Here is a 71,304-nt window from a genome sequence, read left to right on the forward strand (position 1 = left end):
GCTTAGAACAGTGCTCCGCACGTAGTAAGCGCTTAATAAATGCCAACATTATCATTAACGCCAACCCACCGAGGGTTATGGGACTGGACGTCCCTCCCTGGTGGAACTGACGGAGGGTTGTTCGATCCTCTGATAGGGAGGCTTCCGCTCCCCCTGCGGCCTGACTGCGTCTTTTGTAAAACTTGGTCGTCAGTCAACCCTATTTTTTGAGTGCTTGCTGTGTACAGAGCACTGTACTAAGCGCTTGGGAGAGGACAATACAGCAATAAACAGAAGCATCCCCTGACCAAAACGAGCTTACAGTCTAGAGGGGGAGACAGACGTGAATGGAAATAAGTTGCAGATCTGGACACAAGTGGTGCGGGGCTGGGAGGGGGGATGAAGAAAGGGAGCGAGTCGGGGTGATGCAGAAGGGAGAGGGAGAAGAGGAAAGGAGGGCGCGGTCAGGGAAGGCCTCTCGGAGGAGGTGGGCCTGCAATAAGGCTTTGAAGAGGTGGGGAGAATCAGTGTCTGGGGGATATGAGGAGGGAGGGCGTTGGGGCCAGAGGCGGGACATGGGCGAGACGTCAGCGGAGAGATAACGTGCGTGAAGCAGCATGGCTCAGTGGAAAGAGCCCGGGCTTGGGAGTCAGAGGTCATGGGTTCTAATCCTGGCTCTGCCACTCGTCAGCTGTGTGACTGTGGGCAAGTCACTTCACTTCTCGGGGCCTCAGTTCCCTCATCTGTAAAATGGGGATTAACCGTGAGCCTCACGCGGGACAACCTGATGACCCTGTATCTCCCCCAGCGCTTAGAACTGTGCTTGGCACATAGTAAGCGCTTAACAAATACCAACGTTATTATTCTCCTACCCCAGCTCTTAGAACAGTGCCTGGCACAGAGTAAATCCATTTCAAATACCTTCATTGCTATCTACCGCAGCGCTTAGAACGGCGCCTGGCATATAGTAAGCGCTTAACGAGTTCCATAATTATTATTATTTTTAGTAGCGCTAGTAGGAAAGGTAGTAGGGAAAGGCATGGTAGAGTTTTCAGTTCCCTAATTTCCCAGCAAAACTTTGGGTGGTAGGACAGGTTAGGCCAAGTGAAACGTCCTCTCCCAGCACTGAGGGGCTGATGGCGAGAAATCAAGAAACACATAACCTCATCTGCTTCATGCTTATTATTTCCTCTCCCGGTTTCCTCCTCGCCCGCCCGAGCCCCCCGACCTCCTCCTGCACGGCTTCCTCCCCCTCCCCAGCCGGGAAACCCCTCCTCTCTCCCATCCAGTTAAGGGAATTTTTTTCCATCCATCTGCCCCTCTCGGCTGCCATTTTATGTTTGGGGCGTTTGCGGGCCCCGGGGCGACAGAGGCCGCCCGCGTCGTACTCCCACGCGGAAGTCGGGCCCTGGTTGGGGAAGAGATCCGGAGACGGAAGAACCGAGGCTCGGGATGGAAATCTGAAAACCGGGAGAGGAGACGGCGCCGGTGGGCCCGAGGCCTTCTGTCCACGAAGCCCGGGGAGCGTCGTCCGCCCTGGGCGGTCCGGCTTCCGGCATCCTCGGCGACTCCGTCGGTTGGGACGTGGGGTGTCCTTTCCCAGAGGCGGGAATTGACCGGGGCCCGGGACGTGCTCCGAGTGGCCCATGTATGGGGAAAACACAGAAGATGATTGTCATTCCAGACAAGGCAGACATGAGGATACCAAGATTGGAAACTAATTTTAGTCTCCCCCTCAATCGCTCATCCCGCTCCTACCGTCACATGCTTCCGTATCTCCCCTATCTCTCTCCTAACGGATGCTTCCCCGGGTCAAACCGGCTACCCGGTGCTTTTCGGGGTGATTTTTTCCTACTAATTTTCCACCTCCGGGCGGCTTGGGAGACGTTCGGAGATGGGCACGGCAGAGGCGCGGCGAGGGGGCCGCGGAAGTCACCTCCGGCCCGCTTCTCGTGTCGGGACGCGTCGTGTCATGGGGTTTGGGGTCAGGGCTTGGTCGGGGGAGAACGTGTCACGGGTTGGAGCCCGAGAATCCTGCGCGAGGATTTTATCATCAGCAGCCCCGGTCGACGGGAGGAAACGGAGAGCGTCCGCCGTGCTCACCAGAATAGGCAACGGAGATTTCCGTCTCTTTCGTTCGTTCATTCATTCGATCGTATTTATTGAGCATTAGTTGTGTGCAGAGCACTGTGCTAAGCGCTTGAGAGAGTACGACACAACAGTAGGCAGACACGTTCCCTGCCCACAACGAACTTACGGTCTAGAGGGTTCACCGGTCCCAGGCCTCTCCTGCCCCTTTCGTATTTGCCTTTGGTAATAATAATAACTGTGGTATTTGTTACGCACGTACTATGTGTCAGGCACTGTACTAAACGCTGGGGTAGATACAAAGCAGTCAGGCCAGATACAGTCCCTGTCCCACATGGGGCTCACAGTCTTCATCCCCATTTTACAGATGCGAGAGCTGAAGCACAGGGAAGTTCAATGACTTGCCCAAGCCATATCCATTCGTGCTTTCTCTTCTTCTCATAATAACTGTGGTACTCATTAAGTGCTTACCATGTACTAGGCACTGTACTAAGCGCTGGGGTAGATATAAGATAATCAGGATGGACAAAGTCCCTGTCCCACCTGGAGCTCATGGTCTTCATCCCCGTTTTCCAGATGAGGAAACTGAGGCCCAGAGAAATGAAGTGGCTTGCCCAAAGTCACACAGTGGATAAGTGGCAGATCCGGGATTAGAATCCGTGACCTTCTGAATCCCAGGCTCGGGTTTAAGCACTTAACAAAGACCATTATTAGTAGTAGTAGTAGTAATAGTGAGCGCTCAACCTCTCAGAGTGGCACCTGGAGAGTTTCCAGTCCTCTACCGGTCTCGACTACGGGTGGGAGAGCGAAGCGGAGGCCTGGCCGGTCCATTCCCAGCTGGGCCAGTGGCTGGCGGGGGCAGCCCGGCGGCTACGAGCCAAAACTCCCCCGGGCCGGGCAGCGGCGGCCCGGGAGAGAGTCGAGGGCGGAGACTCGAGTTGACCGCACGGAAGGCGGCGACGGTCAACCGCTGCCCGATTTTTCCCCGGAAAACTCCGCGGATCCACGGCCGGAACGATGGCAGATGGAGAGCGGGGCCTTCCGGGAGAGATGTGTCTGTGGCGGCGCGATGGGTCGGACGCGACTCGACAGAATAAAACAACGACAGTAAGCACTCGATCAATATGACTGACTGACTGCCACAGTTGAGTGCTCGGTTTGATCGATCATCTAGTTACCTACCCATCTTTCCATTCTGTTCTTCCTTCCCTCTTTATATTATTTTGTGTTTTTCTTTTCCCCGTAAAATGTAGGTTTCTGCAATGTAATCTAACCTGTCTGTCCCTCCACTTCAACTCAAACTCCCTCTCCAAGTTCACTGATTACCTTCTCCTTGCCAAACCCAACGGCCTCTACTCCATCCTCATCCTCCTCGACCCCAGTCGACCGTCCCCTTCTCCTGGAAACCTCATCCGACCTCGGCTTCACCGACGCTCTTCTCTCCCGGTTCTCTTCCTCCTGTCTCTCCGGCCGCTCGTTCTCGGTCTCCTCGGGGGGGCTCCTCCTCCGCCTCCCAACCCCTGACTGTGGGGGTCCCTCAAAGGTTCAGTTCTGGCTCCCCTTCTCTTCTCCATCTCCGCCCACTCCCTTGGAGAATTCATTCGCTCCCACGGCTTCAACTCCCACCTCCGCGCGGATGATTCCCAAATCTCCATCTCCAGCCCTTATCTCTCTCCCTCTCTGCAGTCTCGCACCTGCAGACGTCTCTACCTCTATGTCCCGCCGACACCTCAAACTTAACATGTCCAAAACGGAGCTCCTCGTCTTCCCGCCCTTATCATCTCCTCCCTGCTGACTTCCCCATCCCCGTAGACGGCCCCACCATCCTTCCTGCCTCACAGGCTCTCCAACCAGCCTCCTCCGGCTGCCGGCCACTTCTTTACTCGGGTTCTCGGGGCCCTGGTCCCAGCTTGCTCTGCATAAAAGGCCGCTCACGTGGATATTAGCCGCCACCGATCGTAGCCCAAAATTCTCCACCAAACAGCCACGAGATTCCTCTGGTCACCTGCCGGCCCATCTAATCCCACCTGGATCTCCCTCCCTCCTCATATCTGACTGACGATGACTCCGCCCTCATTTACCTCATCTGTAAAATGGGGATTAACCGTGAGCCTCACGCGGGACAACCTGATGACCCTGTATCTACCCCAGCGCTTGGAACAGCGCTCTGCACATAGTAAGGGCTGAACAAATACCAACATTATTAAAGCCCTACTGAAGGCCCATCTCCTCCAAGAGGCCTTCCTTGACTAAGCCTTCATTTCCCCTTCTAATAATAATCAATAATGATTATGATATTTGGGTTAAACGCTTACTAAGTAGCTGGCACTGTTCTAAGCCCTGGGATAGACACGAGGTAAAAGGGTTGGACACGGTCCCTGTCCCACATAGGGCTGCGGTCTTCATTCCCATTTGACAGATGAGGGAGCTGAGGCCCAGAGAAGTGAAGGGACTTGCCTAAGGTCACACAGCAGACGAGTGGCGGAGCCGGGATTAGAACCCATGACCTTCTGACTCCCAGGTCCGGGCTCTAGCCACTACGCTAGGCTGTTTCTGCTCTTCTCCCACTCCCTTCTGTGTCACCCTGATTTGGTCCCTTCATTCATCGCCCCCCTTCCAGCCCCACGCCACTCATGTCCACATCCGTCGTTTATTTATATCGATGTCCGTCTCCCCCTCCAGCTCCCTGTGGGCAGGGAACATGTCTACCCAGTCTGTTACACTTTATTCTTCCAGGCGTTTAGTACAGTGCTCTGCTCATAGGAAGCACTCGATACTCTCGATTGATTGGATTGGGTCTATCGACTCTTCACGACTCTTCCAAGCAATTAGACTGTGTTCTGCTCCCACTAGCCAACCTTCAAATAATGTTCTTTCATTAACGGAGCAGCATGGCATAGTGGATAGCGCCCGAGCCTGGGAATCAGAAAGTCATGGGTTCTAATCCCGGCTCGGCCATCCGTCTGCTGCGTGATCCTGGGCAAGTCACTTAATTTCTCCGTGCCTCAGTTGCCTCATCTGTTAAATGGGGATGGAGACCGTGAGTCCCACGTAGGACAGGGGACTGTGTCCGGCCCGATTTGCTTGGGTCTCCCCCAATGCTTAGTACAGGCCCTGGCACATAGTAAGCCCTTAACAAATACCATCATTATTATTATTAAGAACTGATTGCTACGTACTGTGCTAAGCTCTTGCTTGGTTGCAAGACAATCAGACCGGACAGGTCTCTGTCCTACATGGGGCTCGCAATCTAAGAAATTTTACCCCCATTTTACACAGGAAGAGACTGAGGCTCAGAGAGAAGAAGCAACTTGCCCGAGGTCAACAATCAATCAATCAATCAATCGCATTTACTGAGCGCTTACTGTGTGCAGAGAACTGCACCAAGTGCTCGGAAGAGTATAATATAACAGAGTTAGTAGACACATTCTCTGCCCACGACGAGTTTACAGTCTAAGGGGGGAGACGGACATTTATATTAATAAATGATGGATATGGCAGAAACCCTGTGGGGCTGAGGGAGGGGGAATAAAGGGAGCAAATCCTGGTGCAAGAGCGACGCAGAAGGGAGTGGGAGAAGAAAGGAGGGCTTAGTCAGGGAAGGCCTCTTGGAGGTGATGGGCCTTCAGTAAAGGTTTGAGGGCCGGGAGAGCGATCAACTGTGGGATGTGAGGAGGGAGGGCGTTACAGGCCAGAGGCAGGACGTGGGCGAGAGGTCGGTGGGGAGATAGACGAGATTGAGGTACATAAGGAACTAGAACGACCTTGTTTCAGCACCCACAGCTCCCCACGAGCATTCTCCGGCGGGCACCACGCCCATCGGGCGCTTAATAAATACCGCTACAACGACGACGACCCGTGTCCTCCCCGTCTTTCAGCACCCACGGCTCCTCACACACATTCCTCGGCGGGCAGCTGAGGCACTCGGGTCTGGGTGACGGGGGCTCGCTCTTGTCACAGACACGAGACCCCCCCTCTCCCCACCCCCTCTCCCCACCACGAGTCGGATGGGAACAGGTTATCGGAGGTCAAATTCCCAAATTCCTCCAGGAACCACTTCCTCTCCTAAACGGGGATTGGAAGCCTGGTCTCGGGCGAGGATAGGTCGGGTGCGATCCGTGCTGAGGCCCCGGGGGGTCTGGATAAGGCCCCGACCGGTCACCCGGGCTCTCGCTTCCGGCCGGGGGGGATGTCCGCTCCGGCCGCGCAGGAAAGAGGGAAACTCCTAAAATGGATCTCGCCGACCCGGTCCGGGAGGGACGGGCTGACGGTGGAGAAATCGATGACCCCAAAAACCAATTAGAGGAGAGAACCGCTCGTCGACTCCAACCCGGCCCGCACGCTTCGCTCCTTTAATGCCAACCTTCTCGCTGAGCCTCCATCTCGTCTGTCTCGCCGCCAACCCCTCGCCCACATCCTGGCCTGGAATGTCCTCCCTCCTCATATCCGACAGACCATCCCTTTCCCACCTTCAGAGCCTTATCGAAGACCCATCTCCTCCAAGAAGCCTTCCCTGACTGCGCCCCCCCTTTTTTCTTCTCCTACTCCCTTCTGCATCGCCCTGACTTGCTCCCTTCCTTCATTCCCCCCTCCCTGCCCCAAACCATTTCTGTCCCTATCTCTAATTTAATTATTTTTATTAATGACTGTCTCCCTCTAGACTGTAAGCTCATGGTGGGCGGGGAATGTGTCTGTTATACTGTTCTATTGTACTCTCCTGAACGCTCAGTACAGAACTCTGCATGCGATAAATGCTCAGTAAATACGATCGATTGATCGATTGATTGATTGACTGAACTACTGGCAGAGACAAAGAAAAGTCTGCAGACCCTCCTTGAGCTAATCATTTCTCCCTCACCGAAGCTTCCACCGGGGCTACCAACGAGAACCAGAAGGCCAAGTTTCTTGTGGACAGGGAACACGTCTAACAACTCTGCTGCATTGGACTCTCCCAAGTGCTTATTTCAGTGCTCTGCCCACAGCGAGCGCTCAATAAATACCGCTGTTTGAATTTGAATTTTACTTCTCCCTTATGCTCTGAGGGAGGTGGAGAGAGGTGGTGATGTGCTAAAAGGAAAGGGGAATATCAGGCTAAATGATCCTTCTGCTCTTTGGCAGACATCTGCTAAGCCCAACCATTTCCACTAGAGTAAAGAATTCCTCCCAACCCCTAAATAAACAAATTCTGTGGAAACGAGAGGCAGTTTGGCCTAGTGGAAAGAGCACGGGCCTGGAAGTCAGAGGAGTGAGGTTCTAATCCTGGCTCCGTCACTTGTCATGAACAAGTGACATGTCATTGACATGTCATTCATGACAAATGAATTGTCATTCCTTCATTCATTCCATTGTATTTATTAAGTGCTTACTGTGTGCAGAGCTCTGTCCTAATCGCTTGGGAAAATACAACAGCCTGCAACGAGCTCACAGTCTAGGGGCAGGAGGAGACGGACATCAATATAAATAGACATCAATACAAATAAATAAAATTACATATAATAATGATGGCATTTGCCAAGTGCTTACTACATGTTGAGCACTGTTCTAAGTGCTGATCTATATAATAATGTTGGTATTTGTTAAGCGCTTACTATGTGCAGAGCACTGTTCTAAGCGCTGGGGTAAACACAGGGGAAGCAGGTTGTCCCACGTGGGGCTCACAGTCTTCATCCCCATTTTACAGATGAGGGAACTGAGGCACAGAGAAGTTAAGCGACTTGCCCAAAGTCACACAGCTGGCAAGTGGCAGAGCTGAGATTCGAACTCATGAGCTCTGACTCCCAAGCCCATGCTCTTTCCACTGCGCCACGCTGCTTCTCTAATATCTATATATTATATATATATATATACGTAAGTGGTGTGGGCCTGGAAGGGGAAGAAGAGCAAAGGGAACAAGTCAGGGTAATTCAGAAGGAAGTGGGAGATGAGGAAAAGTGGAGTTTAAGTCTGGGAAGCCCTCTTGGAAGAGATGGGCCTTCAGTAAAGATTTGAAGGGGGGGAGAGTCATTGTCTGTGGGATTTGAGGCGGAACGGCGTTCCAGGCCAGAGGCGGGACGTGGACCAGGGGTCGGCGGTGAGACAGGAGAGATGGAGGCCCAGGGAGAAGGTCAGAGGCCCCAGAGGAGCCGAATGTGTGGTTGGAGAAGGAGAGAAGGGAGGTGGGGTAGGAGGGGGCGAGGGGATGGACGATTTTAAAGCCAACGGTGACAAGTTTTTGTTTGATACGGAGGTAGGGAGGCAACTATAGGAGATTTTTGAAGAGGGGGTGACATGTCCTGCACGGTTCTGTAGAGAGATGAAAGGCAGCAGAGTGAAATGGGGTGAGACTGGAGGTTGGGAGATCAGAAAGGAGGCTGATGCAGTAACTTAGGCGGCGCAGGAAGAGTGGTTGGATTAACATGGTAGCGGTTTGGATGGAGAGGAAAGGGAGGATTTCAGCGATGGTGTGAAGGTGGGACTGACAGGATTTGGTAACGGACTGAATGTGTGGGTTGAATGAGAGAGAGGAATCAAGGATAAGGCCAAGACGGTGGTGCCGTCTACAGGACCGGGAGAGTCCGGGAGAGGACAGGGTTTGTGTGGGAAGAGGAGGAGTTCTGTTTGGACATGGTAAATTTGAGGTGACTGGAGGGCATCCAAGTAGAGATGTCTTGAAGGCAGGAGGAGTTGTGAGCCTGGAGAGAGGGAAAGAGATCAGGGGAGGAGTTGGAGATTTGGGAGTCATCTGCATAGAGATGGTAGTCGAAGCCGGGGAGCGAATGAGTTCTCTGAGGGATTGAGTGGAGATGGAGAAGAGAAAGGGCCAGAGAACTGAGCCTTGACAGTGAGGGGGTGGGAGGCGGAGAGGAGCCCGCCAAGGAGACGGAGAATTAGCGGCCGGAGACAGAGGAGGAGAACCGGGAGAGGACGGGGTCGGCGAAGCCGAGGTTGGAGAACGTTTCCGGGAGGAGGGGGCCGTCCGCGGCGTCGAAGGCGGCCGAGAGACGGAGGAGGACGAGGGTGGAGTAGAGGCCGTCGGATTCGGCGAGAAGGAGCTCGTCGGCGACCTCCGAGAGGGCCGTTTCTGTGGGGCGGAGGGGCCGGGAGCCGGATCGGAAGGGGGCCGGGAGAGGATCGGAGGAGAGGGATTTGAGACGGCCGGTGGAGACGACTCGCTGGAGGAGTGTGGAGAGGAAGGGGAGGAGGGAGATGGGGCGGTAACCGGAGGGAGCCGTGGGGTCAAGGAAGGGTTTTTTTTTAGGATGGGGGCGACATGGCCGTGTTTGAAGGCAGCGGAGAAGAAGCCACTGGAGAGCAAACAGTTGAAGATGGATTTTAGGGAGGGAAAGAGGAAAGGGGTGAGAGTTTTTATAAGGTGGGAAAGAATGGGGTCTGATGTGTAGGTGGAAGGGGTGGCATTTGAGAGGAGCCAGGAGGTCTCCTCTGGAGATACTGCTGGGAAGGTGGGGAAAGTCGAAGAGGGGCCCACGCGGGGGAGAGACAGAAGAGGGGGAAAGGTGATTTGGGGGACCTCACACCTGATGGTGTTCATTTTCTTAATAAAGAAGACGGCCAGATCACTGGGGGCCAGGGAAGGGAGAGGCGGGAAGACAAGAGGCCTGAGGAGGGAATTAAAGGTCTGGAATAACTGGTGAGGGTGATGAGCATGGACATTAATAACAATAATAATAATGCTGGTATCTGTTAAGCACTTAGTATGCCTAGAGCACTGTTTTAAGTGCTGGGGTAGATACAGGGTCATCCGGTTGTGCCTCGTGAGGCTCCCAGTCTTCATCCCCCTTTTCCAGATGAGGGAACTGAGGCCCAGAGAAGTGAAGTGACTTGCCCACAGTCACACAGCTGCCAAGTGGCGGAGCCTGGATTCGAACCCATGACCTCTGACTCCCAAGCCCAGGTTCTTTCCACTCATCTCTAAAATGGAGATTAAGACTGCAGGATCCCTGTGGGACAGGAACTGTGTCCATCCTGAATAACTCGTATCTACCCAGCACTCAGTACAGAGCCTGGCACATAGTAAGCGCTCAACAGATTACCATGAAAAAACAAAGGGGAAAATGGATATGTGGATAAGCAAGCAAGCCAGTGTGGCCTTGCTTTCGTTCATTCAATTCTTTCAATCATTTCTTGAGCGCTTACTGTGGGCAGATCACTGTACTAAGCGCTTGGGAAAGTACAATGCAGCAATAAAGAGAGACAATCTCTGCTCACAACGAGCTTAATGATAATAATGGTGGTATTTGTTAAGCGCTTACTATGTGCAGAGCACTGTTCTAAGCGCTGGGGTAAATACAGGGTCATCAGGTTGGCCCATGTGAGCCTCACGGTTAATCCCCGTTTTCCAGATGAGGTCACTGTGGCCCAGAGAAGTGAAGTGACTCGCCCACAGGCACACAGCAGCCAAGTGGCAGAGCAGGGAGTCGAACCCATGACCTCTGACTCTCAAGCCCGGGTTCTTTCCACTGAGCTAGGCTGCTTACCATCTGTGGGGGATACAGTATGAGAAAACAGGCATCAATAGAAATGCTTCCATGAAAGTCTTCCCTCTCCAGTGAACTGCGACGCAACACGGCCTCGCAGAAAGAACCCGGGCCCGAGAGTCAGAGGACCTGGGTTCTAATCCCGGCGCCGCCACTCGTCTGCTGTGTGACCTTGAGCAAGTCACTTAACTCCTCTGTGCCGAAGTTCCCTCATCCGTAAAAGCGGGGCTAAGGCTACGAATCCCTTGTGGAAGAGGGACTGTTTTTAACCTGATGATCTTGTATCTACCCCAGCGCTTAGTACAGTGCCTGACACAGAGTAAGCGCTGCAAATGCTATAAAAAAGGGGGAAAACGGATACGTGGATTAGTAAATTAGTCGATTAGACCTTAAGCCCGTCAAAGGGCAGGGACTGTCTCTATCTGTTGCCGATTTGTACATTCCAAGCGCTTAGTACAGTGCGCTGCACATAGTAAGCGCTCAATAAATACTATTGAATGAATGAATAAATTCAGTGTGATCCCCCGCTGCAAGATGTGTCTTGCTCAAGGAATTTCATTTCGCTGTGGAGTCGGGGGCTCTCTGTGACTGAGCCCTGTGTGGGACAACCTGATGACCTTGTATCTCCTCCAGCGCTTAGAACAGCATTTGGCACATAGTAAGCGCTTAACAAAAACCAACGTCATTATTATTACTCCACTAACTGTATCGTGCTCTCCCAAGCGTTCGGTACAGCGCTCAGCACACCGGAGATTTACAGCTCTTTGAGGGCAGGGATCGTGTCTACTAACTCTATTGTATACTCCGAAGCGCTCAGTACAGTGCTCTGCACCCAGTAGACCGTAAAAGCTCTTTGAAGGCAGGGATCAGCTCTGCTAAATGTATTGGACCCTCCTAATGGCTTAGTAGAGTACTTTGTTCACAGTAGGCATTCAATAAATAGTAATAATAATAATATTAATAAAAGTGATGGTATCTGTTTAGTGCTTACTCTGTGCCAGGTCTGTACTAAGCGCTGGGGTGGATATAAGCAAGCCAGCGTGGCTCAGTGGCAAGAGCCCGGGCTTGGGAGTCAGAGGTCGTGGGTTCTAATCAGAGCTCCACCACTTTCATTCATTCATTCATTCAATAGTATTTATTGAGCGCTTACTATGTGTAGAGCACTGTACTAAGCGCTTGGAACGGACAAACGGGTAGCAGATAGAGACGGTCCCTGCCCTTTGACGGGCTCACGGTCTAATCGGGGGAGACGGACGGACGAGAACGATGGCGATAAATAGAGTCCAGGGGAAGAACATCTCATTAAAACAACAGCAAAGCTGTGTGACCATGGGTGAGTCACTTCACTTCTCTGGGCCTCGGTTCCCTCATCTGTAAAATGGGGATGAAGACTGTGAGCCTCACATGGGACAATCTGATTACCTTGTACCTACCCCAGCGCTTAGAACAGTGCTTGGCACATAGTAAGCACTTAAATACCAACATTATTATTATTAAATCGGGTGGGACCCAGTCCCTGTCTCACACGGGGCTCACAGTTTCCATCCCCATCCGGAGACCGGTGCTCTCCCCATCTACAAAGGCCTACTAAAAGCCCATCTCCTGCAGGAAGCCTTCTCTGACTAATCTCTCCTCGCTCAGCCCTGTTTTCTCTACCTCCTGCCTCACCATTGGGTTGTTTTGTTTTTTTTAAATGGCATTTATTAAGCGCTTACTATGTGCCAGACACTGTTCTAAGCGCCGGGGTGGATCCGAGCAAATCGGATTGGACACCGTCCCTTCCCCACATGGGGCTCACAGCCTCAATCCCCATTTTACAGATGGGCGAACTGAGGCACAGAGAAGTGAAGTGACTTGCCCCAGGTCACACAGCAGACAAGTGGAGGATCTGGGATTAGAACCCATGACCTTCCGAATCCCGGGCCCGGGTTCTAGTTTGAGAAGCAGCGTTGGCTTAGTGGAAAGAGCCCGGGCTTGGGAGTCAGAGGTCGTGGGTCCTAATTCCGGGCTCCGCCGCTTGTCAGCTGGGTGACTTTGGGCGAGTCACTTCTCTTCTCTGGGCCTCAGTGACCTCATCTGTGAAATGGGGATTAAGACTGTGAGCCCCATGTGGGATAACCTGATGACCTCCTATCTCCCCCGGCGCTTAGAACAGTGCCTGGCACGCAGTAAGCACTTAACAAATACCATCATTATTATTATTCTCATCCCGGCTCTGCCACTTGCCAGCTGTGTGACCTTGGGCAAGCCACTTCACTTCTCTGGGCCTCAGTTCCCTCATCTGTAAAATGGGGATGAAGACTGGGAGCCCACGGGAGGCAACCTGGTCACCTTGTACCTCCCCCAACGCTTAGGACAGTGCTTGGCACATAGTACGCACTTAACAAATACCATCATTTTTATTATTCTCATTATTTTCCACGGCACCACATACCATTTATTGATTGAATGGGCCGCTCTAAGAAAGTTTCATTCATTCATTCAATCGTATTTATTGAGCGCTTACTATGTGCAGAGCACTGTACTAAGCGCTCGGAATGGACAATTCGGCAACAGATAGAGACCATCCCTGCCCAGTGACGGGCTCACGGTCTCATCGGGGGCGACAGGTAGTTCATGTTAAAATGTAAGTAACAGCAGTGTGTCCACAGTGCTTCATCTTTATCTACCTCAATCAATCAATAATGATAATAATTATGGTACTTTTTAAGCCCTTAATATGTGCCAAGCACTGTTCTAAGCGCTGGGGTAGATCCGAGTTAATCAGGTCAGACACGAGCTCTGTTCCACGTGGGGCTCACGGTCTTCCTCCCCATTTTACAAATGAGAGATCTCAGGAACAGAGAACTGAAGTGACTTGCCCACGGTCGCACAGCCGGGATTAGAACCCAGCTCCTTCTGACTCCCGGGCCTGGGCTCTAACCGCTAGGCCTCTGTGCCAGAGAAGCAGCGCGGCTCAGTGGAAAGAGCACAGGCTAGGGATCGTGGGTTCAAATCCCGGCTCAGCCACTTGTCAACTGTGTGACTTTGGGCAAGTCGCTTCACTTCTCTGGGCCTCAGTGACCTCATCTGGAAAATGGGGATGAACACTGTGAGCCCCACACGGGACAACCTGATCGCCTTGTATCCTCCAGCGCTTAGAACAGTGCTCTGCACATAGTAAGCGCTTAACAAATGCCAACATTATTATTATTACTGTCCTGAGCACCCCCTCCGTATTCAATCGAGCACTGACAGCTGCCGTGGTATTGTTGGGAACCTAGGCTCTCTAGGGAAAGCTATTTAGAGAGCAGCGTGGCTCAGTGGCAAGAGCCCGGGCTTGGGAGTCAGAGGTTGTGGTTTCTAATCCCGGCTCCGCCACCTGTCCGTTGGGTCACTTCACTCCTCTGGGCCTCGGTTTGCTCATCTGCAAAAAGGGGATTCAACCTACCTCCTTCTTAATAATGTTAGCATTTGTTAAGCGCTTACTATGTGCAGAGCACTGTTCTAAGCGCTGAGGTAGACACAAGGGAAACAGGTCGTCCCACGTGGGACTCACAGTCTTAATCCCCATTTTACAGATGAGGGAACTAAGGCCCGGAGAAGTGAAGTGACTCGCCCACAGTCACCCAGCTGACAAGTGGCAGAGTCGGGATTCGAACCCATGACCTCTGACTCCAAAGCTCGTGCTCTTTCCACTGAGCCACGAGGCTGTCAGCCCCGGGTGGGACTGATTGGCTTGAATCTACCCCAGCGCTTAGTATGGTATTTAATAATGTTAGTATTTGCTAAGCACTTACTATGTGCAGAACACTAAGCGCTGGGGTGGATACAGGGTCATCAGGTTGTCCCACGTGAGGCTCACATTTAATCCCCATTTTACAGATGAGGTAACTGAGGCCCAGAGAAGTGAAGTGACTTGCCCACAGTCATACGGCTGGCATTCGAACCCATGACCTCTGACTCCCAAGCCAGGCCCTTTCCACTGAGCCATGCTGCTTCTCGTAGTAAGCGCTCAACAAATACCACAATCGGTATTATCATTTATACCTCTCCTCAGTCCTTGCATCTGTCTGGATAAATTCAATTTTCCATCCCATTTTTTAATTTTTATATTTCATCCTGGATCGTTCATTTAAATCCACCAGATCCTTCCTCGTCTCGTCGTTCCCACTACGTCTAAATAGTTTTATGTCTGTCTCCCCATTGGATCAGAAGCTCCTCGTGGGTAGGGAACACGTCTGTGTTTCACGTACCCTCTCCCTAAGCGCTTAGCACAGTGTTTTGAGCTCCACACGCACTCGGGAAATGCCATCGCTGCGGAGGGATCGGGTGTAGAAGCAGCGTGGCTTGGCGGATAGAGCACGGGCCAGAAGGACCTGGGTTCTAATCCCGGCTCCACCACTCGTCTGCTGCGTGACCCTGGGCGAGTCACTTCACTTCTCTGGGCCTCGCCTGTCAAATGGGAGATTGAGATTGTGAGCTCTACGTGGGACAGGGACTGTGTCCAACCCGATTCGCTTGTTTCCACCCCAGCGCTTAGGACAGTGTCTGGCACATAAGAAATGCTTTACAAATATTGCGGTTATTATTATTATTATTAGGGGGAGAGCTGGTTTGATCAACACATCAATATTGCCAAAAAGTTTCTGAAAAGTGAAGGGATGAAGACAGGGAAACTCATCAGCGGGGTTTCGTGGCAAGAGCCCGGGCTAGGGAGTCAGAGGACATGGATTCTAATCCTGCCTCTGCCACCTGTCTGCTGTGTGACCTTGGGCAAGTCACTTCGCTTCTCGGGGCCTCAGTTCTCTCATCTGGAAAATGGGAATGAAGACTGTGAGCCCCACGTGGGACAACCTGATTACCTTATAACGACCCCATCGCGTAGGAAAGTGCTTGGCACATAGTAAGCGCTTAGCAAATGCCATAACAACAATAACAATCAACAATAATAAAAATAATAATAATTCACAGGAAGCCGCCTAATGATTGTTACACGTAGGGCGAGGTCATAATTGATGATTGGTTATCGACTCAGTAATGTGTCCCCTTCTAGCCCGTGAGCTCGTTATGTGTGGGGAACATGTCTGTTTGTTGTGCTGTTGTCCTCTCCCAAGCGCTTAATACAGTGCTTTGCACACAGCCGGTGCTCAGTAAATACTATTGACCGAATAAATGAATTAGTTATGACTATACTTACGGTATTCACGAAGCGCTTACTATGTTCCAGGCACTGTTCTAAGCGCTGAGGTGGATAGAAGCAAACGGGGTTGGACAAGTCCCTGTCCCACCTGGGGTTCACGGTCTTCATCCCCATTTTACAGATGAGGGAACTTGGGCACGGTGAAATGAAGTGACTTGCTCAAGGTCACCCAGCAGACAAGTGACAGAACGAGGATTAGAACCCATGACCTTCTGAATTTTGCACGATATCTACTAAGCACTTACTGTGTGCCATTTACTGAGTGCTTACCATGTACAGAGCACTGTACTAAGCATTTGGGAGAGGACAACAGCACAACAAACAGACATGTTCCCCACACATAACGAGCTCACCAAAATTAGCAGATACATTCCCTGTCTTTTTGTTTTCTTCTAAAAAAAGGCATTTCTTCAGTACTTACTATGTGCCCGGCGCTGTACTAAGCGCTGGGGTGGATACGAGCAAATGGGGTTGGGCACAGTCCCTGTCCCAGATGGGGCTCCCGGTCTCCATCCCCATTTTCCAGATGAGGGAGATGAGGTAAAGAGAAGTGTAGTGTTTGCCCGACGTCCCACAGCAAACAACTGATGGAGTCGAGATTAGAACCCAGATCCTTCTGACTTCCAGGTCCATAATCTATCTATCCACAAGGCCACGCGCCTCCCGTGTGTAGACCAAAATACTGGGCACCTACTCTGTGCAGGACACTTTCCTGGGTACCGCCTCAATATTCATTCATTCACTCATTCGTCCAGTCGTATTCATTGAGCGCTTACTGTGTGCAGAGCACTGTACTGAGCGCTTGGGAAGTACAGTTCGGCAACAGAGAGAGACGATCCCTACCCAACGACGGGCTCACGGTCTAGACGGGGAGACAGACAAGGAAACAAAGCAAAATGAGTAGCCAGGCATCGATAGCGTCAATATAAATAGAATTATAGCTCTATATACATCGTTAATAAAATAAATAGAATAATAAATATGTACATCATCATCATAATAATGTTGGTATTTGTTAAGCGCTTACTATGTGCAGAGCACCGTTCTAAGCGCCGGAGTAGATACAGGGTCATCAGGTTGTCCCATGTGAGGCTCCCAGTCTTCATCCCCATTTTCCAGATGAGGGAACTGAGGCCCAGAGAAGTGAAGTGACTTGCCTAAGGTCACCCAGCTGACAAGTGGCCGAGCCGGGATTCGAACCCATGACCTCTGACTCCGAAGCCCGGGCCCTTTCCACTGAGCCACGAACCGAGGTCTCTATATTGGCCTCCTACTATTTGCAGGGCACTGTACTGGTTTCCGGTGCAGTGTGCATTCATTCGTTCAGTCCTATTTATTGAGCGCTTACAGTGTGCTGGAAACCTGCTGTGTGCAGAGTACTGTACTGGGGACGGCCTAATAATAATAATAACGTTGGTATCCGTTAAGCGCTTACTACGTGCAGAGCACCGTTCTAAGCGCCGGGGGAGACACGGGGGAATCGGGTTGTCCCACGTGGGGCTCCCAGTCTTCATCCCCAATTTACAGAGGCGCAGAGAAGTGAAGTGACTTGCCCACAGTCCCACAGCTGACAAGTGGCAGAGCCGGGATTCGAACTCATGACCCCCGACTCCAAAAAGGTAACTGAGGCCCACAGAAGTGAAGCGACTGGCCCGGGGTCACACGGCAGACAAGTGGCGGAGGCGGGATTAGAATCCCAGACCCGGGGCGCCAGCCGGCGGAGCAGCGTGGTAGGCGCTTAGGAGCGCCGAAAGCAGCCGGGGACGCCGGCCCTGCCCTCAAGGACCACGCGATCTAACCTCATTTAAGAATTTGACCAGGAATTTGCCCCGGAAACGAACATAACTCTCATTCTTTTCCAGCGATGTCACTGGCAGAGAGGAGCCAAGATCCTGGAATCACACGTCCTTCCCAGGAAATCCCATCTTTCCGGACAAAGGCCTCTCAACCAGAGCCGGAGTCTGCGGAATGGAAGTCGGGGAGAGAGAGGAACGGACCCGGTTTGGTTTTCTTTTCTTTTAAGGTATTTGTTCAGCGCTTCCTCTGTCCTAAGCGCTGGGGGAGGTGCCAAGTCATCAGGTTCATTCATTCATTCATTCGATAGTATTTATCGAGCGCTTACTATGCGCAGAGCCCTGGACTAAGCGCTTGGGATGAACAAGTCAGCAACAGATAGAGACCGTCCCTGCCGTTCGACGGGCTCACGGTCTAATCGGGTTGGTTACTGTCCCCGTCGGTTTTCTTCCCCACTTTACAGATGAGGCACCTGAGGCCCGGGGACGTCGAGTGACTTGTCCAGGGTCACGCGGCGGACGGGGGGCCGAGCTGGGATCAGAACCCCAGGCCCGAGCCCTGTCCACTCGGCCACGCTGGTGGGCGACGCCTCTGAATAAAAATAATAATTACGGTATTTGTTAAGCGCTTACTCTGTGCCAAGCACCGTTCTAAGCGCTGGGGGAGATACAGGGTCATCAGGTCGTCCCACGTGGGGCTCACAGACCCAATCCCCATTTTCCACGTGAGGTCACCGAGGCCCAGAGAAGCGAGGCGGCTTGCTCAAGGTCACACAGCTGTCGAGCGGCGGAGCCGGGATTAGAACTCAGGTCCTCCGACTCCCAAGCCCGGGCTCTTTCCACTGAGCCACGCTGCTTCGGCCCGCTTTAATCCAAGCCCCCTCCCTCCCGTCTCCACGTCTGGGCTCCGGGAGAGGTTAAATTTCACGGCAACCTGAGTAGACGGCAAGATTTTCCCGGTCCGTAACGCTACGAGCCGCTCCCGTTTTTTCCGGGCCCGTCTGCTCGAGGCCCGGAAAACGGTCCAGCAAGCTCCGACGCGGAAGGCCCGTCCCGCTCGGTCGATGGATCGACAGGTGGGATTTACGGAGCGCTTACCGTCCGCACGGCGCTGTGCTGAGAGCCTGGGAGAGTCCGATACCTCAACAGAAACAATAATAATAATTATGGTATCTATTAAGCGCTCACTAGGGGCCGAGCACCGTTCTAAGCGCCGGGGTGGATACGAGGTCATCAGGTTGCCCCGCGTGGGGCTCACGGTTTTAATCCCCATATTAGAGATGAGGGAGCTGAGGCACGGAGACGTTAAGCGACTTGCCCAAGGTCACCCAGCGGACGAGTGGCAGAGGCGGGATTAGAACCCGTGACCTCTGACTCCCAAGCCCGGGCTCTTGCCGCTGAGCCACGCTGCTTCCCTGTCCACGAGGGGCTTCCAGTCTGTGCGGGGACCAGGAGGGCAGCCGAGCTGCTGGGCCGGGGATAGGGAGGTCGAACCCCCATGAGCCGGATTCCGGGTCCCACGGGTGACCAGTAATAATAATAATAATAATAATAACCGTGGTATTTGTTAAGCGCTGACTATGTGCCAGGCACTGGGCCAAGCACTGGGGGGGAGCGGATACAAGCAAATGACGTTGAGAAGCAGCGTGGCTCAAGAGAAGCAGCGTGGCTCAGCGGAAAGAGCGGGGGCTCGGGAGTCAGAGGTCATGGGTTCTAATCCCGGCTCCGCCGCTAGTCAGCTGTGTGATCTTGGGCAAGTCACTTAACTTCTCTGGGCCTCAGTGACCTCATCTGTCAAATGGGGATTAAAAAAAACTGTGAGCCCCACGTGGGACGACCTGTTCACCTGGTATCCCCCAGCGCTTAGAACAGTGCTTTGCACATAGTAAGCGCTTAACAAATACCACGGTTATTATTATTATTATTAATAATGATGATGATGATGTTAATCCCGACTCTGCCCCTTGTCAGCCGTGTGACTGTAGGCAAGTCACTTCACTTCTCTGGGCCTCAGTTTCCTCCTCTGTAAAATGGGGATGAAGACCGTGCGCCTCACGTGGGACGACCCGATCACCCCGTATCTCCCCCAGCGCTTGGAACGGTGCTCCGCACGTAGTAAGCGCTTAACAAATACCAACACTATTGTTATTATGATGGTATTTGGCAAGTGCTTACTATGTGCCAAGCTCTGTTCTAAACGTCGGATAATGACGATGATATTTGTTAAGCACTTAGTATGTGCTTAACTGGGGTGGATACAAGGTTTTGAGGTGGTCCCCCGTGGGGCTCACAGTCTTCGTCCCCATTTTCCAGAGGAGGGAACTGAGGCCCAGAGAAGCGAAGCGACTTGCCCGAGGTCACCCAGCTGACGGGTGGCGGAGCCGGGATCCGGACCCGCGACCTCCGACTCCCGAGCCCGGGCTCTTGCCACCGAGCCACGCTGCGGTCCCCGTCCCACATGGGACCCCCCCGGGGTTTCATCCCCCTTTTCCGGATGAGGGAACCGAGGCCCGGAGGAGCGACTCGTCCCAGGTCACTCGGCAGACGGGCGGCGGAGCCGGGAGGAGGACCCGGGTCCTCCTGGCTGCGGGGGCCGGGGGCTCGCAGAGAAGCGGCGTGGCTCAGCGGAAAGACCCCGGCCTCGGGAGTCCGAGGTCACGGGTTCTAATGCGGCCTCCTGTCAGCTGTGTGACTGTAAAGCGAGTCACTTCACTTCTCTGGGCCTCGGTTCTCTCATCTGTAAAATGGGGATGAAGACCGGGAGCCCCAAGTGGGACCACCTGATGACCCCGCACCTCCGCCGGCGCTTAGAACAGCGCTCGGCACGCAGCGGGCGCTCAACGGCCACCGACATCATTATTATCACCGACTAGGCCGCTCCGCGGTAGCCTCCCCGGCCCGCCGGGCCCTATCGCTCGGCCGCTGTCAGAATGTGCAAATGTTTACGAAATGCTCATTAAACGGGGGGCGGGATGGCGAGATAGCCCCGAATCCGCCGGACAGCTTACGCTTCAGAGATAACGGGCTCCTCGAGGGGACCTCGGGGCCCGACCAATTACCGAAACCTGCATTTTTGGCCGTGGGGGAGAGAGGGTGTGAGCGTGTGAGATAGAGAGGGTGTTTGTGATTGTGGGGGGGGGGGGGCGCGTGTCTCTCCTTGCGCGCGCGAGAGGGACCGCGACCATCGAGGGAGCCTCTCCGCCCCGGCCGGCCGCCGCAGAGGGGATAAAGCCGACGGCCCCGACGGTCGCCGAATTCCGCTTGGGAGGCGCCGTCGGGCGACGGATAGACGGAGCCGACGGCTCCCCCCGGCCGACCGTCCAGTCCTCGACCCCCGGAGCGTCGGGTCGGAGGGGGCCGGAGAAGCCATGGGTCCCGGGGCCGTGGGGCTCTGCCTGGCCGTCGGCCTGCTGCTCCGCGCCGGGTCGGCCAGCCCCATCGCCAGCCTGGAGAGCTCCCCGCCGGACGAAGACTCGCCGCTCTTCGACGACGTCTTCTCGGAGCAGGACGGGCTGGATTTCGACTCCCTGCTCCTGGGCGTGAAGAAGGAGCTCCTCAAGGCCCTGAATCTGACGGACCTCCCTCACCCCCGGGCGGCCAAGGTGGAGCCGCCCGAGTACATGCTAGAGCTCTACCGCAAGTTCGCCGCCGACAGGACGTCCAGACCCTCGGCGAACATCGTGCGGAGCTTCAAGGACGAAGGTCAGTCGGGGCCGTCGGAGCTGGGAGTTCGTCCGTTCGGTCCGTCGTACTTACTGAGCGCTCACTGCGTGCGGAGCACTGGACTAAGCGCTTGGAACGGACAGGTCGGCCACGGGTAGGGACCGTCCCCGCCCGGTGACGGGCTCGCGGTCGACACGGGGGATGAGCGTCGGGATGACGGCGGCCGGATTTCACTCGGCCGATCGTGCTCGTCGAGCGCGGACTCCGCGTGGAGCGCTGTACTGAGCGCTTGGGAAGCACGATTGGGCGACAGAGAGAGCAGCGGCGAGGCTTAGCAATAATGATGACGGTGTGTGTTAAGCGCTTACTACGTGCCGAGCACTGTTCTAAGCACTGGGGGAGATACAGGGTCATCAGGTTGTCTTCGTCCCCGTTTTACAGATGAGGTCGCTGAGGCCCAGAGAAGGTCAGGGACTGGCCCAAAGTCACCCAGGTGACAAGTGCCAGATCCGGGATTCGAATCCGTGACCTCTGACTCCCAAGCCCGGGCTTTTCCCACTGAGCCACGCTGCTTCTCGTAATAATAACTACATTCGTTAAGCGCTTACTCTGTGCGGAGCACTGTTCTAAGGGCTGCGGAGGATCCAAGGTGATCAGGTCGTCCCACGTGGGGCTCACAGTCTTCATCCCCATTTTCCAGATGAAGTAACTGAGGCTCCGAGAAGTGAAGCGACTCGCCCAAAGTCCCACAGCCGACGAACGGCTGAGCCGGGATTTGAACCCATGGCTTCTGACCCCGGGCTTGGGAGTCAGAGGTCCTGGGTTCGAATCCCAGCTCTGCCACTTGTCAGCTGGGGGACTGTGGGCGAGTCGCTTCACTTCTCTGTTCTCTGTGCCTCAGTTCCCTCATCTGTAAAATGGGGATTGAGACTGTGAGCCCCACGTGGGACAACCTGATTCCCCTGTGTCTACCCCAGCGCTTAGAACAGTGCTCTGCACATAGTAAGCGCTTAACAGATACCAACATTATTATTCTCTGGGCCTCAGTTCCCTCATCTGGAAAATGGGGATGAAGACTGGGAGCCTCACGTGGGACGACCTGATGACCCTGTATCTCCCCCAGCGCTTACAACGGTGCTCCGCACATAGGAAGCGCTTAACAAATACCGACATTATCCCGGCTGCCCCGCTTGTCGGCTGTGGGACTTTGGGCGAGTCGCTTCACTTCCCTGGGCCTCGGCGACCTCGTCTGGAAAACGGGGCTGAAGACTGTGAGAACCCCCGGGACAACCCGATGACCCCAGCGCTTAGAACAGTGCTCGGCACATAGTAAGCGCTTAACAAATACCAACATCATTATTAGTATTATTAAAGAGACCATCCCTACCCAACAACGGGCTCACGGTCTAGAAGGGGGGAGACGGGCAACAAAGCCAAAGGAGTAGACGGGCATCGATAGCCTCAAAATAAAGAAATAGAATTATAGAGCTACGCGCATCATAAAATAAATAAGAGAAATAGAATTATAGATCTACGCGCATCATTCATAAAATAAATAGAATAGGGAAAATGTGCAAATATGCACAAGTGCTGAGGGGCGGTATTTGGTAAACGCTTACTGTGTGCCGGGCACTGTGTTAAGCGCTGGGATGGGTACACGCAAATGCGGTCGGACACGGTCCCCATCCCCCTCTGACAGATGAGGGAACCGGGGCGCAGAGAAGTGAAGTGACTGGCCCAAGGTCACACAGCAGAAGGGTGGCAGAGCCGGGATTAGAACCCAGATCCTTCTGACCCCCCACCCCGGGTCCGGGATCTGTCCACGGCAACGTGCTGCTGGTGGAAAGAGCCCGGGCCTGTACTGAGCACTTGGGAGAGCACGATCCGACGAAATTGGCCGACGCGTTCCCTGCCCGTAACGAATTTCCAGTCTAGAAGAGGAGACAGGACAGTAATATAAATTGGGAAGCAGCGCGGCTCAGTGGACCGTCAGAGATCGTGGGTTCGAATCCTGGATCTGCCACTTGTCGGCTGGGTGACTGTGGGCAAGTCACTTCACTTCCCTGGGCCTCAGTCCCCTCATCTGGAAAATGGGGATGGAGACTGGGAGCCTCCCGTGGGACAACCCGATGACCCTGTATCTCCCCCCAGCGCTTAGAACGGTGCTCTGCACATAGTAAAAGCTTAACAAATACCAACATTATTATTATTATAAATAAGTAAGATAATTTAAAGATTTGTACATCGTGGCCTACTGGGGAGAGCCCCGACCTGGAACCCAGAGGACCTGAGTTCTAATCCCCGCTCCGCCGCTCGTCTGCTGTGTGACCTGGGGCAAATCACCTCACTTCTTCGTGCCTCGGTTCTCTCATCTGTAAAACGGGGATGGAGACGGGGAGCCTCGCGTGGGGCAGGGACTGTGTCCAATCTGATTAGCCTGTCCCTACCCCGGTGTTTAGTACAGTGCCTGGCACATAGTAAGTACTTAACAAATACCATCGTTATCATTATTATTGTTATTAGAGAATGTCCAGAGGCCGCCAGTGATTGAAACCAAGCGAAAGGTCCCCCCCTCCACCCCCTGAACGGGGCAGGATTAAACCATTTCGCATTTCAGTACGCCAAAGAAATTAAGATCGTTTGACTTTTTTTATTTCGATGGCATTTGTGAAGCGCTTACTCTGTGCCAAGCACTGGTTTAAGCACCGGCATAGATATGAGGTCGTCAGGTTGGACACAGCCCCTGCCCCGCAAGGGTAGATCTGCATTTTGCCGCCTCTTGAGATCTTTAGAGAAGCTGAGCGGCAAGAGCCCGGGCTTGGGAGTCAGAGGTCATGGGTTCTAATCCCGGCCCCCCCACTTGTCAGCTGGGTGACTTTGGGCAGGTCACTTGGCTTCTCTGGGCCTCCGTTCCCTCATCTGTAAAACGGGGCGGAAGACTGGGAGCCCCATGTGGGACGACCTGATGATCTGGTACCTAACCCAGCGCTTAGAACGGTGCTTGGCACGTAGTAAGCGCTTAACAAATCCCCTCATCATCATCTTCTCGAAATAAAAGCCCCTTTGTCCCCAGTTCCCCCTCCCTTCTTCATAGTCTTTGGATCTGAGACCTCTGAGCCCTTCCTCAGCCCCACGGCGCTTACGTCCTTAACCGTCGTTTCTTTTTTCATATTAACGTCTGTCTCCCCTCTAGGCTGGAAAATGCCTATCATTAACTCTGTTTGTTGAACTCTCCCAATAATAATAACTGTGGTACTTGTTAAGCGCTTACTATGTGCCAAGCACTGTTCTAAGCACCCGGGGTAGATACGAATTAATCAGGTTGGACCCAATCCCTGTCCCATGTGGGACTGACAGTCTTCATCTCCATTTTACAGATAGCGGTAACTGAGGCCCAGAGAATAATAATAATGATAAAGATGGTATTTGTTAAGCGCTTACTATGTGCAGAGCCCTGTTCTAAGCACTGGGGGGGATACAAGGTCATCAGGTTGTCCCACACGGGGCTCACTGTCTTCATCCCCATTTTCCAAATGAGGTAACTGAGGCACAGAGAGGGTAAGTGACCTGCCGAAAGTCACACAGCCGACGAGTGGCAGAGCCGGGATTAGAACCCACGACCTTCTGACTCTCATTCATTATTCACTCATTCAATCGTATTTATTGAAAGTTTAATTTGTGCAAAGCACTGTACTAAGTGTTTCGAAAGTACAATTCAGGCCCGGGCTCTCTCCACTCAACCACGCTGCTTCTCCAGGCGCTTAGTATAGTGGTTCGGGGCACGGTCGGCGCTCAGTAAATACCACTGATTGGTAAGAGTTCTTCTCCAGACAGCACAGTTCTGTTCCTAAAGAGGAAAATTAGCTTAATCAAAGCAGGGCCTCAAAACTTAGAAGTTTGGCTCCTGGGCCACTGAACTCACAGATTAGGAGCCAAGTCTGGTTTGGGTTCTGTGAGAAAGGAGAAATTGAACAGAACTGAGCAAGGAGATAATAATAATAATCATAATAATGATGACGGTACTTGTTAAGTGCTTACTATTAGCCAAGCGCTGTTCTAAACGCTGAGCGTGGCTCATAGAGAAGCAGCCTGGCTCGGGGAAAAGAGTCCGGGCTTGGGAGTCCGAGGTCGTGGGTTCTAATCCCGCCTCTGTCACTTGTCAGCTGTGTGACTTTGGGCACGTCACTTCACTTCTCTGGGCCTCAGTGCCTCATCCGGAAATTGGAGATTAATAATAATAATAATAATGTTGGTATTTGTTAAGGGCTAACTATGTGCAGAGCACTGTTCTAAGCGCTGGCGTAGACACAGGGGAATCAGGTTGTCCCAGGTGAGGCTCACGGTCTTCATCCCACAGATTAAGGCTGTGAGTCCCATGTAGGAAAACTTGATGACCTTGTATCTCCCCCAGAGCTTAGAACAGTGCTTGGCATATAGTAAGCGCCTAACAGATGCCATCATCATCATCATCATCATCATCAAGTTAATCAGGTTGGACCCAGTCCCTGTCCCACATGGGGCTCATAGATTTAATCCCCATTTTACAGATGAGGGAACTGAGGCCCTGAGATGGCTTGCGTGGGGGGACAGCAGTTATGCTGAAATTCATCAAAAATAATATAGTAATAATAATGCTATTTGTTAGGCACACACTCTCTGCCAGGCACTGAACTAAGCGCTGGGGCGGATGCAAGCAAATCGGGGTGGACACAGTCCCTGTCCCACGTCGGGCTCACAGTGTCCAACCCCATTTTACAGATGAGGTAACTGAGGCCCACAGAAGTGAAGTGATCTGCCCAAGGTCACACAACAGAGACATGGTGGAGGCGGGATTAGAACCCGTGACCTCCAGACTCCCAGGCCTGGGCTCTACCCACTACGCCTTGCCACAGCACACTCAAGCAAGACGCGGTTTGGATGATCTTGTCGATTTGCTCACATCTGTAACCTTTTTTTTTTGATATGGTATTAGTTAAGTACTTACTATGTGCCAGGCTCTGTAGTAAGCGCTGGGGTAGATAGAATCTAATCAGGTCAGGTCAGACACAGTTCATGCCCCATGTGGAGCTCACAGTCTTCATCCCCATTTTACAGATGAGGGAACTGAGGCACAGAAAAATTGTCAGTCATTCATTCATTCGGTCAGTCAATCTTATTTTTTAAGCCCTTTCGGAGTGTAGAGCAGTGTACTGAGCGCTTGGGAGAGGACAGTATAAGAATATAACAGACACATTCCCTGCCCACAGTGAGCCTACAGTCTAGATCGGGGGGCAGACATGAATAGAAATAAATAAATTGAAGATATGGCCATAAATATCGAGGGGTTGGGGCGAGGGATTATTAAAGGGAGCGAGTCAGGGAGACGCAGAAGGGAGGGGGAGAAGAGGAAAGGGGAGCTTAGTCAGGGAAGGCCTCTTGGAGGAGGTGGGCCTTCGGGAAAGCTTTGAAGCGGGGGAGAGGGATCGTGTGTGGGATTAGAGGAGGGAGGGCGTCCAGGCCGGAGGCGGGACGCGGGCCGGGGTTGGGCGGCGGGCCGGGCGAGCCGGAGGCCCGGGGAGGAGGCGAGCGGCGGCGGAGGAGCGCGGTGTGCGGCCCAGGATGGAGGAGGAGGAGAGGAGGGAGGGGAGGCCGGAGGGGGCCGGGGGATGGACGGCTTAAAGCCGACGGGGACCGGTTTCTGTTCGATGCAGAGGTGGATGGGCCACCACTGGAGTTTTTTGAGGAGGGGGGTGACAGGTCCTCTAAGTTATTATAGAAAAAGGCTGCGGGCAGCAGAGCCAAGTATAGACCGGAGTGGGGAGAGACGGGAGGCCGGGAGGTCGGCGAGGAGGCCGACGCCGTCATCCAGGCCGGAGAGGATGAGGGATTGGATTTTCGTGATAGCAGCTTGGATGGAGAGGAAAGGGGGGATTCTAATGATGTGGTGATGGCGGAACTGACAGGCTTTTAGTGCTGGATTGAACACGCGGGCTGAATGAGAGAGAGGAGTCAAGGTCGACGCCAAGGTTCCGGGCTCGTGAGACGGGAAGGACGGTGGTACCGTCTACAGGGATGGGAAAGTCAGGGGAGGACGGAGTTTGGGACAGCAAGGAGTGCGGCGAGGTTGGGAGGGGGGATGAAGAAAAGGAGCGAGTCGGGGTGACGCAGAAGCGGGGGGAGAAGAGGAAAGGAGGGTGCAGGCAGGGAAGGCCTCCTGGAGGAGGTGGGCAAGGCGAGCCGGAGGCCCGGGGAGGAGGCGAGCGGTGGCGGAGGAGCGCGGTGTGCGGCCTGGGGTGGAGGAAGAGGAGAGGAGGGAGGGGAGGCAGGAGGGGGCCGGGGGATGGAGGGTTTTAGTGACTTGCCCAAGGTCACACAGCAGACAAACAGAGGAGCCGGGGCAAGGCAAAGTAGAAGAAATAGCGAGGCTCAGTGGAAAGCGCCCGGGCTAGGGAGTCAGAGGTCATCGGTTCTAATCCCGACTCCCCCACCGATCAGCTGTGTGACTTCGGGCAAGTCACTTCACTTCTCTGGGCCTCGGTGACCTCATGTGGAAAATGGGATGAAGACCGTGAGCCCCACGGGGGACGACCTGATGACCCTGACTCTTCCCCGCTGCTTAGAACGGTGCTCGGCACATAGTAAGCGCTTAACCAATGCCAACGTCATTATGATCATTATTTCCGCTAATTCTTTTGTATTATACTTTCTCAAGGGCTTAGCACAGTATTCCGCACATAGTAAGCTCTCAATGGACACCACTGATTGACTAATTGATCAATGCGAGCCTGGAAGCTCCTCATAATTACCAGGCAGTCAGTCATTGGCAGTGAAATTTATAATAATAGCAGTGATATTGTCAAGCACTTACGATGGGCCAAGCACTGTGCTGAGCACTGGGGTAGGTACAAGGTAAGCAGGTAAGACATAGTTCCTTCCCACAAGGGGTTTATTGTCCAGAGGGGAGGAAGAACTGGTTTTGAATCCCTGTGTCAAGGATGAAACCCAGAGAAGTGAAGTGACTTGCTCAAGGTCACTCGGCAGATAAGCAGTAGAGCCAGGGTTAGACCCAGCCGTGTGGCCTAGTGGATAAAGCCCGGGCCTGGAAGCCAAAGGACCTGGGTTCTAATCCCACCTCTAACACCTGTCTGCTGTGTGAGCCTTGGGAGAGTCACTTCACCTCTCTGGGCCTCAGTTCCCTCATCTGTAAAATGGGGATGGAGACGGTGAGCCCCATGTGGGGCCGGGCTCCAACCTGATTAGCTTGTAACAATCATAATAATGGTGGTATTTGTTAAGCGCTTACTATGCGCCAAGCACTGTTCTAAGCGCTGGGGTAGGTACTGGATAATCAGGTTGTCCCATATGGGGCTCACACTTTTAATCCCCATTTTCCAGATGAGGTAACTGAGGCTCAGAGAAGTGAAGTGACTGGCCCAAGGTCACACAGCAGACAAGTGGCGGAGGTGGGATTAATAATAATGTTAATAATGTTGGTATTTGTTAAGCGCTTACTATGTGCCGAGCACTGTTCTAAGCGCTGGGGTAGACACAGGGGAATCAGGTTGTCCCACGTGGGGCTCACAGTCTTAATCCCCATTTTACAGATGAGGGAACTGAGGCGCAGAGAAGTGAAGTGACTCGCCCACGGTCACACAGCCGACAAGTGGCAGAGCTGGGATTCGAACTCATGAGCCCTGACTCCAAAGCCCGTGCTCTTTCCACTGAGCCACGCTGCTTCTTTAGAACCCCTGACCTCTGACTCCCAAGCCCGGGCTCTCTCCACTGAGCCGCGCTGCTTCGGTATCCACCCCAGTGCTTAGTACAATGCCCGGCACATAGTAAGCGCTTAACAAATACCATAAAAAACCCCTTTAGACTGTAAACTCGCTGTGGGTAGGGAACGTCTACCAACCCTGTTCTAATGGATCTTTCAAAAGCGCTTAGTACAGTCCTCATGGCAGAGTTAAATAGAGCCCGAGTCTGGGAGTCAGAAGGTCGTGGGTTCCGATCCCGGCTCCGCCACTTGTCTGCGGTGTGACCTTGGGCCAATCACTTCACTTCTCTGGGCCTCAGTCTCCTCATCCGTGAAATGGGGATTGAGACCGTGAGCCCCACGTAGGACAGGGACTGAGTCCAACCCGATTAGCTTGTAACCACCCCAGCGCTCAGTACAGTGCCTGGCACCTAGTAAACACTTAACAAATGCCATTATTATTAACATTATTACCCCGGTGCTTAGTACAATCCCTGGCCCATAGTAAGCACTTAACAAATACCATAAAAAATAACACTTTAGACTATAAGTTCACTGAAGGTAGGGGATGTTTCTCCCAACTGTAATATTGTCCTCTCCCAAGCGCTTAGCATTTATTGCTGAAACGTACTTCCCCAGCGCTTAGTACAGTGCTCTGCACACAGTAAGCGTTCAATAAATACAACTGAATAAATGAATTCAGGGCTCTGCAGATGGTAAGCACTCAATAAATACGATGGATTGATATAAGTCTCCTGACTCCAGGGCCTGGGCTTCATATATTCACTCAGTTGTATTTAGTGAGCGCTTACTGCGTGCTGGGCACTGTACTAAACGCTTGGGAGAGGGCATTACAACAACAGACACATTCCCGGCCCACAGGAAAAGGAAGGAAAAATCGGCAGCGTCCAAGTCACTGGATCCCAGAATTAATTCTGTTCCGGTTTCCGAGCTCTGCCTCGCTTGGCCCGATGCTGACAGAATTTTCCCCGCTGATTCGCTCCCGTGATCGCCTCTGGGAATCTCAACCAGTCCTCGCTCTTCGAAATATATGTTTACTACGTATCAGCGCTTAGAACAGTGCTTGGCGCATAGTAAGCGCTTAGCCAAGGCCATCGTTATTATATATGCCTGCCTACTTGTTTTGCTGTCTGTTTCCCCCACTTCTAGACCGTGAGCCCGTTGTCGGGTCGGGATGGTCTCTCTCTGTGGCCCAATTGGACTTTCCAAGCGCTTAGTACAGTGTTCAGCACACAGTGAGCGCTCAATTAATACGATTGAATGAATATATGTTAATAGCCTGCAGCCCTTTAGACCTCGAGAAGCAGCATGAGCCCGAAGCATCGGCTTCGGGGTCAAAAGAGGCAGAGTTAGAGAAGCAGCGTGACTCAGTGGAAAGACCCCAGGCTTGGGAGTCAGAGGTCATGGATTCTAATCCTGAATCCTCCACTTACCAGCTGGGTGACTTTGGGCAAGTCTCTTTACTTCTCCGGGCCTCAGTTCCCTCCTCTGGAAAATGGGGATGAAGACCGTGTGCCCCACCGGGGACAACCTGATTACCTTGCCTCTCCCCCAGCGCTTAGAACAGTGGTTGGTACATAATAATGATAGTATTTCTTAAGCACTTACTACTATTTATTTGCTATTGTTTTAATGAGATGTTCATCCCCTTGATTCTATTTATTGCTATTGTTCTGGTCTGTCCGTCTCCCCGGATTAGACTGTGAGCCCATCAGAGGGCAGGGACTGCCTCTATCTGTTACCGATTTGTCCATCCCAAGCGCTTAGTACAGTGCTTTGCACATAGTAAGCGCTCAATAAATATTATTGAACGAATGAATGAATACTACGTGCAGAGCACTGTTCTAAAGCCCTGGGGTAGATACAAGGTGATCAGGATGTCCCCCTCGGGGCTCACAGTCTTCATCCCCATTTTCCAGATGAGGTCACTGAGGCCCAGAGAAGTGAAGTGACTGGCCCAAAGTCACACAGCTGACAGGTAGTGGAACCGGGATTAGAACCCACAGCCTCAGGCTCCCAAGCCCGGGCCCCTGCCTCTAAGCCACACTGCTTCTCTCTAAGTGCTCAACACATGCTATCATCATTATTGGTATTATTAAAAGACGTGGGTTCTAATCGCGGCTTCGCCACATTCACTCATTCATTCAGTGATATTTATTGAGCGCTTACTGTGCGCAGAGCACTGTACTAAGCGCTTGGAAAGGACAATTCGATGTCCGCGGGTTGACCTTGGCTAGGTCACTTCACTTCTCGGGGGCCTCGGTTACCTCGTCCGTAAAGGGGGGATGAAGACCGTGGGCCCCATGTGGGACGGGGACTGTGTCCAACCTGATTTGTTTGTATCCTCTCCAGCACTTAGTACAGTGCCTGGAACCTAGTAAGCGCTCAACAAATACCAAAGTTATTATCAGTTATCGATACCTTTAAGGAAAATGGAATTATGTGGATGATTGGTCCTATCGTACTTCTACCGGCGTTTAGTACAGTGCCCTGCACAGAGAAGACTCGGAGTCAGAGGACCGGGGTTCTAACCCAGGTTCTGCCACTTGTCCGCTGTGTGACTTTGGGAAAATCGCTTCACTTCTCTGTGACTCAGTTTCCTCATTTGTAAAATTAGGATTAAGACGAGCCCCGTGTGGGACGGGGATTGGGTCCCGCCTGATTTTTTTGGAACCATCACTGCACTTATCATTATTATTAGTAGTAGTTAGAGCAGTATATTATAAATGATGAGAATCTGTTAAGGGCTCGCTCTGTGTCAACCAGTATTCTTCGAGCTTGGGAGGGAACTGAGGCACAGAGCAGTTAAGTGTCTTGCCTTGAGAAGCAGCCCGGCTTAGTGGAAAGATCGCGGGCTTGGGAGTCAAAAGTCATGGGTTCGAATCCCGGCTCTGCCACTTATCTGCTGTGTGACTTTGGGCAAGTCATTTCACTTCTCTGGGCCTCAGTGACCTCATCTGGAAAATGGGGATAAAGACCGTGAGCCTCACGGGAGACAACCTGATCACCTTGTATCTCCCCCAGCGCTTAGAACGGTGCTTGGCACATAGTAAGCGCTTAACAAATCCCAAAATTATTATTATTATTGCCCAAGGTCACATAGAAGACAAGCGGCAGAGGCAGGATTAGAACCCAGGACCACTGACCCCCAGGCCTGGGCTCTTGACACTAGGCCAGGCTGCTTCTCAGGAGCATCTCTTAATACAGTGCCTGGCACTTAGTAAGCTCTTCACAAGTAGCATTGAAAATAAATAACCATATAAATAAATGCAGAGATGAAATAAATGAATAAATAAATACTACTGACCGATTGATGGACCTCTGGCAGCAAGCTGGGTTATTTGGGGGAAAGAATCATTCCAAAAGAAAAGACGAGTAGGGTGATTTTCAAGTCTGATGGCAAACACCTGCCTCACTGCTCTTCGTATTAATAATAATAATAATAAATTGTGATTTTTGTTAAGCGCTATGTGCCAGGCACTGTTCTAAGCGCTGGGGTAGATCCAAGCAAATGGGGTTGGACACGGTCCCTGTCCCATATGGGGCTCCCGTTCTCCATCCCCATTTGACGGATGAGGGATCTGAGGCCCAGAGAAGTGAAGCGACTCGCCCACGGTCACACAGCTGACAACTGGCATAGGTAGGATTAGAACCCAGGGCCTCCTGACTCCCAGGACCAGGCACGAACCACTAGGCAACGCTCCTTCTCGCTGCCTTCGGACAGAGTCGGTGAAACTTCCTGCCTTTAACTTCCAGACAAATTTGTTGGGTTTTCTACTTCACGCAAGACTCTGATAACTTCCGTCTAGTACGATGAGCGTGTCCCGGGTTCTAATCCCGGCTCCGCCACTCATCTGCTGGGCGACCACGGGGAAGTCACTTCCTTTCTCTGGACCTCAGTGACCTCATCTAGAAAATGGGGATGAAGACTGTGAGCCCCACGTGGGACCACCTGATGACCCTGTATCTCCCCCAGCGCTTAGAGCAGTGCTTGGCACATAGTAAGTGCTTCACAAATCCCAAGATTATTATCATTATTGCCCGAGGTCACACAGAAGACAAGTGGCAGAGCCAGGATTAGAACCCAGGGCCACTGACTCTCCGGCCTGAGCTCTTGAAAATAGGCCAGGCTGCTTCTCAGTAGCACCTTACTACAGTGCCTGGCACTTAGGAAGCTCTTAACAAGTAACATTGAAAATAAATTACCATATAAATGCATGCAGAGATGAAATAGATGAATCCATAAATCTGTAAAATGGGGATTCGATCCTTGTCCTCCTTCCTACTTACTCTGTGAACCTCATGCGGGACCCGATTATCCATCCTGAATCTTCAGCGTGGCTCAGTGGAAAGAGCCCGGGCTTGGGAGTCAGAGGTCATGGGTTCGAATCCCGGCTCTGCCACTTGTCATTCCTTCAATAGTATTTATTGAGCGCTTACTCTGTGCAGAGCACTGGACTAAGCGCTTGGAATGGACAAATCGCTAACAGATAGAGACAGTCCCTGCCCTTTGACGGGTCAGCTGGATGACTGTGGGCAAGTCACTTCACTTCTCTGTGCCTCAGTTCCCTCATCTGTCAAACGGGGATGAAGAGCCTCACGTGGGACAACCTGATGACCCTGTATCTCCCCCAGCGCTTAGAACAGTGCTCAGCACATCGTAAGCGCTTAACAAATACCAACATTATTAGTAGTAGTAGTAAAACGGGGCTGAGCGAGGAGAGATTAGTCAGAGAAGGCTTCCTGGAGGAGACGGGCTTTTCGTAGGCCTTTGAAGGTGGGCGGAGAGCGGGAGTCTGGGGGGGAGACTGAGGCTGACATGAGCGCAAGGGACGGTGAGGAGGTCGGTCAGAGAGGAGCAGTGTGGTCTAGTGGGTAGAGCCTGGGCCTGAGAGTCCAGAGGTCACGGGTTCTTATCCCGGCTCCACCACTTGTCTGCCATGTGACCTTGGGCAAATCACTCCCCTTCTCTGGGCCTCAGTTCCCTCATCTGGAAAATGGGGGTGAAGACCGTGAGCCCCTCGGGGGTCAGGGACGGTGTCCAACCTGATTAGCTTCATCCTACCCCAGCGCTCAGAACGGTGCTCAGTACATAGTAAACACTTAGCAAATACTATCGTCATTATTAATAATAATAATGTTGGTATTTGTTAAGCGCTTACTATGTGCAGAGCACCGTTCTAAGCGCTGGGGGAGATACAGGGTCATCGGGTTATCCCACGTGAGGTTCACAGTTAATCCCCATTTTCCAGATGAGGTCACTGTGGCCCAGAGAAGCGAAGTGACTTCCCCAAAGGCACAGAGCTGACAAGTGGCAGAACCGGGATTCGAACCCATGACCCCTGACTCCTCAACCCGGGCTCTTTCCACTGAGCCACGCTGCTTCTCTATTACAGGAGTGAAGGGTGGGAAGTGGTTTGTCTTGGGACGGGGGTGGGGGGCGGGGGGACACGCATTCATTCATTCATCCATCCGATCGTATTTACTGAGCGCTGACTGTGTGCAGAGCGTTGTACTAAGCGCTAGGAAAGTACAATTCGGCAATAAAGACATTCCTGCCCACAGCGAGTTCACAGTCCAGAGGGGCCAGACAGACATCAATACAAATACAAGAACAAATACAATAAAAATACAAATCTAGGTTGTAAGCCTGTTGGGAGCAGGGATTGTCTCTTTTTATTACTATATTGTATTTTCCAAGCGCTTAGTACAGTCCTCTGCACACAGTAAGCGCTCGATAAATATGATCGAATGAATGAACAGATATCAATATAAAGAGAATTACAGATAGATACATAAGCGCTGTGGGGCGGGGTGGGGGAAGAGCACGTCAGGGAGGGAGTGGGAGATGAGGAAAAGTGGCGCTTAGTCTGGGAAGACCTCTTGGAGGAGGTTTGCCGGTAATAATAATGTTGGTATTTGTTAAGCGCTTACTATGTGCCACGCACTGTTCTAAGCGCTGGGGGAGATACAACGTAATCAGGTTGTCCCACGTGAGGCTCACAATCTTAATCCCCTTTTTACCGATGAGGTAACTGAGGCACCGAGAAGTGAAGTGACTTGCCTAAAGCCACACAGCTGCCGGGTGGTGGAGGCGGGATTAGAACCCATGACCTCTGACTCCTAAACCCGGGCTCTTTCTAATGAGCCACGCTGCTTCTCTGGCCGACTCCCCTGAAATTGTGGGGGCTCACCCGGACCTCAGCGTCTGGGTGAGCCCCCCACCCCCTCTTTTCCCCCCTCATAGAGAAGCAGCGTGGCTCAGTGGAAAGAGCCCGAGCTTGGGAGTCAGAGATCATGGGTTCGAATCCCGGCTCCGCCACGTGTCAGCCGTGTGACTTTGGGCAAGTGACTTCACTTCTCTGGGCCTCTGGGACCTCATCTGTAGAATGGGGATGAAGACTGTGAGCCCCTTGTGGGACAACCTGATTACCTCGTTTCCCCCTCAGCCCTTAGAACAGTGCTCGGCACATAGCAAGTGCTTAACACATGCCATTATTATTATTATTATTATCGTTATTATTCCCACTTTCGTAACAGTCACCACCCCCTAAACGCTTCTGATCCTGAAGGGAAAAACAGGAGTGCAGTGCAATGTCCTATTCCCTTCTGTCTAGACACGGGAGCCCCATACGGGACAGGGACTCTGTCCACACCGGAAGCAGCGTGGCCTAGTGTGTAGATCCCGGGCCTGGGAGTCAGACGGTCATGGGTTCTAATCTTGCCTCCACCACGTCTCTGCTGTGTGACCTTGGGCAAGTCACTTTACTTCTCTGGGCCTCAGTTCCCTCATCTGGAAAATGAGAATGGAGACTGTGAGCCCCATATGGGACAGGGATGGTGTCCAACCTGATTTGCTAGTCTCCACTCCAGCGCTTAGAACAGTCCTGGAACAGAGTAGGTGCTTAATAAATACCATAATTATTAATGATTATTATATCTGTCATGTATTTATTTCTATTCATGTCTGTCTCCCCTTCTAGGCTATAATAATAATAATCATAACAATGAGGGCATTTGTTAAGCGATTACTATATGCCAAGCACTGATCTAAGCGCTGGGGGAGATACAGGGAAATCAGGTTATCTCACGTGAGGCTCACAGTCTTCATCCCCATTTTCCAGATGAGGTCACTGAGGCACAGAGAGGTTAAGTGACTTGCCCAAAGTCAAACAGCTGACAAGTGGCAGAGCCGGGATTAGAACCCACGAGCCCGGACTCCCAAGCCCAGCCTCTTTCCACTGAGCCCCGCTGCTTCTAAGCCACATAAGCTCACTGTGTGCAAGGAATGTGTCTGGTAGTCTGATGGACTACGCCAAGCGCTTAGTACAGTGCTCTGCACACAGAAAGCACTCAATAAATACAACTGATTGGCTGATTGAAGGGGAGAGGAGCAGCGTCTGTTCATTCGGAGCTCTCTCGGCCGTGAACATTCACTTCAGTCATTCGATTTCATTCATTCATTTCACGCATTCATTCATTCATTTAATGAGCGCTTAAAGTGTGCAAAGCACTGTCCTAAATGTTGGTATTTGTTAAGCGCTTACTCCGTGCCGAGCACTGTTCTAAGCGCTGGGGTAGACACAGGGGAATCAGGTTGCCCCACGTGGGGCTCACAGTCTTAATCTCCATTTTACAGATGAGGGAACTGAGGCACTGAGAAGTTAAGTGACTCGCCCAAAGTCACACAGTTGACAAGTGGCCGAGCCGGGATTCGAACCCATGACCTCTGACTCCAAAGCCCGTGCTCCTTCCACTGAGCCACGCTGCTTCTCTAAGCACATGGGAGAGGACACTATAAGAATACACAGATACGTTCCGTGCCTATAACAAGCTTTCCGTCAAGAGGGGGAGAGCCACATTAATAGAGATAAAAAAACATTACAGACACATACGTGAGTGGAACTAGGAGGGCTTGACTACAGTGGGTCAGTCAGTGGTATTTATTGAGCGCTTCGGGTGCGCAGAGCGCTGTAGCGAGCGCTTGGGAGAGTCCCATCGAACGATAGACCCGTTCCCGGCCCAGCAGGAGCTTCCGGTCTAGACAGACATTAATAGAAATAAAAAAGCGTTACAGACATGTGCGCGAGTGGAACTAGGAGGGGTTAACGAAAGTCGGTCCGTCAGTGGTATTTATTGAGCGCTTCGGGTGCGCAGAGCGTTGTAGCGAGCGCTTGGGAGAGTCCCATCGAACGATAGACCCGTTCCCGGCCCAGCAGGAGCTTCCGGTCTAGACAGACATTAATAGAAATAGAAAAGCGTTACAGACATGTGCGCGACTGGAACTAGGAGGGGTGACTAAAGTCGGTCAGTCAGTGGTATTTATTGAGCGCTTCGGGTGCGCAGAGCGTTGTAGCGAGCGCTTGGGAGAGTCCCACCGAACGACAGACACACAAGGAGCTTCCAGTCTGGAGAGCTTAAGGAGAGGGATAGACGGGGGCCGGGGGCGCACGTGTGGGATGGAGGGATGCCTGGAACTCCCAGCCCGCGCCTCAGCACGGTGTCCTCTCCTCCTCCTCAGCCCCGCGGCCCGCGGGAAGCCCCGACGGCCCCCGCCGCTACCCGCTGCTCTTCAACCTGTCCATCCCCCGGCACGAGGAGGTGACCCTGGCCGAGCTCAGGCTTTACGGCCTGGTGGAGCGCGACCGCCGGCCCCCCTCGGCCCCCGCCCGCAAGGTGACCGTCTTCGAGGTGCAGGAGGCCGAGGCCGGGGACCGCAAGCCGGCGGCCCTGGCGGTGGCGGCGGAGCCTTCCGGGACCGGCGGCGGCTGGGAGACCTTCGACGTGACGGAGGCCGTCCGACGGTGGGGCCGCTCCGGGCCCGGGGCCCGCCGCCTGGAGGTCCGCGTGGACGGGGGCCCCCCGGGCCGCGCCGGCGGGGCCCCGGGCCCGGCCGCCGGCCACCGGCCCTTGCTGGTGGTCTTCTCCGACGACCGGGGCGGCGAGCGCAAGGAGGAGCGGGAGGAGCTGGAGGACATGATGGAGCACGAGCGGCTGCTGGACCTGGACGGGGTGGGGCGGGGGGCCTTCCCTCAGGGCCCCGGGGAGGAGGCCCTCCTCCAGATGCGCTCCAACATCATCTACGACTCCACCGCCCGGATCCGCCGCAATGCCAAGGGCAACTACTGCAAGAGGGTGCCCCTCTACGTGGACTTCAAGGAGATCGGCTGGGACTCTTGGATCATCGCTCCCCCGGGCTACGACGCCTTCGAGTGTCGGGGCCACTGCTCCTACCCGCTGGCCGAACACGTCACGCCCACCAAGCACGCCATCATCCAGTCCCTGGTGCACCTCAAGAACCCCCAGAAGGCCTCCAAGGCCTGCTGCGTCCCCACCAAGCTGGACCCCATCTCCATCCTCTACCTGGACAAAGGGGTGGTCACGTACAAGTTCAAGTACGAGGGCATGGCCGTGGCCGAGTGCGGGTGCCGATAGGAGGGGCCTTCCGGGGTGGGGGGACGGGAGGGGGGACGGGACCGGGAAACGCGGCCGTTTCAAGTTCCCAGTTCGGAAGGTGATCCGGGGGGGTGGGAGGGAAGGGGCGCGAAGGAGCAGGGGGCCGGCCGGAGGGACGGACGTTAGGCCGTCCCAAGCGACGGCGGCGTCCCGTGGCTAGGCGAGCTCCCCGGCGGCCGGATCCGTCCGGCCCCGCCGGCCCCGGGGCCCCCGGGCTCTTTCGACCGGCCGGATGGCTGCGCCCTGCCCGGCGGAGAGATCGGCCTTGCCTGGTGGAGGAGTTTGCCCTCGGTGGCAGAGGGATCGGCCCTGACCGGCGGAGAGATCCGCTCCGGTGGCGGAGGCTGCCGTGCTCCTTCCCGGGGTGCCCACGGCCCCGGGGCCTACCTAGGAGCGGGCCGCCCCTCTCGGCACGGCTCCGAGGGCGGCCTGGGTCCGGAGGTCGCTGCCGGAGCTGTGGCGGCCGGTTATGAGGCAGAACCAGCCGCTTCTGCCTCCTTAACCCCCGGCCACGGCCCGGCTTCCTCTCTGGCCTTCCCCTCGGCCTCCTCCCCGCCCTTCTCTGCGGCCCTCACCAGCCCCCTCCCTTGGCCCTGGGTCTGAAACAACCCCCCGACCCTATCACAGCACCCCCCAAACCTCTAGAACACAGACTCGGTGGGCCATAGTCCGCGGCCTGGCCCCCGGAGAATACGGCCTGGGGGTCGTCCATCCCTTCTCTGAACGTCGCCATGACCGCGCTCTGGTCAAGACCCTGCTCGGCCTCAGCCCCCGAGGGACGGTGCTCTCTCCAAGGATCCCACGGCGGGGACGACGGCTTCAGATCTTCCTGCCGGGCCGGAGCACTTTGTGGGTTCGGGCTGGGCGCTCTGACGAGGGGACGTCTGGATTTTTCGATGCTAATAATAATTATGGGATTTGTTAAGCGCTTACCACGCGCCAGGCGCTGTACTGAGCGCCGGGGTGGATACAAGGGAATCCGGTTGGACACGGTCCCTGTCCCACGTGGGGCTCGCAGGCTCCATCCCCATTTTACAGGTGAGGGAAATGAGGCACAGGGAAGCAGAGGGACTTACCCAAGGTCACGCGGCAGATGAATGGCGGAGATGGGATTAGAACCCAGGACCTTTAGACTCCCTGGCCCGGCCTCCGTCCGCTACGCCGTGCTCATCTCCCCGCCCCGCCGAGAGCTACTTTTCGATTTTTAAACACGTGTTTTCTGCGTTTTCTCTGGCTCCGCGCCTGCCCGGAAAATGATTCTCCTCACGACTCACCGAATCCCTCGGCCTGTTGAAGCCGGAGCCGAAACCGGCTTCCGGGCCAACCGCAGCTGAAAATCCAAGTGGGTCTGGGCTCAGCTTCTGGTCCGTATAATAACTGTGATATCTGTTAAGCGCTTGCTCTGTGCCAGGCACTGTACTAAACACTGATCCAAGCCAGTCGGGTTGGACACCGTCCCCGTCCCACGTGGGGCTGACGGTCTCACTCCCCATTTTACGGATGAGGGAACTGAGGCCCGGAGAAGTGAAGTGACTGGCCCAAGCTCACACGGCAGACATGGGGCGGAGCCGGGATTAGAACCCATGACCTTCTGACTCCCGGGCCCGGGCTCTACCCACTAGGCCACGCCACAATTCCCGTTGGTTTCTTCGGTAACACCTGTTTATCAACCAGGCGGTCGCCTCTCTCGAGCACCTACCGTGTGCAGAGCACTGTGCAGAGCCCTTGGGAGAACGTACGCTAGAGTTAATACACAATACCTTGTTGAAGAGCTGGAAATCCACTGGGGAGAAATCGATCCCACAATAGTGATGCTAAAGCTCCTATTCCTTGCAGAAATCTGAAGTCCGCGGGACAGGACAGTCAAGTTAGTAGACTCGATCCCTGCCCTCAAAGAGCTGACCGTCCCCTGTGTGCCGAGCACTGTACTGAGCGTCTGGGCGAGTACGACAGACCTAGTAGACGCGATCGACGCTCTACATCCCTGTAAAATGACTCCTCTCCCGCCGGGTGATACATAAGTGCCGTGGGGCGGGGAGAAGGGGGAAGAAGGACGACACAGAAGGGAGTGGGAGATGAGGAAAAGTGGGGCTTAGGCCGGAGAGTCACTGTACTGAACGCCCGAGAGAGCTAGTAGATTTGCTCCCTGCCTTCAAAGAGCTCGCAGTCTCCTCCGTACTGAGCACTTCCCTAAAAGCTTGGGAGAGTACAGGAAATTAGCCACAATTCCGGCTCTCAAGGAATTTAGAGTCTACTGTGGGAAGAGGACTGTACTGAGCGCTGGAGAGAGTACACCAGAGTTAGTAGACACGATCCCTCAAGGAGCTCAAACTTCACTGCGTGCGGAGCTGTGTACTGAGCGTTTGGGAGAGGACGATAGAGTTACTAGACTCGAAGCCTGTCCTCGAGGAGCTGTCATCCAGTGGGGGAGTCTATTTTTATTACTATCTGGCTCCCCCCACTCTAGACCGTGAGCTCGTTGTGGGCAGGGAATGTGTCTGTTGATTGTTCCGTCCTCCTCTCCCAAGCGCTCAGTACAGTGCTCTGCACCCGGTAAGCGCTCAATAAATAGGATTGACCGAATGAACGGGTCAACCATCGAAAGAAGCCTCAATCGCTCCGCTTCCCCCCTCTCTGCCCACTCCCGTCCCTGCGGGAAACTCTTGTGTTAGATACCCGTTCCCAGACAGAGCTCCTCCAATCTTTCATTCAGTCGTATTTATAAAAATAATAATAATTTGGCATTTGTTAAGCGCTTACTATGTGCCAAGCACCGTTCTAAGCGCCGGGTAGATCCAAGGTCATCAGATTGTCCCACGTGGGGCTCACCGTCTTCATCCCCATTTTCCAGATGAGGGAACTGAGGCCCAGAGAAGTGAAGTGACTGGCCCAAAGTCACACAGCTGATAAACGGCTGAGCCGGGATTAGAACCCACGACCTCTGACTCCCAAGCCCGGGCTCTTGCCACTGAGCCCCGCTGCTTCTCGCTCACTGGGTGCAAAGCCCTGTTCAAGCTCTGCCTCTGCAAATTAGCTTCTAGGGCAACCGCGGGGGGGTCGTATCTTGAGCTAATAATCCTCACCGTAACTACGGCCCTTGTTAGGCGCTCATTACGTGCCAGGCACTGAACAGAGCGCCGGGGTGGCTCCAGGCAAATCGGATCGGCTCGGACAGTCTCCATCCCCATTTTCCAGATGAGGGAACCGAGGCCCAGAGAAGTGAAGTGACCGGCCCCAGGTCGCGCGGCGGACAAGTGGCGGAGCCGGGATGAGAACCCGGGCCCTTCCGACCCCCGGGCCCGGGTTCGACCCGCTCGGCCACGCTGCTCCTCCTTCCCGAGCCGCTTCTGGGTGCTCGTCCCCGTCGCCGAGAGCATCTCCCCGGTTGTCGACTCCCAAAAACCTCTCCCGCCCTTTCCCGGGCTCTTCTTCAACGGGGTCAAGGGCGCGTTTCCACCGGCCGTCTGCACCAACGGGACCGATAAGGAGGTGTCTGAGCGAGGACAAAGCAGCCCCGTCGCTTTATTTATACTAAGCCGCGAATTTGTCAGATTCTTGGGAAAGTGTAACTGACGTCGCCTTCTCCGGACACGACCAGATCCGACCGTCCTGTCGACCGCCACTTCCCCACACTCTCCCGACCCATTTATCTTCCCCGGGGAGCGATAAGGCCCCGCTCTCCCCGTCCCCGGACACCGAGACGCTTTCCACTCCCGACTCATCGCGCCGTGGCCGACCGTCTTCTTGCTTCCCGCTATTTATTGATGTAATTATTGTTGTAATATAATGTAGAATACCAAATCTTCTATTTTTGTGTCTGTAATCTCGCCCCCCTCGGGTAAAGTATTTATGCGGATTTTCCGTTTCCCCGGACCCTCCCAGCCACAGCTCTGCGGGCGGCTTGGACTCTTCCCCGTTCTTGCCTCGAACGGCCACGACTTCGGATCGACGCGTTTAGCGCCCGGGAGGAGGGCGGGCTCGTCGTCCCTTTCGAGGCGGATTTGTGCCGAGCTGTAAATAGTGTGGATTTTCCCTCAACTGGAATCAGCCCGCGGCGTTTCCCGAGCACCTGCTTATGGCAGAGCGCGGTCCTAAGCCCTTGGGAAAGCGTGAACTAGAGTTAGTATCCGTGGACGCTACTCTCAAAGAGCTTGGAATCGACGGGATAAATCCATCCAAAAATCGTACCGCCCAGAGGTGCTCTGCACAGATAATTTAAGAATTATAATAATAATTACTATCATTTCGAAGTGCTTGGGAGAGGCGATTTCTGCCCTGATAACTGTGGTATTTGTTAAGCGCTTACTACGTGTCGGGCTCTGTCCTAATCGCCGCGGTGTTTGCTACGGGCTTCATCCGTTCGATCGGTTGTATTTATTGAGCGCTTACTGGGTGCCGAGCACTGTACGGAGACGCGGGAGAGTCCAATACGGCAGTAAACGGTGACATTCCCCGTCCGCAACGGGCTTACGGTCTAGACGGAGGGAGACGGTCATCAATACAAGTAAATAAAATGAGATATGGATGTAAATGATGCGGGGCTGGGAGGAGGGATGAATAGAGGGAGCGAGTCAGAGCGACGCAGAAGGGAGTGGGAGATGAGGAAACGAGGGGTTTAGTCTGGGAAGGCCTCTTGGGCCACGCGCTGTACTAAGCGTTCCGGTAGATACGAGGAAATTAGGTCCCACGTGGACCTCACAGCCAAAATAGGAGGGGGAACAGGTATTGAATCTCCATTTTTCAGATGAAGGAACTGAGGTCCCGAGACGTCAATAATAGTAATAATAATAATTTTGGTATTCGTTAAGCTCTTATTACGTGCCGGGCCCTGTAGTAAGCACTGGGGTGGAATATGAACCAATCGGGTTGGTCACAGCCCCCGTCCCGCATGGGACTCGCAGTCTCAATTCCCATTTTCCGGATGAGGGAACTGAGGCCCACGGTCACAGAGCAGCCACGTGGAGAAGCCGGGATTAGAACCCAGGTCCTTCTCACTCCCGGGTCCCGGCTCTAGCCACTAGGCCACGCTGTGACTTAGCCAAGGTCACCCAGCAGGCAAGCGCGGAGGCGTCTTCCCAAGGAACATCGATGGCCTGGTTGGCCTGCCTATTCTGGGACTCTCCCGGATCCTCCTAACCCCACGAGGAGAGAGACTCTCCCAGGCGCTCAGCTCAGTGCTCTGCACACAGTAAGCGCTCAGTGAATCCCCCCGATTAGCATCTAAAGCAGGGTATGGCTCCAGCGATGCCCCAAAACGCTTTTATCGCTCCCAAAGTGTCTTGCCGCCTCCCAAGGAGGAATGATACTAATAACCCTGGTATTTGTTAAGCGCTTACTACGTGCCAGGCCCTGTTACTGAACGCTGGGGTACAAGGAGAAGCATTCCGGGAGACTCGAGTTGAGTCCCTAACCAGGCACATGGGCCGAGAGCAAAATCCTTCCGACTAGACTCGGAGCTCGGAATGGGCAGGGAACTAATTCTGCTGTATCGGACTCTCCCAAGCGCTTAGTACGGTGCTCTGCACACAGTAAGCGCTCAGTAAATACCATGGATTGATGAATTGTTTCACAGCCCTCTGCTCTCGAGCACCAGAACCATAATCCCAACCCTCTATGGGCAGAACTAAGCAACGGGGAGACACACTCCCTTCCCTCAAAGAGCTGCCAACAGTGAGCAGAGAACTGTACTGAGCGCCTAGGAGGGGTCGATAGAGTTAGTAGATTCTTTCCCTCCCCTCAAGGAGCTGCCAGTCTACTGTGTGCCGAGACCTGTCCTGAGCCCTGGGGAGAGCGAAATAGAATGAGCAGACACAATTCCAGCCCGCAAGGAGCTCGCGGCCTGATGCGGTGCACTGTACTGAGCGCTTGGGAGCAGACGAAAGAGCGACTAGACATAATCTCTGCCCTCGAGGAGGCCGACAGTAGACGGTAGCTAGAATAATCTACAACAGGCTCCAACGGGAAGCGGAGATATTTCACGTGAGTTAAGTAATGAGGTGTGATAAGTCGGTGTATACAGAAGCGTCGCGAGAGGATTTTGATTTATTTCAGCGCTGAAGAAGGCAGCTTAACGCGGCAGCTGCGAGGAGGAAATGCAGGACATTTTAAGACTTTTCCCAGCAGTCGGGTCTCTCGGTAAATTCTGCAATTTAAAATCGAGGCCTGGCCGGCTCCCGGTGGAAGCTGAATCGAATCGGCTCATTTAGAAAAGGCGCTTTCTGGGGGAGCGGGAAACAAAAAAGATCCCAACTTCCCGTAGTTTCTACACCCGGACGCGGCAGCCGCTTCCCGCGCTCTCGAAGTCTGAAATCTGAAGCGGTCGCCTCCCGTTATTGCCGTCGATTCTAAGCACGCTTCTGTTCCGTGTGGACGTGGCCTCGGCTAAACGCTGCCTTCCCACGGAGGGCCGGGACGTGATCCTTTTTGCTCCGCACCTCCCCGTTCGAGCTAACGGTTGACGTCGCGGCGTCGCCAACTTGGATTGATGATACTAACGACGATGATGAACGTTTACTATGTGTTAGACGCATCTGTGCGCCTTAGGGTCTTCCTCCCTTGACTTCCGGATCTCCCCCTCCCTCCCTAGAAGGGAGCCGAGACGGAAGAAAGAAACTCCTTGAACCAGAAGCAGGCGAGCACACCGGGAAGCGACGTCAACTCCCGCGTGATCTGACGGGAAGCCGCTCTCCGGACGACACGTGGACGAAACCGTCGATTCGCTCCGGTTCCAATTCCTCCCGTCGTTAATCTTCCTTCCAGCCTGAACGGATCCAGATCATACCGTCGAATTCTTCATCGCTCGAACTCTGGTCGTGACGCTCCAAAAGAAAAGGACTAGAAAAATCCCCCCGATTCCGGGTTGTTCGAACACTAGGTTGCCGCCGCCCCGACAAACGTCTCCTCTCCCGTCGGATGATACCTTCGACGGATGATTTGGAGTCTTCCGCGTCGTGCCGACGTTCGCCGGGGAGGTTCCTGGCCACCTTTCGGACTGATCATTGGCGTCCACGCAACGGAAGCCAAACCGTGTGGACTGGGAACGATTTTAGATGTATCTTAAGCATGTAATTCACAATGCCAAAGTATTTATCCTGTTTGTGGTATGGAAATAAAATAAATGGCTAAAGATCCACGGAAAAAATCCCGCCTGTGATTTCAATCCGAGCTGCAAATGGAAGCGACGAGGCTCTGGGGGGATGGGAACCCAGGGTCTAGTTAGGGCTCCGTCGCTGGCCTGCTGGGAGACCTTGGGCGAGAGGTTTACCTCCTCTGGGGCCTTAACTTCCTCGTCTGTAAAACGGGAGTTAAATATTCATTCGATTTCACCTACTGAGCACTTACCGCGTGCAGAGCGCTGTACTAAATACCTGGATTCCCACGCGGACTGTGAGCCCCACGTAGGGCAGGGGCTGGGATCGAGCTGATTAGCTTACATAATAATAATAATAATTACAGAATTTGCTAAGCACTTATTATGGGCCAGACACTGTTCTAAGCGCTGGGGTAGGCACAGACTAATCAGGATGGAGTCCTTGTCCCATATAGGGCTCACGGTCTTAATCCCCATCCTACAGATGAGGTAACTGAGGCACGGAGAAGTGAAGCGATTCGCCCGGGGCCACACAGCGGACAAGTGGCGGAGCCAGAATTAGAACCCATGACCTTCTGACTCCCAGGTCACTACGCCGTGTTGCTTCTCTATATCTACCCCAGTCAATCAACTGATGGTATTTACTGAGCACTCACTGGGTACAGGGCACCGCTGATGGCGAGTAGGATTGTTAGCTCTTCCAGGACGGGAACTGAGTCTATTATATTCTCTGGAGCACAATAATAATAATGACGGTATTTGTTAAGCGCTTACTATGTGCCAAGCACCGCTGTAAGTGCTGGGGTAGATCCAAGGTCATCAGGTCATCGCACGTGGGGCTCGCAGTCTTAGTCCCCATTTTCCAGCTGAGGTAACTGAGGCCCAGAGAAGTGAAGCGACTTGCCCAAAGTCACCCAGCTGATAAGTGGTGGTGGCGGGATTAGAATCCACGACCTCTGACTCCCAAGCCCGGGCTCTTTCCACTGAGCCACGCTGTTTCTCTTGAAGCATCTACTACAGGGAGCCACTCGGCAGTTGTCCAAGATACTGCTCTGAACCCAGAAGGCTCCCAGGATTGTGATCGGCACACATTCACAGGAGATGTCGTTTACTGCTCTGCACATGGTAGGTGTCCAATACAGCACTCTAGCCACAGTAGGCACCCAAGACAGCGCTCTGCATGCGGCGGGTGCCTAGTACAGTGCTCTGCACACACTAGGGGCCGGTATCTCAAGAGGAGATCCCCAGCCTTCTCTCAAAATCAAACCCCCCCACCTGTACCTCATCCCTTCGCACCTCATCAAAACACTCGGCCGCTCCCTTCTTCCCTCCCTGACCCCCATTTTCAACTGTTTTCCCTCCAATGGCTTCTTCCCCGCCGCTTTCAAACATGCCATGTCTCCCCTACCCTAAAAAAGCCCTCCCTCACACGGCTCCCTCCCGTTGTCGCCCCCTCTCCCTCATATCCTTCCACTCCAAACTCCTCGAGCGAGTCGTCTCCAGCCGCCGTCTCAAATCCCTCTCCTCCGACTCTTCCCTGGACCCTCTCCGATCTGGCTGCCTTCCCCTTCGCTCCACAGAAACGGCCCTCTCGGAGATCGCCGACGAGCTCCTTCTCGCCAAGTCCGACGGCTTCTACCCCATCCTCGTCCTCCTCGACCTCTCAGTTGCCGTAGACCCTGCGGACGGCCCCCTCCTCCCGGAAACGTTCTCCAACCTCGGCTCGCCGACCCCGTCCCCTCCCGGGTCTCCTCCTCCGTCTGCGGCCGCTCGTTCCGGGTCCCCTCGGGGGGCTCCTCCTCCGCCTCCCACCCCCTCACCGTGGGGGTCCCTCGAGTCTCACTTCCGGCTCCCCTTCTCTTCTCCATCTCCACCCCCTCCCTCGGAGACCTCATGCGCTCCCACGGCTTCGACTCCCGCCTCTGTGCCCCGATCTCTCTCCCTCTCTGCGGTCTCACATCTCCTCCCGCCTTCAAGCCATCTCTACTTCAAACTTACCACGTTCAAAACAGAACTCCTCGTCTTCCCCTTCAAACCCTGTCCTTTCCCGGACTTTACCATCACTATAGACGGCACCTCCATCCTACCCAAGCCTGTAACCTTGGCATCAGGCAACACTGGAGAGTCCCATCCACCTCCACATCAAACAGAAACTTGTCACCATTGACTTTAAAGCCCCGTCCATCCCCTGGTCCCCTCTTCCCTCACCTGGCCTCTCTCCTCCATCCCGAGCCGCACACTCCGCTCCTCTGCCGCCGCTCACCTTCTCCCCGGGCCTCCGGCTCGCCCGGCCCGCCGCCGACCTCTTGTCCATGCCCTCTCTCTGGCCCGGGACGCCCTCCCTCCTCAAATCCCACAGACAATGGCTCTTCCTCCCTTCAAAGCCTTCCCGAAGGCCCACCTCCTCCAAGAGGCCTTCCCTGACTAGGCCCCCCTTTCCTCTTCTCCCTCTCCCTTCTGCATCGCCCCGACTCGCTCCCTTTCTTCCTTCCCCCTCCCAGTCCCACACCCCTTATGTCCACATCTATTTATTTTATTTCCGTCTGTCCCCTCCTCTAGACTATGAGCTCATTGTGGGCAGGGAACGTGTCGGTTTTATTCTTCTATGTACTCTCCCAACCTCTCAGTACAGTGCTCGACACGTGGGAAGTGCCAAATGAAAATCATTATTGCTATTATTTTGAAGCAGCATGGCGAAGTGGATAGAGCGTGGGCCTGGGTTCTAATTCCGGCTCCTCCGAGTGTCTGCTGCGTGACCTTGGGCGAGCCGCGTCATTCGCTGGGCCTCAGTTCCTCATCTGTTAAAATGGGGATTGACACTGTGAGCCCTACGTGGGACTGTGTCCATACCGATTTGCTTGTATCCACCCCAGTGCTTAGTACAGTGCCTGGCACATAGTAAGCACTTAACAAACACCATCGTTATTGTTATTATTATTACTTCACTTCTCTGTGCCTCAGTTACCGCATCTGTAAAACAGGGATTGACGTTGAGAGCGCCATGTGGGACAGGGACCGTATCCAACCCGATTTGCTGGTATCCACTCCGGGGCTGAGTAGGGCACCTTTCATTCATTCATTCAATAGTATTTATTGAGCGCTTACTATGTGCAGAGCACTGGACTAAGCGCTTGGGATGAACAAGTCGGCAACAGATAGAGACCGTCCCTGCCGTTTGACGGGCTTACGGTCTAATCGGGGGAGACGGACAGACGAGAACGATGGCACTAAACAGCGTCGAGGGGAAGAGCATCTCGTAAAAACCGATGGCGACTAAATAGAATCGAGGCGATGTACAATTCATTAACAAAATAAATAGGGTAACGAAAATATATACAGTCGAGCGGACGAGTACGGTGCCGTGGGGATGGGAAGGGAGAGGTGGAGGAGCGGAGGGAAAAGGGGAAAATGAGGCTTTAGCTGCGGAGAGGTAAAGGGGGATGGCAGAGGGAGTAGAGGGGGAAGAGGAGCTCAGTCTGGGAACGCCTCTTGGAGGAGGTGATTTTTAAGTAAGGTTTCGAAGAGGGAAAGAGAATCGGTTCGGCGGAGGCGAGGAGGGAGGGCGTTCCGGGACCGCGGGAGGACGTGACCCGGGGGTCGACGGCGGGACGGGCGAGACCGAGGGACGGCGAGGAGGCGGGCGGCGGAGGAGCGGAGCGTGCGGGGTGGGCGGTGGAAAGAGAGAAGGGAGGAGAGGTGGGAAGGGGCGAGGTGACGGAGAGCCTCGAAGCCTAGAGTGAGGAGTTTTTGTTTGGAGCGGAGGACGACGGGCAACCACTGGAGTTGTTTAAGAAGGGGAGTGACATGCCCAGATCGTTTCTGCAGGAAGATGAGCCGGGCGGCGGAGTGAAGAATAGACCGGAGCGGGGCGAGAGAGAAGGAAGGGAGGTCAGAGAGAAGGCCGACACAGTAGTCTAGCCGGGATATAACGAGAGCCCGTAATAGTAAGGTAGCCGTTTGGGTGGAGAGGAAAGGGCGGATCTTGGCGATATTGTAGAGGTGAAACCGGCAGGTCTGTAACGATAGGATGTGTGGGGTGAACGAGAGGGACGAGTCAAGGATGACACCGAGATTGCGGGCCTGCGGGACGGGAAGGATGGTTGTGCCATCCACGAGACCTCTCACATATTAAACGCTTAACAATTATTATCATCATCATCATTTTCATCATCACGTCCAACGAGCCCCCAAACAAAACCTCGGCTCCGCTGACCCTCCGGGCCAAACTCAACTCGAAGGCCAACTTCCCGGAGCGGCCGAAGACAGCCGCAACCCATCGGTGACTTCATTCATTCATTCAACGGTATTTACTGAGCGCTTACTGTGTGCGGAGCACTGAGCTAAGCCTCGGAAAGTCCAATTCGGCAACAGAGAGAGACAATCCCGACCCGACGAACAGGTTTAACGGCCGGAGAAGGGGAGACGACGACAAAAACACAACGATGTAGACCGGCCTCGGACAAGCGTCATTTGGTGACCAAACCCGAATGAGACCCAAAGAAGAGATGTTTAATTCCGCGGAAAAGCCCCCAGCTAAGAACGCCGCCCTCCAGCAGGAAGCGTAAGCCCCGTCCGCCGCCGAAGAACAATCTGTTCCGTGACCGTTCAGACATCGCAAGCCCGATTCAGAAGTTCATTTAAAACTCGCCGCACCGCGGCCCCTCTGCCTTGGCCCCCGGCCGACGCACGGAAGGCTAATGACCTGAGAACCGCGCGGAGGGGCCCGGTACTAATTGTAGGACCCTCACCCAGGACACCAATCCAGTCCCCAGGAACATGCTCTGTTTACCCACCCCGCCCCATCTGTCTTCATTAAGGGGCGATTTACGGAAATGTGCGAGGGAGGCTGCTGGGCTGCTCTCTGCAGAGAGCGGAGCCAGCGGAGAACCGGAGGCATCCTCTTCCCCGGCGCTAATCATCATAACTGTGCTATTTGGTAATCCTAACGTTGGTATTTGTTAAGCGCTTACCATGTGCAGAGCACTGTTCTAAGCGCCGAGGTAGATCCAGGGTCATCAGGTCGTCCCACGTGAGGCTCACGGTTGATCGCCATTTTACAGATGAGGTAACTGAGGCCCAGAGAAGTGAAGTGACTCGCCCACAGTCACACGGCTGACAGGTGGCAGAGCCGGGAGTCGAACCTTTGACCTCTGACTCCGAAGCCCAGGCTCTTTCCACTGAGCCGCGCTGCTTACTGTGTGTCAGGCACTGTGATCGTAATCATAATGATTATTATGCCGACTTGTTCATTCCAAGTGCTTGGTACAGTGCTCTGCACATAGGAAGCGCTCAATGAATACTATTGAATAATGATGATATTTGTTAAGCGATTACTACTACTACTAATAATAATCATGAGGGCATTTGTTAAGCGCTTACTATGTGTCGAGCACTGTTCTAAGCGCTGGGGGAGATACAAGGTCAAGAGGTTGTCCCACGTGGGGCTCACAGTCTTCATCCCCATTTTACAGATGAGGTAACTGAGGCTCGGAGAAGGCAAGTGACTTGCCCAAGGTCACAAATCAGACAGGTGGCAGAGCCGGGATTAGAACCCGCGACCTCTGACTCCCAAGCTCGGGCTCTTTCCACTAAGCCAAGCTACTGTACCGTGGTCAAGTCACTTCACTTCTCTGGGCCTCAGTGACCTCATCTGGAAAATGGGGATGAAGACCGTGAGCCTCACGTGGGCCGACCTGATGTCCCTGTATCTCCCCCAGCGCTTAGAACAGTCCTCGGCACATAGTAAGCGCTTAACAAATACCAACATTATTATTATTATTATTATTATTGTTACTAAGTTCTGTTTAGACTGTGAACCCGTCGTTGGGCAGGGATTGTCTCTCCCTGTTGCCAAATTGTCCATTCCAAGTGCTCAGTCCAGTGCTCTGCACAGAGTAAGCGCTCAATAAATACGATTGAATGAATGAATGCCAGGATGGAGACGAGCAAATCGGGTGGGCCACAGAACCTGTCCTGTGTGGAGCTCACAGTCTCGATCCCCCTCTAACGGATGAGGCAACTGAGGCCTGGAGAAATAAAGTGACCTGCCCAAGGTCACACAGCAGACAAGTGGCGCAGCCGGGATTAGAACCCAGGGCCTTCGGACTCTCCCAGGCCCGGGCTCTAGCTACTAGGCCACGCTGCTTCTCGACTATGCAGTGCTGTTTCTCAGCCGTGGCTACTTCTCGGGCAGATGGGAACTCATTGGCCAAATCCCCCGGGACGGGCTACGCTGACGGCCAGCGCTCAATACGGTGCTTAGAACATAGTAGAGCCCGGGCCTGGGAGTCAGAAGGTCATGGGTTCGAATCCCGGCTCCTCCACTTGTCCGCTGTGTGACTGTGGGCCAGTCACTTCACTTCTCTGGCCTCAGTTCCCTCATCTGTAAAATGGGGGATGAAGACTGGGAGCCCCACGTGGGACAACACTGATGACCTTGTAGTGGTTAGAACAGTGCTTGGCACATAGTAAGTGCTTCACAAATACCCTCGAATTATTATTATGACTAAATGGGTAACCCTAAAGTGGACTTAGATACTAATAACTGTGAAATTTGTTTAGCGCTTAGTATGGGCCATGCACTGTACTAAGCGCTGGAGGGGGAATACAAGCACAGCAAGTCCCACATGGGGCTCATAGTCTTAATCCCCATCGTACAGATGAGGTCCCTGAGGCCCAGAGAAGTTGAAGTGACTTGCCCGGGGTCACGTAGCAGACAAGTGCACGAGTCGGGATAAAACCCACGACCTTCTGACTCCCAGGCCCGGGGCTCTATCCACTAGGCCTTAGTGCTTCTCAATAATTAGTATTTGTTAACCTGCTACTATGTGCCTGGCACTGTACTGAGCGCTGGGGTGGATACAAGCAAATCCAGATGGACCCGGTCCGTGTCCCACATGGGGCTGACGGTCTCCATCCCCATTTGCCAGATGAGGGAACTGGGGCCCAGAGAAGTGAAGTGACTCACCCAAGATCTCGCAGCAGACAAGTGGCCGAGTGGAATTAGAACCAGGACCTTCTGATACCAGGCCCGGGCTCTACTGCTACGCCAGGCTGCTTCGGAGAAGCACGTCTTGGCTCAGCGGAAAGAGCCGGGGCTTCGGAGTCAGAGGTCATGAGTTCGAATCTCAGCTCTTCCACTTGTCAGCTGCTGTGACTGTGGGCGAGTCACTTCCACTTCTCTGGGCCTCAGTGACACTCATCTGGAAAATGGGCATTTAAGACTGTGAGCCCCACGGGGGAAGCCTGATTCCCCTGTGTCTACCCCAGCGCTTAGAACAGTGCTCTGCACATACAAGCGCTTAACAATACCAACGTGATTATTATTCTCAGATGTTCTCTGATGTTGGACTTAGATGTTGGAAGGCTATGGAACCTGTGGCTTTGAATGTGAGTACACATTTGTGAACATTTTATACGTCCATCTATACATATGTAATATTATATATGTCTATGCACTTGTGCATATTTGTGTATATGCGTGTACGCACATATATGTACAGAAAGAGGTTTTCTATACATAGATGTACATTCCGAGGCATATACATATATATACACACACATATGTGTATCTATTACATATATTATATTCATTCGTTCATTCAATAGTATTTACTGAGCACTTACTCTGTGCAGAGCACTGTACTAAGCGCTTGCAGTGTGCAATTCGGATAGTAAGCGCTCAATAAATATACTGAATGAACAGATAGAGACAATCCCCGCCCAAAGACGGGCTCACAATCTACTGAAGCAGGCCTGGTTCGAGGCTAGAGCCCCGACCTGGGAGTCCAGAAGGTCTTGGTTCTAATTCCACTCTTCCATTCGTTCATTCAGTCGTATTTACTGAGTGCAGAGCACTGAATCGCTTGGAGAGTCCAATTCGGCAACAGATAGTGACGATCCCTGCCCGACGGCGGGCTCTGTCGCTGGTCTGCTGGGTGACCTGGGGCGAGTCACTCGACTTCTCTGGGCCTCGGTTCCCTCATCCGGAAAAGGGGGGTGGAGACCGCGAGCCCCCCCGGGGGACGGGGACTGGGTCCAACCCGACTGGCCTGTATCCAGCCCAGCGCTTAGTACAGCGCCTGGGACATAGTAAGGGCTTAACAAATACCATCGTCATCATCATTATTATTATAATTCACGGAAAATCTCTTTCCTTCTCTGTCGCTCCCCGCCTGGCCCCCCCCATCTCCCCTCCCCGGGGACATTTGGACGGGGCCTTAAGGCCGTTGAGGAAATCGCCTCTCCCGACTGTCAGCTGCCAATTCAAAACAAAGCTAATCTCCCCAAGATAATAGTTGCTACAGCAAAACCAACATAAACCCCCCGAAGTGACAGAGCGTGGGAGAGACGGGGTCGCGTCAAGCGGCACCTGGGCCTTGGGCCTCCCCGGCCCCCCGTCAACCTCTTCACTTAGCTCAACACGGAGCCTGTCAACACCATCTTCAGCTCCCCCCGCTGCCCCATCTCCAACGCCCCCCGGACCCTCTCCTTCCGTCCCTTCGTTCGATCGGATTTATTCGGCGCTCGTGCAGCTGGGTGACTTTGGCCGGTCGCTTCACTTCTCTGTGCCTCAGTTACCTCATCTGTAAAATGGGGATTAAGACTGTGAGAACCCCCGGGACAACCCGATGACCCCAGCGCTTAGAACACTGCTCTGGCACATAGTAAGCGCTTAACAAATACCAACATTATCATCATTATTATTATTATTCTCTGGGCCTCAGTGACCTCATCTGGAAAATGGGGATTAAGTCTGTGAGCCTCACGTGGACAACCTGATGACCCTGTGTCTCCCCCAGCGCTTAGAACGGTGCTCGGCACATAGTAGGCGCTTAACGAATATCAGGATTATTATTATTATCATTATTCTTCTCTGCTGCGTGACTTGGGGCCAGTCGCTTCACTTCTCTGGACCTCAGGTCCCTCATCTGGAAAATGGGGATTGAGACCGTGAGCCCCATGTGGGACAAGGAGTGCGTCCAACCTGATTGGCTTGTGTCCACCTCGGAGCTTAGTACAGTCCCTGGCACATAGTAAGCGCTTAACAAATACCATTATTCAGAAGCAGTAAGGCCTAGTGGATAGAGCCTGGGCCTGGGAGTCAGAAGGTCGTGGGTTGGCCAAGCACTGTACTAAGCGCGGGGGTAGATACCAGGTAATCGGGTTGTCCCACATGGGGCTCACGGTCTTCACCCCCATTTTACAGATGAGATCACTGCGGCACCGAGAAGTGAAGTGACTTGCCCGAGGTCACGCAGCAGACAAGTGGCAGAGCCGGGATTAGAACCCACGACCTCTGACTCCCAAGCCCGGGCTCTTTCCACTGAGCACCGCCGCTTCTCTCAGCGCTTAATATCAATCCCGTTGTCGGGCAGGGATTGTCTCTATCTATTGCCGAAATGGACATTCCAAGCGCTTCATACAGGGCTCTGCACACAGTAAGCGCTCAATAAATAAGATTGAATAAAGCGCTCAACAAATACCACTAACAAATACGGAAGGAGCGCTCTCTCACGGCCAGGAGGTTAGGGCATTTCAGAAAGTGGCTCCCTCGAGAGCAAGGGGAATTGGTTCCCTAGATCTTTTGCGACGAAAAAACAGCGTCTAGACCACTAACTCGTCCCCAGACTGTAAACTCAGGGTTGGGGAGGGAAGGTGTCTGTTAATTCTGTTGGATCGTCCTCTCCCGAGGCCCAGTAATAATAATAATAATGTCGATATTTGTTAAGCGCTTACTATGTGCCAAGCACTGTTCTAAGCACTGGGGTAATAATAATGCTGGTATTCGTTAAGCGCTTACTATGTGCCGAGCACCGTTCCCAAGCGCTGGGGCAGACACAAGACAATGAGGTTGTCCCACGTGGGCTCACAGTCTTCCTTCCCCGTTTGACAGATGAGGGCCCGGAGAAGTGAAGTGACTCGCCCAAGTCACCCCAGCGGACAGGTGGCGGCGCCGGGATTAGAACCCGCGACCTCTGACTCCCAAGCCCGGGCTCTTTCCACTGAGCCACGCCGCTTCTGTTCAAAGTGGGCCAAGGACGCCCTCCCGTCCTCAAAAATCCCTCAGAAAATGAGTCTTCAAAGCCTTATTGCGGGCCCGCCTCCTCCAGGAGGCCTTCCCTGACTGCGCCCTCCTTTCCTCTTCTCCCCCTCCCTTCTGCGTCGCCCCGACTCCCTCCCTTTATTCATCCCCCGATTAGACGGCGAGCCCGTCGTTGGGCAGGGATGGTCTCTATCTGTTGCCCAGTTGTCCATTCCAAGCGCTTAGTCAGTGCTGCTGCACTGCTCTGGACTTTTTAAGGAAGCAGCGTGGCTCAGTGCAGGAGCCCGGGCTGGGAGTCAGAGGGCCATGGGTTCGAATCCGGCCCCGCGCACTCGGCAGCTGGGTGACGGTGGCGCGAGTCATTCACTTCTCTGGGCTTCAGTGACCTCACGTGCAAAATGGGGATGAAGACCGTGAGCCTCCCGTGGGACCACCTGATGACCCTGTATCTCCCCCAGCGCTTAGAAGGGCGCTCCGCACATAGTAAGCGCTTAACAAATACCAACATTATTATTATAGTAAGTGCTCAATAAATACTGTTGAATGAATGAATGAATCCCCCCTCGCAGGTCCGCGCCGCTTACGTCCATCTTCTTCTTCAAATGCCGTCGAGTCGTTTCCGACCCCTAGCGACTCCCCGGACCCCCCCTCTCCAGAACGCCCCATCTTCCGTCATAAAGTCATTCCGGTATTCTGTATCCCTAGAGTTCTCTCGGTCGAGATCCGGAATTGTTTGGCCCTTGCCTTCTCTTCCCTTAGAGAAGCAGCGTGGCTCAGGGGAAAGAGCCCGGGCTTGGGAGTCAGAGGTCATGGGTTCGAATCCCGGCTCCCCCACCCGTCAGCTGTGTGGACTGTGGGCTAGTCCTTTCATTTCTCTGGGCCTCGGTGACCTCATCTGGAAAATGGGGATGAAGACTGGGAGCCTCACGTGGGACAACCTGATGACCCTGGATCTCCCCCAGCGCTTAGAACAGTGCTCTGCACATAGTAAGCGCTTAACAGATACCAACATTATTATTATTCTGCGCAGTAAAAGCAGCACGGCGTCGTGGGTAGAGCCCGGCCCTGGGAGTCAGAAGGTTATGGGTTCTAATCCCGGCTCTGCCACTCGTCTGCTGTTTGACCTTGATCAAGTCACTTCACTTCCCTGGGCCTCAGTTGCCTCATCTGTAAAATGGGGATTAAGACTGTGAGCCCCACGTGGGACAACCTTGTATCTACCCCAGTGCTTAGAAGAGCGCTTGGCACTTGGTAAGTGCTCAACTAATACCATCGTACTATTCTGTGGGCCTCAGTCCCCTCATCCGCATAACGGGGATTGAGAGCCTGAGCCCCACGCAGGCCAGGACCCGCGTCCAACCCGATTTGCTTCTATCTACCCCAGGGTTTAGCACAGTGCCTGGCACATAGTAAGCACTTAGGGAAGCAGCGTGGCTTAATAGAAGGAGCCTGGGCTTGGGAGTCAGAGGTCGTGGGTTCTAATCCCGCCCCTGCCACTTGTCTGCTGTGTGACCTTGGCCAAGTCACTTCGCTTCTTTGGGCCTCAGTTCCTCCAGCTGTAAAATGAGGATCGAGACTGTGAGCCCCACGTGAGACAGGGACTGTGTCCCACCTAATATGCTTGTAACCGCCCAAGTGCTTAGTACAGTGCTTGGCACCTAAAAGGCGTTTAACAAATACCACGATTATTATTAACAAATGCCATAATTATTATCATTGTAATTAAAAAAGAGAGTCTCTGCCACTGTTTGATCAACATTTTGATCTCTCGATCGTCCTCCTTTGCCTCTTTTCCACGCCGTTCCTTCTGAACACCGGTTAATCCACTCTGTCGCTTCAGCTTAGACCTTTCCACTCCGGGCAGCCCCGTGAGACCCAGCACTAAACTTCACAAACCTACGCAAACTCTCCGGCCACGATAAGGCGGCGTCTCATCTCCATCACTGATTCATTTCCCCATCCGTTCATTCCGTCTCATTTATTGGGAGCTTACTGTGCGCACAGCTGGGTGAATTTCTATTCACCCCCTTCTCCCCCTCTAGACTGAAGCTCGCTGTGGGCAGGGAATGTGTCTGTGTATTGTTCTGCTATACTCTCCCAAGCGCTTAGTACAGTAAGCACGCCATAAGCGCTCAATAAATAGGATCGAACGAATGCACTTAGTACAGTAAGCGCACCCTAAGCGCTCAATAAATAGGATCGAACGAATGCACTTAGTACAGTAAGCGCACCCTAGGCGCTCAATAAACAGGATTGAACGAACGCAGGAAGCGAGACTGGAGAAGAAACAGTGCTGAGGGGCTCCGAATGAATTCACAAGGCCTCCCATCCCTTTTTAACAATAATAATAATAATGATGACATTTGTTAAGTGCTTACTATGTGCCAAGTAAGCCCTCAATAAATACTATTGAATGAATGCCAAGCACTGTTCTAAGCACGGGGGAGGGGGGATACAAGGTAATCAGGTTGTCCCACGTGGGGCTCACAGTCTTTACCCCCATTTTACAGAGGAGGGAACTGAGGCCCAGAGATTAATAATAACAATAATAATATTGGTATTTGTTAAGCGCTTACTATGTGCCGAGCACTGTTCTAAACACTGGGGGAGACACAGGGTCATCAGGTTGTCCCACGTGAGGCTCACAGTCTTCATTCCCATTTTACAGATGAGGTCACTGAGGCCCAGAGAAGCGAAGTGGCTTGGCTTGATTAGAACCCACGACCTCTGACTCCCAGGATTTCAGAGCTCTCTGGCCTGGAACACCCTCTCTCCTCACATCTCAAAGACAGCGTGGCTCAGTGGAAAGAACATGGTCTTTGGAGTCAGGGCTCATGAGTTCGAATCCCAGCTCTGCCACTTGTCGGCTGTGTGACTGTGGGCAAGTCACTTAACTTCTCTGTGCCTCAGTTCCCTCATCTGTAAAATGGGGATTAAGACTGTGAGCCCCCATGTGGGACAACCTGATTCCCCTATGTCTACCCCAGCGCTTAGAACAGTGCTCGGCACATAGTAAGCGCTTAACAAATACCAACATTATTATTAAAGACAATGACTCTCCCCACCTTCAAAGCCTTATTGCGGGCCCACCTCCTCCGAGAGGCCCTCCCTGACTGCGCCCCCCCTTTTCCTCATCTCCCTCTCCCTTCCGCGTCGGCCCGACTCGCTCCCTTTCTTCATCCCCCCTCCCGGCCCCGCACCGCTTACGTCCACATCCCTCATTTATTGATTTCTATTCATATCTGTGTCCCCGGCTCTAACTCCTCAGCTCACTATGGGCAGGGAATGCGTCCGTTTATCGTTACATTGTCCTCGCCCAAGTGCTTAGTACAATGTTCCGCACACAGGAAGCGCTCAATAAATACGACCGAATGAACGGATAAGAGTTGGTGAGAAGAGAGACTGTGGACTGACAAGAGATGAGCAGATCGCCTGTGTGTCCGGGATGGTGAGTGGGCGAGGTGGGGTGGAGCAGGAGGTCAGGGGAGTTGGAAGAAAGAAAAAATGGACAGCAGGAGAGTCAACTCCTCCCTCTCATTCAGTCTGTCACCAAATCCTGTCGGTTCCACCTTCATTCAATCGTATTTATTGAGCGCTTACTATGTGCAGAGCACTGTACTAAGCGCTTGGAATGAACAAGTCGGCAACAGATAGAGACGGTCCCTGCCGTTGGACGGGCTTACGGTCTAACACCTTCACAACGTCGTTAAAATCCGCCCTGTCCTCTCCATCCAAACGGCTGCCACGTTCATCCAATCCCTCATCCTCTCCCGCCTGGACGACGGCATCGGCCTCCTCGCCGACCTCCCGGCCTCCCGTCTCTCCCCGCTCCGGTCCATCCTTCACTGTGCCGCCCGCATCATTTTTTCTACAGAAACGTTCAGCCCGCATCTCCCCGCTCCTCAAGACGCTCCACTAGTTGCCCGTCCACCTCCGCATCAGACAGAAACTGGTCCCCGTCGGCTTTCAAGCCCGTCCATCCCCCGGCCCCCTCCTGCCTCCCTTCCCTTCTCTCCTCCTCCGTCCCGGCCCGCACACTCCGCTGCTCTGATGTCGGTATTTGTTAAGCGCTTAGAGCACTGTTCTAAGCACTGGGATAGATACAGGGTCATCAGGTTGTCCCACGTGAGGTTCACAGTCTTCATCCCCAATTTCCAGATGAGGTCACTGAGGCCCAGAGAAGTGAAGTGACTTGCCCAAGTCACACAGCTGACGAGTGGCGGAGCCGGGATTCGAACCCATGACCTCTGACTCCCAAGCCCGGGCTCTTTCCGCTGAGCCACGCTGCTGCTGCTGCTGCTGCTGCTGAGATAGATTCAATAATGCCAACCTTCTCGCCGTAGCTTGAACTAGGACCGTCTGGAAGAGGTAGCGGCCTGCATTTTGAGGGCGGTCTGGTGGCTCAGAAACTATAATAATAATAATGACGGGATTTATTAAGCGCTTACTATGTGCCGAGCACTGTTCTAAGCGCTGGGGTAGATACAAGGCATTCAGGTTGTCCCACGGGGCGTTCATGTCTCTATTCCCATTTTACAGATGAGGTCACCGAGGCCCAGAGAAGTGAAGTGACTTTCCCAAAGTCACACAGCTGACAAGTGGCAGGGCCGGGATTAGAACCCAAGACCTCTGATTTCCAAGCTCAGGCTCTTTCCACTGAGCCATGCTGCTTCTCTGTCTAAGTGCTCACTATGTGCCAAGCACTGGACTAAATGCTGAGGTAGATACATTAAGAATAATAATAATAATGACGGCATTTAAGTGCTTAGAATGTGCAAAGCTCTGTTCTAAACGCTGAGGTAGATACAAGGTGATCGGGGTATCCCATGTAGGGCTCACAGACTTTATCTCCATTTTACAGATGAGGGAACTGAGGCCCAGAGAATAATAATAATAATGTTGATATTTCTTAAGCACTTACTATGCGCACAGCACTGTTCTAAGCGCTGGGGTAGATCCAGGGTCATCAGGTGGTCCCACGTGAGGCTCACAGTTAATCCCCATTTTCCAGATGAGGTCACTGAGGCCCAGAGAAGTGAAGTGACTTGCCCACAGTCACCCAGCTGACAAGTGGCGGAGTCAGGATTTGAATCCATGACCTCTGACTTCCAAGCTTGGGCTTTTCCCACTAGGTCAAGCTGCTTGTCCTAGATAAGACAAGATAAGATAATCAGGTCAACCCAGGCCATGTCCCTCATGGGACCCACAGTTTGAGGGGGCGGAAGCACGTATCTCTTTATTTTATAGTACTTATTAAGCGCTTTCTATGTGTCAAACACTGTTCTAAGCGCTGAAGCTCCCTATTTTCCAGATGAGAAAACTGAGGCCCAGAGAAGTGAAGTGACTCGCCCCGGGTCACACAGCCGACAAGTGGCAGAGCCGGGATTAGAACCCAGGTCCCCTCGCTCCAAATCCTGCGCTCTTTCCTTCAGTTGCCAGGGCATCTCCAAGCAAAATCTTAATCGGTTCCACGACAAATCGATCGGAAATTCCTGCCAAGATACTTTAGGCCAACAGGGAAATTGTAAGAACTTCCCTTGGACATTAACGGGACTTAAAAACACTCATTCATTCATTCAATCGTATTTATTGAGCGCTTACTATGTGCAGAGCACTGGACTAAGCGCTTGGAATGGACAATTGGGCAACAGATAGACACCATCCCTGCCCAACGACGGGCTCGCCGTCTAAACGGGGGAATTAGAACTCAGTTCTAGGGGAGGTAAAGCTACCCAAGAGCTGGGTTCAAGGACAGGACCCAACTTCCCTAATTGGCAGATCTGAATTCTAATCCCGCCTCTGCCACTTACCTGCTGTGTGACCTGGTGCCGGTCACTTCACTTCTCCATCCCTCAGTGACCTCATCTGGAAAACGGAGATTTAAAAAAATGGTATTTGTTAAGCGCTTACTATGTGCCGGGCACCGTTCTAAGCGCTGGGGTAGACACAGGGGAATCAGGTTGTCCCACGTGGGGCTCACGGTCTTCATCCCCATTTTACAGATGAAGTAACTGAGGCACCGAGAAGTGAAGTGACTCGCCCAAAGTCACCCAGCCGACAAGTGGCCGAGCCGGGATTCGAACCCATGACCTCTGACTCCAAAGCCCGGGCTCTTTCCACCGAGCCACGCTGAGATGAAGACTGGGAGCCCCATGCGGGATGGGGACTGTGTCCAACTTGATTAACTTTCTGTAATTACCTCAATTAACTCAACTGTCTATATCTTCATCACCCTATTTATTTTGTTTAATGCGATGTACATCACCTCGATTCTATTTATTTGCTATCGTTTTAATGAGACGTTCATCCCCTCGCTTCTATCTATCGCCGTCGTTCTCGTCCGTCCGTCTCCCCCGATCGGACCGTGAGCCCGTCGGAGGGCGGGGACCGTCTCTATCTGTTGCCGATCTGTCCGTCCCAAGCGCTTAGTCCGGTGCTCTGCACGTAGTAAGCGCTCAATAAATACTATGGAATGAATGAATGAATGAACTTTCAGCATTGCGGAGAGAGCCCGGGCCTGGGAGTCAGAAGGACCTGGGTTCTAATCCCGGCCCCGCCACTTGTCTGCCGGGTGACCTTGGGCAATTCACTGCACTTCTCTGGGCCTCATCTGCAAAACGGGGATTGAGACCGTGAGCCCCACGTGGGACGGGGACCGTGTCCGACCTGATTTGCTCGGGTCCCCCCCCGGCGCTTAGAACGGTCCCTGACACATAGTAAGCGCTTAACAAATACCATCTTTCTTCTTCTTATTATTATTAGGCCCGGGATGCAGCTGTTTCCCAAGTCAGGACCTCCTGCTACTGAAAACGTCATAGGACCAATTTGGAGTTGGCACCCGACTCCGCCGCTGGTCTGCAGTGTGACCTCGGGCAAGTCATTTCGCTTCTCGGTGACTCAGTTCCCGCATCTGTAAAATGGGGATTAAGACAGTGAGTCCCACGTGGGACTACGTCCCACCTGACGACCTCGTGTCTACCCCAGCGCCTAGTACACTGCCTAGCACATAGTAAGCACAGAGAAGCAGTGTGGCTCAGTGGAATGAGCCCGGGCGTGGGAGTCAGAGGTCATGTGCGTGGCTCAGTGGAAAGAGCATGGGCTTTGGAGTCGGGGCTCATGAGTTCGAATCCCGGCTCTGCCACTTGTCGGCTGTGTGACCGTGGGCGAGTCACTTCACTTCTCTGCGCCTCAGTTCCCTCATCTGTAAAATGGGGATTAAGACTGTGAGCCCCACGTGGGACAACCTGATTCCCCTATGTCTACCCCAGCGCTTAGAACAGTGCTCGGCACATAGTAAGCGCTTAACAGATACCAACATTATTATTATTATTATTATGTGTTCGAATCCCGGCTCTGCCACGTGGCAGCTGTGTGACTGTGGGCAAGTCACTTCACTTCTCTGGGCCTCAGTGACCTCATCTGGAAAATGGAGATGAAGACTGTGAGCCTCACGTGGGACAACCCGATGACCCTGTATCTATCCCAGCGTTTAGAACAGTGCTCTGTGCATAGTAAGCGCTTAACAAATACCAACATTATTATTATTATTATTATTATTAAGCACTTAATAAATACCAAAAAACAAACGACCGGCTCCCCTGATCCACCCAGGGTTTCCGAGTCCCCGGGTAGGGGTCTGATTTCCCCTGTAATAATAATAATTGTGGTATTCGTTATGCGCAGAGAAGCAGCGTGGCTCAGTGGAAAGAGCCCAGGCTTGGGAGTCACAGGTCATGAGTTCGAATCCCGACTCCACCGCATGCCAGCTGGGTGACTTTGGGCAAGTCACTTCACTTCTCTGTGCCTCAGTGACCTCATCTGTAAAATGGGGATTAAAACTGTGAGCCCCACGTGGGACAACCTGATCACCTTGTATCCCCCCAGCGCTTAGAACGGTGCTTTGCACATAGTAAGCGCTTAACAAATACCACCATTATTATGTACCAGGCACTGTACTAAGCAATGGATACGAGCAAATTTTGCTGGACACGGTCCCTGTCCCACATGGGACCCCCGGTCTCAATCTCCATTGTCCGGATGAGGCAACTGAGGCCCAGGGAATAATAATAACGATTATTAGGGTATATTTTAAGCATTTACTACGTGCCAAACACTATCCTAAGCGCTGGGGTAGATACAGGTCAATCAAGTTGCCCCACGTGGGGCTCACGGTCTTAATCCCCGTTTTCCAGATGAGGAATTGAGGTCCGGAGAAGCGAAGCGTCTTGGCTAAGGCCACACAGCAGGCAAGAATCGAGGCCGGGATTAGAACCCGTGACCTCCCGAGTCCCAGGCCTGCGCTCTTTCCACTACGCCCTGTGAAAAGCAGCCAACGTCAACGACTCCCACGCACGGGAAGGGGAAGCTAAATAAAGAAAATTTCTTTGCGTTCCTTTGCCTTCTTGCCAAAAATGCGGGGCCGATAAGGTTGGGGCGTAGAGGCCGTTGGATCCCATTAGACGCGGACTTTTCCCAAACCGGCCCTGGGAGAGGCATGATTCCTGACCCCTCATTCATAAAAATGCTTCACCCCCGCGGATCTGGTTTGAAGGGGAGGTGGGTGGCCAGGAAAACTAGAGAGCTTGAATCCCGCCGGTGCTCCTAGAAAACACGTAGCCGCCGGAAAGAAAGCAGGCCTGATTTTCACGCGTTCTCCTTGGATCCGCCCCAGCGCTTAGTACAGCGTCTGGCACATAATAAGCGCTCTTTCTCGCCGCTCTTACTTGCTCCTTCATTCATCCTCCCTCCCAACCCCACAGCACATATGTATCTGTAATTGATTTATTTACATGTCTATTTATTAATAATTGTAATAATAATAATGATGGGATTTGTGAAGCGCTTACTATGTGCCAAGCACTGTTCTAAGCGCGGGGGTAGATACGAGGTCATCGGGTTGTCCCACGTGAGGCTCACAGTCTCCATCTTACAGACGAGGTCACTGAGGCCCAGAGGCCCAGTGAGGTCACTGAGGCCCAGAGACTTGCCCAAGGTCACACAGCAGACAAGTGGCGGAGGAGGGATTAGAACCCGTGTCCTCTGACTCCCAAGCCCGGGCTCTTTCCACTGAGCCATGCTGCTTCTATTCAGAAGACTGTGAGCCCCATGTGGGACAACCTGATTACCTTGTATCTACCTCAGGACTTTGAAGAGTGCTTGGCACAGAGTAAGCGCTTAACAAATACCATCATTATTAGCAAGCCATTTGTTTTAAAGGTATGTGTTCTGCGCTTACTATGTAGCAAGGACTGTCCCAAGTACCACGATAGATACAAGTTTATCAGGTTGGACACAATCCCTGTCCCACCTGGGGCTCATAGTCTGAATAGGAGGGAATAGGATTTAATAAAGGAGGAAACTGAGGTACAGTTCAGTGTAGCTCAGTGGCAAGAGCCCGGGCTTGGGAGTCAGAGGTCATGGGTTCGAATCCCGACTCTGCCACTTGTCAGCTGGGTGACTGTGGGCAAGTCACTTCAATTCTCCGTGCCTCAGTTCCCTCATCTGTAAAATGGGGATGAAGACTGTGACCCTCACATGGGATAACCTGATGACCCTGCATCTTCTCCAGCGCTTAGAACAGTGCTCTGCACATAGTAAGCGCCTTAACAAATACCAACATTATTATTAATATGCTAATTTTGCTGGAATGTGCACTCCCAAGCACTCAGTACAGTTCTCTGCATGTAGTGAGAGCTCAATAAATATTCATTCAGTCTTATTTATTGAGCACTTACCGTGGGCAAAGCGCTGTACTAAGTGCTTGGGAGAAGACAGTAGAGCAACAAACAGACATTCCTGTCCACAGCGAGCTCACAGGCTAGAGGGGACAGACATTAATAGAAATAAATAAATACCATTGATTGATTGATTGAGACACTTACCCTCTCTGAGCCTCAGAGGTCTCCTTTGTAAAATGGGAATTCAATACCTTTTTCGGTTGTTTTTTGCATGTGTTTTAAATGGCATTTGTTAAACACTTCCTGTGTGCCCAGCACTGTACCAGGCACTGGGGTGGATCCGAGCTAATCGGGTTTGGACCCAGTCCCAGTCCCACACGGAGCTCCCAGTCTTCGTCCCCATTTTCCAGATGAGGGAACTGAGGCACAGAGAGACTTGGCCAAGGTCCCACAGGAGATAGGTGGCGGAGCCAGGATTAGAACCCAGGTCCTCTGACTCCCGGGCCTGCAGTCTTTCCACTACACCACCCTATTTCGCCGTCCCCCTCGGACCGTGAGCCTGTGTGGGGCGGGAACTGTGTCCAACCTAATTACGTGAATCTACCCCAAGCGTTTAGCATATAGGAGGCACTTAATAAACGGCATCATTAATCCTCTTCTCCGAGAAGACCCTTCCCATTCGGGTCAGACTGACCAAGCAGCCTGAAAAGCGGTGTGGCCTAGTAGAAAAAGCCCGGGCCCGGAGGTCAGAGGACCTGGATTCTAATCCTGGCTCCTTCATTTGCCTGCCATGTGTTCTTGAGCAAGGCACTTCATTTTGGCTCAGTAGAAAAAGCCCGGGCTTGGGAGTCAGAGGTCAGGGGTTCGAGTTCCTGCTCTGTCACTTCATTTCTCTGTGCCTCAGTTCCCTCATCTGTAAAATGGGGATTAAAACTGTGAGCCCCACGTGGGACAGCCTGATTACCTTATATCTCCCCCAGCGCTTAGAACGGTGCTCTGCACATAGTAAGCGCTTAACAAAAACCAACGTTATTATCATTATTATTCTCCGAGCCTCCGTTTCTTCAACGGTAAAATGGGGGTTAAATCCCTCTCCTTCCTACTTAGACTGCTACGGCGTTAATCCAATCCCTCATCCTCTCCCACCCGGATGGCCGCATCAATCTCCTCGCTGACCTCCCGGCCTCCCGTCTCTCCCCACTCCGGTCCATACTTCATTCTGCTGCCCGCATCAGTTTTCTATAGAAACGTTCAGTCCACATCTTCCCGCTCCTCAAGACCCTACAGTGGTCGCCCATCCACCTCGACATCAAACACAAACTGGTTCCCGTCGGCTTTAAAGCCCATCCATCCCCCGGCCCCCTCCGGCCTCCCCTCCCTCTCTCCTCCTCCTCCACCCCGGGCCGCACACCGCGCTCCTCCGCCGCCGCTCGCCTCCTCCCCGGGCCTCCGGCTCGCCCGGCCCGCCGTCCGCCCCCGGCCCGCGTCCCGCCTCTGGCCTGGAACATCCTCCCTCCTCGCATCTGCCAAACAATCACTCTTCCCCCCATTCAAAGACCTTATTAAGGTGACACCTCCTCCAAGAGGCCTTCCCAGACGAAGCCCCCTTTTCTCTGGCTCCATCACCCTTCTGCATCATCTCTGCACTCGGTTCTGTGACCTTTGGGCACTTGATGTCTGCCCCATCTTCAATAATAATAATGATGATGGTATTTGTTAAGCGCTTGCTATGTGTCAAGCATTGTTTAAGCCCTGGGGAATGTAGAAACTAATCAGGTTGTCCCACGTGGGACTCATGGACTTAATCCCCATTTTTCATGTGAGGTAACTGAGGCACAGAGAATAATAATGAAAATAATAATCATGGCATTTGTTAAGTAATAATAATAATAATAATGTTGGTATCTGTTAAGTGCTTACTACATGCAGAGCACTGTTCTAAGCGCTGGGGGAGATACAGGGTCATCAAGTTGTCCCACGTGAGACTCACAGTCTTCATCCCCATTTGACAGATGAGGGAACTGAGGCCCAGAGAAGTGAAGTGACTTGCCCAAAGTCACACAGCTGACAAGGGGCACTTACTATGTGCCAGTCACTGTTCTAAACCCCAGAGTGGATCCAAGCAAATTGGGTTGGACAGAGTCCCGGTCCCACGTGGGGCTCAGAGTCTCAATCCCCATTTTCCAGATGAGGTCACTGAGGTCCAGAGAAGTGAACTGACTTGCCCAAGGTCACCCAGCAGACAAGAGGCAGAGCCGGGATTAGAACCCATACCCTCTGAATCCCCATTTTGCAGATTAGGAAACTGAGGCCCAGAGACGTAAAGTGACTTGCCCGAGGTCACACGGCAGACAAGTTGCAGAGCTGGGATCTGAATCCGGTTCTGGGTGTCAGACTGTGACCCCTTGTGGGACAGGGATCGTATCCAACCTGACCATTTTATGTCTACCCCAGCGCTCAGAACAGTGTTCGGCACATAGTAAGCGCTCAACGAATACCATAATTATTATTATTTCTCAAGGAGGACCACAATCATTACAAGTTAGTCAGTCAATCGTATGGACTGAGCGCTTCCTGTGCAAAGAGCACTGTAGTAAACGCCTGGGGGAGTCCAATAGAACATCTCGCTGCGGGCAGGGAATGCGTCTGTGTATTGTTGGATTGTCTTCTCCCAGGTGCTTACTCCAGTGCTCCGCGCATGGTAAGAGCTCAGTACACACTACCGAATGAACGAACAATATAACAGACACCTTCCTGAAGGCCCACCTCCTCCAAGAAGCCTTCCCCGACTGCACCCTCTTCTCCTAATCTTCCCCTCCCTTCTGTGCCGCTCTTCCTTGCTCCTTCCTTCATCCTCCCTCCCATCCCCATACCACCGGATAGATCCGGCATTTATTTATCTATTTATTTATCCATTTATTTCTTTCCATTAATGCCTGTCTCCCCTCTAGATTGGGAGGGCCTTTTAGGCAGAAATGTGTCGCTTTGTTGTTAATCATAATGTTGGTACTTGTTAAGCGCTTACTATGTGCAGAGCACCGTTCTAAGCGCTGGGGGAGATACAGGGTCATCAGGTTGTCCCACGTGAGGCTCACGGTCTTCATCCCTATTTTCCAGATGAGGTCACCGAGGCCCAGAGAAGTGAAGTGACTCGCCCACAGTCACCCAGCTGACAAGCGGCAGAGCCAGGATTCAAACCCATGACCTCTGACTCCCAAGCCCGGGCTCTTTCCACTGAGCCACGCTGCTTCTCCTCTCTGGGAAAAGCTTCCTCGGCCCCAAAGGAAACAGATGGTTCCGGATCAAGTCTGGATCTGCAAAGGAAGTAGAGGAATTCGCAAGCTGACATGAGATTAATGTGCTTCAGAGAAGCAGCACGGCCTAAGAATAATAATAATAACAATAATAACGGCATTCGTTAAGCCCTAACTATTACTACTAATACTAATGACGGTATTTGTATTAGTATCGTTGGCCAAGCATCGTTCTAAGCGCTGGGGTAGGTACAAGGTCATCAGTTCGTCCCACGTGGGGCTCATGTTCTTAATCCCCATTTTCCAGATGAGGGAACTGAGGCCCAGAGAAGTGAAGTGGCTTGCCCAAGGTCACCCAGCAGACGAGTGGCGGAGCGGGGAATAGAACCCACGTCCTCTGACTCCCAAGCCCGGGCTCTTGCCACTGAACCACGCTGCTTCTCCGGTGGCTGAGCCCGGGCCTGGAGGACAGAAGGTCCTGGGCTCTAATCCTGGCTCTGTGTGACCTTGGGCAAGTCGCTTCATTTGCCTGGATCTCAGTTCCTGTAATAATAATAATATTTCTGGTATTTGTTAAGCACTTACTGTGTGCCAGGCACTGCGCTAAACGCTAAGGTGGATAGAAGCAAATTGGGTTGGGCATAGTCTCCCTGGCCCACATGGGGCTCGCAGGCTCAATCCCCATTTTCCAGACGAGGGAACCGAGGCCCAGAGAAGTGAAGTGACTTACCCAAGGTCACACAGTAGACGAGGGGCGGAGCCGGGATTAGAACCCAGGACCTTCTGACTCCCAGGCCTGGGCTCTACCCACTAGGCCACGCTGACTCACCTGGACCTTCGTTGCTTCCCCCGGTCCCTTCTACCTCATCCGATCAGTCTCAGCCCCACCTGGCTGCTCTCATTCATTCAATCATTCAGCTGTATTTATTGAGCACTTACCGTGTGCAGAGCACTGTACTAAGCATCTGGAATGTACAACTGGGCAACAGATAGACACCATCCCTGCCCAACGACGGGCTCACAGTCTAAAAGGGGGAGACGGACAACAAAACAAAACAAGTAGACAGGCATTAATACCATCAGAATATATAAACAGTTATCATAGATATAGGCATATCGTTAATGAAATAGAAAAATAAATATATACAAATAATAATGATTATAGTGAGGATATTCGTTAAGCGCTTACTCTGTGCCAAGCACTGTTCTAAGCGCTGGGGGAGATACAAGGCGATCAAGCGGTCCCACAGTCTTCTTCCCCATTTTCCAGATGAGGGAACTGAGGCCCAGAGAAGTGAAGTGACTCGCCCAAGGTCACCCAGCTGACAAGGGGCGGAGTCGGGATTAGAACCCACGACCTCTGACTCCCAAGTCCGGGCTCTTTCCATTAAGCCAAGCTGCTTCTCTAATACACACCAGTGCTGTGGGGAGGGGAAGGGGGTAGAGCAGAGGGTGGGGGTCGGGGCGATGGGGAGGGGAGGAGGAGCGGAAGGAAAAGGTGAAGCTCAATCTGGGAAGGCCTCCTGGAGGAGGGGAGCTCTCAGGAGGGCTTTGAAGGGGGGAAGAGAGTGAGTTTGGCAGTTTGCGCCAGCCCCACACTCCTACCCTCCCCTCGCGGGCCCTCTGGAAGCCTTCCCTGACTAATCCCTCCTTTCCTCTTCTCCCTCTCCCTTCTGCTTCACCTCTGGCACTTGGATTCGCTGCCCTTATTCCCCCCTCCCTCAGCCCCGCAACACTTCCCTCCGCATCGGCCAGAAACCCGTCACCGTCGGTTTAAAACCGTCCACCACCTTGTCCCTTCCCGCCTCCCCTCCCTCCTCTCCTCCTCCTCCACCCTGGGCCGCACACCGCGCTCCTCCGTCGCCGCTCGCCTCCTCCCCGGGCCTCCAGGTCGCCCGTCCCTCCATGGACCCCCGGCCCCCGTCCCGCCTCTGGCCTGGAAGGCCCTCCCTCCTCTAATCCGCCAGACTGACTCTCTTCCCCCCTTCAATGCCCTACTGAGAGGTCACCTCCTCCAGGAGGCCTTCCCAGACCGAGTCCCCCCTTTCCCTCCGCTCCTCCTCCCCTCCCCATCGCCCCGACTCCCTCCCTCTGCTCTACCCTCTTCCCCGCCCCACTGCACTTCCGTATATATTTGTACAGATCTATAATTCTATTTAATCCTATCGACGCCTGTTGACTTGCTTCGATGTCCATATCTATAATTCTATTTATTTCTATTGATGCCCGTTGACTTGTTTTGACCCCCGTCTCCCCGCTTCAAGACTGTGAGCCCGGTGTGGGCGGGGACGGTCTCCCTTTATTACTGAATTGAACTTTCCAAGCGCTTAGTCCAGTGCTCTGCTCACGGTTAGCGCTCAACAAATACCATGGGAGGAATGAATGAATGAATATCCGTCATTTATTCATTTACATCAATGTGGGTCTCTCCCTCTGGATTGGAAGCTCACTGTGGGCAGGGAATAATAATAATAATAATGACGATCGTATTTGTTAAGCGCTTACTCTGTGCCGAACAGTGTTCTAAGCGCTGGGGGAGATACGAGGTCATCAGGTTCTCCCACATGGGGCTCACAGTCTTCATCCCCATTTTACAGAAGAGGTCACTGAGGCCCAGAGGAGTTAAGTGACTTGCCCAAGGTCACCCAGCAGACAAGTGGCGGAGCCGGGATTAGAACGCATGACCTCCCAAGCCCAGATCCTGCCAGTAGGCCATGCTGCTGGCATAATAACAATGGCATTTGTTAAGCGCCTACTATGTGCCGAGCACTGTTCTAAGCGCTGGGGGAGATACAGGGTCATCAGGTTGTCCCACATGGGGCTCCCAGTCTTCATCCCCATTTTCCAGAT

At 53.2% G+C, this 71,304-nt stretch overlaps 1 protein-coding gene and 1 long non-coding RNA gene across 2 annotated transcripts; one reads left to right on the forward strand and one right to left on the reverse strand.

Annotated features, from left to right (window-relative positions):
* The first annotated feature begins 20,884 nt into the window (after positions 1 to 20,884).
* On the forward strand, positions 20,885 to 38,382 carry BMP10 (bone morphogenetic protein 10). The gene is made up of 2 exons (XM_039912226.1): positions 20,885 to 21,218; positions 37,454 to 38,382. The coding sequence occupies exons 1-2, from the start codon at positions 20,885 to 20,887 to the stop codon at positions 38,365 to 38,367; spliced, it is 1,248 nt and encodes a 415-aa protein (XP_039768160.1). The 3' UTR covers positions 38,368 to 38,382.
* A 6,030-nt stretch (positions 38,383 to 44,412) lies between these two features.
* LOC114812207 lies at positions 44,413 to 56,166 on the reverse strand. The gene is made up of 2 exons (XR_003759858.1): positions 56,108 to 56,166; positions 44,413 to 45,479 (listed from the first exon to the last, which is right to left on the reverse strand). It is a non-coding gene; the product is annotated as an uncharacterized LOC114812207 (long non-coding RNA).
* Positions 56,167 to 71,304: the final 15,138 nt, after the last annotated feature.

This window comes from Ornithorhynchus anatinus, chromosome 5 (assembly GCF_004115215.2).
Source record: "Ornithorhynchus anatinus isolate Pmale09 chromosome 5, mOrnAna1.pri.v4, whole genome shotgun sequence".
Lineage (NCBI taxonomy): Eukaryota > Metazoa > Chordata > Mammalia > Monotremata > Ornithorhynchidae > Ornithorhynchus > Ornithorhynchus anatinus.

What these genes read in the sequence shown, in the direction of transcription:
- BMP10 (XM_039912226.1), top strand. Translation starts at nt 20,885, where the DNA reads ATGGGTCCCGGGGCCGTGGGGCTCTGCCTGGCCGTCGGCCTGCTGCTC. An exon ending in GCGGAGCTTCAAGGACGAAG is followed by an intron (nt 21,219 to 37,453) that starts GTCAGTCGGGGC and finishes CCTCCTCCTCAG; the next exon opens with CCCCGCGGCCCGCGGGAAGC.